The 72,089-nt window shown below is 42.8% G+C and overlaps 3 protein-coding genes, 1 long non-coding RNA gene and 2 pseudogenes across 4 annotated transcripts; 4 read left to right on the top strand and 2 right to left on the bottom strand.

Moving 5' to 3' along the window:
* The first annotated feature begins 10,743 nt into the window (after window positions 1-10,743).
* NAP1L2 (nucleosome assembly protein 1 like 2) lies at window positions 10,744-13,289 on the top strand. The gene has a single exon (XM_036305988.1). The coding sequence runs from the start codon at window positions 11,150-11,152 to the stop codon at window positions 12,542-12,544; it is 1,395 nt and encodes a 464-aa protein (XP_036161881.1). The 5' UTR covers window positions 10,744-11,149; the 3' UTR covers window positions 12,545-13,289.
* Window positions 13,290-19,834: 6,545 nt separating this feature from the next.
* LOC118653489 lies at window positions 19,835-20,297 on the bottom strand (annotated as a pseudogene).
* A 13,485-nt stretch (window positions 20,298-33,782) lies between these two features.
* On the bottom strand, window positions 33,783-34,865 carry LOC118654003 (polyadenylate-binding protein 1-like 2). The gene has a single exon (XM_036305083.1). It carries the CDS (start codon window positions 34,623-34,625, stop codon window positions 34,023-34,025), a length of 603 nt encoding a protein of 200 aa, XP_036160976.1. The 5' UTR covers window positions 34,626-34,865; the 3' UTR covers window positions 33,783-34,022.
* A 19-nt stretch (window positions 34,866-34,884) lies between these two features.
* LOC118653488 (antifreeze protein Maxi-like) lies at window positions 34,885-46,083 on the top strand. The gene is made up of 2 exons (XM_036304169.1): window positions 34,885-35,059; window positions 45,632-46,083. The coding sequence occupies exons 1-2, from the start codon at window positions 34,885-34,887 to the stop codon at window positions 46,081-46,083; spliced, it is 627 nt and encodes a 208-aa protein (XP_036160062.1).
* Window positions 46,084-46,090: 7 nt separating this feature from the next.
* Window positions 46,091-46,984, top strand: LOC118654443 (annotated as a pseudogene).
* Window positions 46,985-47,776: 792 nt separating this feature from the next.
* Window positions 47,777-50,415, top strand: LOC118653258. The gene is made up of 3 exons (XR_004966827.1): window positions 47,777-48,536; window positions 48,775-49,310; window positions 50,002-50,415. It is a non-coding gene; the product is annotated as an uncharacterized LOC118653258 (long non-coding RNA).
* The last annotated feature ends 21,674 nt before the right edge of the window (window positions 50,416-72,089 follow it).

Genomic DNA, 72,089 nt, shown 5'->3' with positions numbered 1-72,089 from the left:
ATAATGTTGATATGAACATTATTTTACATGCCTTTTTATGTATATGCCTAAATGTGAAATTGTTGGGTCCTAGAAGAGGCATGTGTTTAGATTTAGGAAATAGTACCAAATAGTTTTCCAAAGTTTTTATACCAATATGCCATATTTTTCCATGTATAAGATGCTATTTTTTTCTAAAATCATTAAACTGAAAATCGTGGGGTGTCTTATACATGGAAGTCAGCCAAGGAGGGAGCCGCACTGGTGCGTAGTTGCCCATACCTTGTCAAACAGGCTTCCTGCTATCAGGAGCCTTATTGTTACTGACCTCAGCTGATGCTGTAATTGGAGGTGGAGGTGGAGAGTGCTCAGATGCAACTGGGACCAGAGCGTTCTGAGCCCATAGAGATGTCAAAAAATTAAAAAGATAAATACCGGTAAGCGATTGTCTTACTCTGCAAAATTCCAACTGAATGTAATCAGCTATGCAAAAGAGCAGGACACAGAGCTGCAGAGAGACAATTTGGACCTCCTCCCACTTTGTGTATGATCAGACAGTGGAGAAAACAGGAAGAACAACTCCTTAAGATGCCAAAAAAGAAGAAGGCCTTAAGAGAAAAACCAGCAAAATGGGCAAACTTGGAGCAGAGGCTTAAGACATGGATCATAGAGCAGCGCCAGAGTAGCTTATGTGTGTCAACCAAGCTTATTCAATGTCAGGCAAGAATGTTTGCAATGAACACTGTTGATTTTACAGGAAAGGCAAAATGGTGCTTCAATTGCATGAGGAGAGAAGGGTTGGCCATGAGAACACGAACAAAGTTAGCTCAGAAAATGCCACCAGTTTTATGAGGATGATCTCACATATATAGACAGTGACTCAGAAGACAGCAATGATACAATAGAAGTTGAAGAAATTGATATGTCTGAAACTAATAGTGATGAAAAAGAGAGCAGCAATACAACAGAGGCTGAATAAAGTGATATGCTGCATAATATCATAGTAAATATTACCTGTGGTAATTACTAAATAAAAATGTGTTCTGTTTTATGTTTAAAATATTGATTTCTAATTTTGGGTTGGAAAAGTAGGGGCATCTTATACATGGAGGCGTCTTATACACGGAAAAATATGGTACATTTCTGGTAGCAATATCTGAGAGTTCTAACTTCTCTACATCTTTGCCAAAGTTTGGAATTCTTAGTCTTTTTCATTTTAGCCACTGTCAATTCTCTTTATATAGTAATCATTCCTTTGTTTTACATATATATGTGCACGTATTTCATCTATTACTAATGGTTGCAACAACCCAGCACTCTAACCACTGAGAAACTGGCCAAGACACTATGCATATTCTAGATATGTCCTTTATCACATATGTGTTTTGCATTATTTTCCACCAGTATGTTACATATCTTTTTATACCTACTAAGATAGTATAAAGTATAAGAGTTCTTGCAACCAATAGATGAAATACGAGAGTTTTAGTTTTCATTGCATCTATGTATACATATTTCATCTATTTTTGTTTAGTATTCATTTTACTTATATTATTGTTTATATTTTTGTTTGTTGGTTTGTTTTTTTCAACGTTGTTATTGTGGTAAAATATACATAACAAAATTTGTCATTTTAACCAGTTTTATTATTTTATTACTTTTAATTTAATTACTTTTTATCAAAAAAGGCAGATTTATTATTTGTACATTTGTTGTAGAATGTTATTTTTTTATGAGAGGTGATTGAAAGGTGAACATAGTGGATTAGCATGGTGGTGCATGGGCAGGCTAAATAGTCATCTCAGATGGTGGTTTAAGAAAAGCTGAATTTATTTAGGGAAAGGGGATGGGGGATGGGATATCCAAAGGAAAGGGCTGCACAGCACAGTGCCAAGGGGACATTGGGTTGATGATGGCAGCCAAAATATATTGCAACAATGAAACAAGGAAGGGCATAGAAGAAGCAACAGGAGAGCCTAGGCTGGGCTGCTCTGGCTCACTGAGAAGTCAGAGAAAAGAGGGCCTTGGAGACAGGCTCAGGGTGTAAGCCCCAGACAAGCTGCTGCTGCCCATTGCTCCCCTGGTTGCAAGTCTCATGGGGTCCCATAGAGGTTGGGGGATACCTGCCAGTTGGGGAATGGCATGGACATGCTCCTGGGAGGGAGAGAGCAAGCTGGGGCCTTTGTCCTAAGCATATTTACCTCTCTCTTGCAAGTGGAAATCTTAAGGGTGGTCTCAGGGAAGGGTCTTAATATAATATTCATCAGCATTCCAGGTGTGCTCTTTCAGGGTCATGGTCTCCATTGGTTGGTCAGTGCCAAGGCAGGGGGTCATTAGTCAATGTAGCTGGTCCTGAGGCAGTCCCAGTATCACTTGCCTGGTTTTGCTGCTTTTCTGAGCCTAGAGCTGAAATACAACTGAAGCCTAGATCTTATCTTTAGGGAGGAAAAGGTCAGGGGATCTAAATCACATGACCAGTGATATGCTAGGGGAAGATAGGTTACCCTGGGGGCAAGGTTCTTGTTTTCCCAGTTTTGCCCCTTGCTAGGCATCCAGGACTTGCTCTGGGGAGTTAAGTGATGCTATGTTTACTTTAAGAAGTGAGAATGGGGATGGAAGTAGCTGTTAGCAGGAAATAGGTTAGGGAATTTGAAAGACTTTTCATCTTTTTCTATTGGTCTTTATGTTATGGTTTAATTTAACTATTGTAACTTTACATAGTGTAGTTCCAAAACCTCTTCATATTCAAGCGTAAGTATCCAAATTCTAAAGCCAAATACAAATAACTTTTGAATAATTAGCTATATCATTGTTTCACTCCAGATTTGTCATAATCAAGAATGTGTTGTGTTCTATATTGGATTCTCCTCTCTAGTATCAACCATTTCTTTATATCCCAACATTAAATTCTATACATTTTATAGAAAAGATGTTAAATCTCAATGAAGCCAACTTTACATCATTAACATGACTATAAAATGAGGCAAATTGTTTGACAAACTCAACCAGAACTAGTTCATCCAACTGGATGTTGTCCCTTATAAGAGTAGACTCATGGAGGCAGATACCATAGCCATGATGAACTTGTAATCTGCATTGGGCTGCTGCAACTAAATAAGCACATATATGGTATTTCTAATGACCTGCTCTGTCTTTAGACCAGTAATGTTTCTATATATTAGTTTCCATTGCTTCAATGTATATGAGTAAATATTTCTTGAGTATCTATTATGAGCCAGGCAAGGAGATACAGCAGTAAATAAGGAAGATTAATCTCTGCCAAAAAATCATGAAATTTACATTCTACTGGGGGAAGACAATGTATTTTTGTCATATCCTTAACAACTCTGTTAGCATATTTCATGAGAATTATTGAAAAAAGAATCCTTAAAGAGAATATGCTCAGAAGGAATACTTGCTGCCCCTATTTCACTCACAGTTACAATTCTGGGAGCAAGACTGAATATGATTCCACAGATGCATTATAGCTACACAGAAGTAAAGATGGATATTCACAATACTATTGAGTGAACATTTTAACCAGTTTTAGATGTACAGTTCAGTGGCATTAAGTACAATTATATTATTGTATGATCATCATGAACATCCAGGATGTTTTCATTTTTTACAACCAAAACTCTGTACCAATTAAACAAAAACTCCTATTCTCATCTGCTTCTAGATCCTAGCAACAACCATTCTACATTCTGTCTCTTCATAGAGACTACTCTAAGCACATCATATAAGTGGAATCATACAGAATTTACCTTTTTGTGTCTGGATTATTTGATTTAGCATAAGGTCTTCAAGGTTTACTTATGTTGTAATATGTGTCAGAATTTCCAGGAAGGTACTGGAAATATTGAGGGGAACATTTTGCAAGATATACAATTGTCCAATCACTATGTTATACATGAAACTAATACAAAATAATATTGAATATAAACTGTAATTTAAATAAATAAATAAATAAATAAATAAATGCAAAAACTCATTCTTTTCTAAGGCTGAATAATGACATTTTGTTTATTCATTTATTTGTCAATGGACATTTGGACTGTTTACACTTTTTCACTATTGGAAAATGCTGCTATAAACTTGAGTAGAAAAATAGCTCTTTGAGACCCTGCCTTCAATTCTTTTGGTTGTACATCCAGAAGTGGAATTGCTGGATTATACGGTAATTCTATGTTTACTTCCCTCCCACCCCTCCACCCGCCATGATGTTTTCTGTAGTGTCTGCACCATTTTACATTCCTCAGCAATAGATAAAGTTTCAAATTTCTCTACATCCTCACAGACACTTGCTATTTTCTGTTTTTATTTTTTATAGTAGCTACTAGTAGCCCGGTGCACGAAATTTGTGCACATTAAGAGGGAATTAATTGCCCTAACCGGTTTGGCTCAGTGGATAGAGCATTGGCCTGTGACTCAAGGGTCCCAGGTTCTATTCTGGTCAAGAGCATGTAACTTGGTTGCAGGCACATCCCTAGTGGGGAGTGTGCAGGAGGCAGGTGATCGATGTTTCTCTCTCATTGATGTTTCTAACTCTCTATCCCTCTCCCTTCCTCTCTGTAAAAAATCAATAAAATATATTTTTTTAAAAAAGGGAATTAATTAGCAGAGATATTTTAATATTGCTCTTTGCCCTTTCTCTATAATAGAAGTGTGAGAGATGAAAGGAAATTAGTAAAATGTATATGAAAATCATATATAAATTTATTAATAAATAAACAGTAACAAAAGGATATAACAACAACAGAGACATGATATAAAAATGACAAAAAACATGATATGAAAACAACAAAAACATGATATGAAAACAACAAAAACATTATATAAAAACAACAGTGATGCAAACAATGACTGATAAAGTGATTAAACTTATTCTAATATCTCCCTGTACACCACATTAAGAGTGAAAACACTTTCAGAGTGCTTGACTAATTTCCCTTGTGATGAAGTACTTAGAACTTTAACTTTAATATCACATGCTCTTCAAACTTGAGAGAAAGCAACATATAACTGACCATGTGCAAAAATGGGTTCAGGTAGGAATATGCCTACTCTGTCTAGAGCTTGTCCTTGTGATTTATTAATAGTCATCACAAATGCTGACATCATGGGAAATCGTTGTCAAATCAATTTAAATAGGAGGCCAGTGTCAGATGGGGACAAATTAATTCTTGGAATCAGAACAGCCTCTCCCTCTGCAGATCTTGTTAATACTTCAGCTTCGATAATGTTAGGTCATAATCTTTCGATAATAAATCTGGTACCATTACAAAGACCCCATTTACTATTAAGATTTCTCAATAGCATGATTGCACCCACTTTCAATTTTAATTTATGACACAGCATTCCCGAAGGAGTGATACTATTAAGAAATTCGATGGGAAAATTTTCCTTTTCAGCATCATCTGTGGAATCAATGGAAACATCACTCAAATATGTGTGAAAATCTCCATCGAGAATACCCAAATTTTCTTCATTTAATTTTTGAACATGCTCATTTTTTGGACAAAGAATTGCACGTTTAGATATATTTTTAATATTGTCTATAGCAGTGGTTCTTAACCTTGGCTGCACATTAGAATCTCCTGGGAATCTTTTTAAAATCCTGATTCCTGGGCCTCATCCTCCAGAAATTGTTTCTTTGTTATGGGGTGGGGGCCACAACATTAGTAACAAAGAAATAGAATTAAAACTTTATCATGGGGATCTACTACAGTGTTTTGGACAGGTTCAAGCCTCGGACTGATGAGAGGGCACAGTCCTCTCATTGCCACGTGCAAGTCCCAGCTTGGAGGGCAGGGCCCTCCCAGCACAATTATAGCCAACAGCTGTAGTTGTAAGCTTGAACCTATGGTCCAAACACGTGGCCCCATGTGCCTGAGTGATGTGGGCTTGATAGAGTTCAGGTGCATGTAGCTGAGTAGGATTGAAACCCAGGAGAATGTTGTAAACATCTTGGTCACGCCCTTACTTTGCCTCTTAGCATCTGCCATAAAATAAAGGCATGGCTGTTGGCATGGTCGCTGTCTCTCAGAGAAGCAGCATCCCACTGAGACCCAGCTTTCATTCTCTTGTCTGTCTTTTCTAAGCCTTTCAGCTGCTGCCACTCAGGTTCACCCCTGGCCGTGCTGGTGTGCGGCAGATCTGCCTCCACGTTCCGAGGGTGGGTTCGTGCCTCAAACCCCGCTCTTACAGGAAACAGCTCTGGGAAACAGCTTGGGGGAGGGCACAGCTGTTGCCAAGACAACCCCTGCAGGACTGACTTCCTTCCGCTTGGTTGCGGCGGTTCTTCTGGACGTTATGAACACCACCCATGGTTTTTATATAAGTAGATTTTAATGAGTGTGAAGTGGTCTTGAAGTATGGTAGCAATCACCTCAGGTAGAAACTGCAGTTTAACTTTAACCCTGCTGTTTGGCTTCTGTACTTATTTGCTTGCTAAAACAATAGAAAAATTACTTTGATTTTCTGAACTTATGTATGCTATCCCAATCGATTGAATACTCCATTGTTGGTGGTTTGAATATCCCATTGATTGTGATCTTACTGGTTATTGAAGCACATTCTTCTGTACCTGGAAAGCAGGACAGCACAATTACCCTAAATTGCCTCAGTAGCTACAGATAATGAGTTCTGGTTGACTCAGTGGTCCCAAGACCAGGACAGCACAATTATTCTAAATTGCCTCAGTGGCTCCAAATAATGTGTTTCCGTTGATTCAGTGATCTGAAGACCCAAAACTATAATTAATCTTACAGATAACTAACTTGCTCAATTTTGCTTCTGTAAGTGCTTTGTGCAAACTAGGTTCCTCATTCCAAACCCAAAGATGTAATCGATACCTTTGTAATATTTGCCTATATAAGCCTGATGGTGCCACCATTTGGGGACTGCGAGATTTGGAGCCATAACTCCCTCTCAGTCGCTGGCTTATTAATTAAATGACTCATTAATTTGGTCTTGTGTCCTGAGTATTTACTCGCGGGGTACATTACAACAGTCTCTCACTGTGGTTTTGATTTGCATTTTCCTAATTATTGATGGCCCACATTTTTTTTTCACATGCCATTTGCATCTCTTCTTTGTAGAAATGCCTATTTGAGTCCTTTGCCCATTTTTAAATTTGCTTTTCCCCCTTATTTTTGTTGCTAAAAGAGTCATTAATATATTCTGGATATTAATCCTCTCTTGGATATATAATTTGCAAGTATTTTTATCCATTTAATATGTTGCCTTTTTAAAATATATTTTTATTGATTTTTTTACAGAGAGGAAGGGAGAGAGATAGTTAGAAACATGGATCAGCTGCCTCCTGCACACCCTCTACTGGGAATGTGCCCGCAACTAAGGTACATGCCCTTGACCAGAATCAAACCTGGGACCCTTCAGTCCGCAGGCCGATGCTCTATCCACTGAGCCAAACCGGTTAGGGCTTAATAGGTTGCCTTTTAACTCTATTAATACTATCCTTTGATGCAAAAAAATGCTTCTAATTTGAAGAAATTCTATTTATCTGTGTTTTCTTTTGTTAACTATGCTTTTGGTGTCATATACGTTTGTTTTATGTAATGAAACATAATTTCCTTTGGGACTTCTGTGACTGCATGTATGACGATGAAAAACACTTCAGTTTTAAAATTAGACGAATATAATTTCTCTTTGTTCTTTTATAATTTAGTTTAAGTACATAATATATTTAAAACCAATGGATTTTCTTTTAAAATTATATTCTTGGAAACTAAGACATTGAATATGTTTGCTTTTTAAAATTTTTTTAAATCTTTACTGTTGAAAGTATTACATACCCCCCCCCCCTTGAACCCTTCTAGCCTGCCCCCGCCCTCCACCCTAGGCCTTCACCACCCTATTGAAATATGTTAATAAGAGAAAAAAGTTTATAAAGAGTCTATCCAGTTTTATTGTTTAAAACCCCAGGTTAAACACAACACATTTATAAACAAGTTAGACTAAAAAGACCAAAATGTATATGTTGGTTCTCTCAGGGTTGTGAGATTGCTAGTGATTTCTATTATACTTTAAAATTGTTCTCATTTTCCAAATTTAAAAAAACTAGCATATATTGTGTTAATTATCAGAAAATTACAAAGAATGTTGTAACTACAGGATGTGGATACAAAGGGGCCACATGCTAACCTGACTAGCTCAGGGAAGGCTTGCATGGCAGCCTTGCAAACTCAGAGACCTAAAGTAACCACAAAGGATGATCTGAAACTAAAACATTTTTCAACTAAAAAAAGTGGGTAGTCATGTCCTAGCCTGGTATCTTCCTGACAAAGGTCAATCTATACCTTAACTGAGCCTGTCTGTTGTCTTTTTGCATCTACAATAACATATAGTTGGAATGTCAAAGTAATTTTCCTTTTTCCAGACCCCTCAAAGCACAGGCACTGCTCTATAGAGACCACAAATCCCCTCATTGTTATTGAGTTAATTGCTGACTGCTAACTATCCTGCACCCACCTAAGTAAAAGAAGTATGTATCTATCATTTTATTTTTTATCCAATCACAGAGGTATCCATGCTTTGCTTTCTCCCACCTCCCTAATCTATCCCTACTGGATTTTTTATAACCTGCTTACTCTCCTCTTTTGATTGTAATGTATAAAACAAGGTGCAAAATTGCCATTCTCCGGAGCATTATCTCAATCTGTTGAGATTCTGCTTTCCGGCATTTGTCTACAGTTTGGCTCCAATAAACTCACAAAAATTCTACAGATGTTTGAATGTTTCTTACATTAACAAAAACCAAAAAAATAAAACTTGGAATGCAGGGGGCTCATATCTATGGAACTACCAGAATGGCACATGAGCCTAAAATTTGAATTTTGTAAATACCGTAACAGTATATAATGCACAGAGATAAAATAATTTAAAATGGAAAATTTACCTGCATAATAAAAGAATCTGTAAAGATATACAATAATATCAAAACAGTATTTATCTCTGCAATAGTAACACAATACAAATTGTTGTTTAAATCTGGAAAGAAAATGATTAAAATGTTAAAAATTGTTCAATTAATCAATAATCAGCCTTAGAAATATGGAGAAAATAAACATCACCAATGATTCCTACCCAGAGGAAATTTTGTAATCACTGCATAGGATTCTCTAGTACAGCGGTTCTCAACCTGTGGGTTGCAACCCCTTTGGGGGTCGAACGACCCTTGCACAGGGGTCGCCTAAGACCATCGGAAAACACATATATAATTACATATTGTTTTTGTGATTACTCACTATGCTTTAATTATGTTCAATTTGTAACAATGAAAATACATTCTGCATATCAAATATTTACATTACGATTCATAACAGTAGCAAAATTACAGTTATGAAGTAGCAATGAAAATAATTTTATGGGTGGGGGTCACCACAACATGAGGAACTGTATTAAAGGGTTGCGGCATTAGAAAGGTTGAGAACCACTGCTCTAGTAGGAATACTCTATCATGTATTTAATCATGCCTTTAATGCTGAGATTTAGATTATTTTCAATAACTCAAAATGTCAACCAAATGTTATGATACTTACAAGAGCATTACTTTATATTTGAGTCCTTTTTGTTTGTTTGGGTTTTTTTTGTTGTTTTTTTTTTGTTGTTGTTGAGTCCTTTTTTAAAAAATTCCTTAGAGCTTTAAAGCCAGCAACAAGAAAGAGGAAGTAGCAAGTCAGTATTAGGACTGGGCTATTGATAAGCCAGGCAACTGGTTTATAGTCTTCACTTTTTAAATTTTATTATGTATATTTATTTTTATTGTTCACTTCTTCATTGTGTTCACATAACATACAGTTGGATACAGCACTTTAACTCTTCATCACAGGACCTCTTTCACCCTAACCTCTCTTACATACACACTTTGCCTGCCACCTACCCAGAGAAATTTTTCAAGAATTTCCCAATCTAAATTGCTGCTCACTAATCATAAAGTTTGTGAAAAATACGGGAAAACAGACTATAGGATATTTAAATAACTGGCAGTTACACCAGCCTGAGACCAGCATTGTTAAATTTTTAGTGTTTTCTTTCTAGTCTCTCCTTATAAGCTCCTCAACCACCCGCTACAATTTCCAGAGCCCAGGGCTAAAAATCAAAGAAATAGAGTTAGGATGGATTGATGTCTCCCCTGGTCCAACATTTTATTTTATTTTTCTATTTTTTTAATTGAATTCATTGGGATGACATTGGTTCACAAAACCATACAGGTTTCAAGTGTACAACTCAACAAAACATCTTCCTCACACTGCATCTGTCCCCATCGCCTCAAGCAAAATCTCTTTTCTGTCCCCATTTCCCCCACCTTTGCCCACATCCACATAACCCCACCCCTTTTCCCTCTGGGTATCATCACACTGTTGTATGTGCCTTTTTATTTTATTTTTTTTTGTCTTTTTTTTTTTTTTTTTTTTTGCTTAATTCCTTCACCTTCTTTTAGTTACAATTTTCTCTTCAATCTTTTGAAATTATAAAAGTATAATACAGTTGAAAATTGAAAGGCTAAACCAATACAATATGGGTTTACAGAAAACTCGGGGAGAGGGGCTGTTGTAGGAGGAGGAGGAGGTAAATGAATCAGCCATATTCTCGGAAGGTGAGTGGAGTTGGAAACTTGATAGATCTAATAATTTATTGGCTCAGGGCTTGTCAATTACGACAGCCCAGCAAATGAGATTAGAGCAGAGTTGTGGGTGAGGGAGGGCGTGACGCAGCAAGCTACTGGCACCAAGAAAATCTAGCCAAGAGACAGCTGCGTTATCATATTGCGGCACCATTGTTGTTGTTGTTGTTTTTTGTTTGTTTTGGTTTGGTTTTTTAACTAGCTGCTGTTTGCAGAGGTCTACCCACTGCGACACTCTGCATCTCTGGCCGGGTCCTGCAGGACGGTTCACATCGCCCTTCTCGCCATCCTCTGCACCCAAGCCCAGGCCACCGCTGCCGCGGTTCAGTTCTTACAGATCAGCACCGCCTTCATCCGGGCTGCAGTACCGACCATCGCTTTCACAGTCCGGCCGCTACCGCTGGTTCCACCTCTGCAACAGGCATCGCTGCTTCTGATATTCGGTGAGTCTTTCCCTGCGGAGGTCAGATCTCCTGATCTTGGAAGTAGCCACATTAGACGTGTACGGTCCTTTGAAAAATGGCCGAGTCAGCCGACAGCAAGGAATTGTTAGTATCCAGTCAAGAAGAGGCTGGTAATAAGGTGATGGTGGAGGGGCCTGGGAAACAGCCGGAGCACGGGGAAAATGCCGCAGCTGAGCCTGGAAATGATGGAGAGCGCGGTGAAGAAGCCGCCCCTTGCCCTGAGGAAGAAGGGGAAAAATGTGAAGATGCTGCCGGGTCCGGGGAAGGCGGGGAAAAAGGTGAAGTTACTGAGGACTCAGACCCAGACCGACCAAAAGGACTTATCGGTTATCTCTTAGATACAGACTTTGTTGAAAGCCTGCCTATGAAAGTTAAGTACCGTGTATTAGCCCTCAAAAAGCTTCAAACTAGAGTGGCGAATCTAGAATCCAAATTCTTGAGGGAATTTCATGAAATTGAGAGAAAGTTCGCTGAAATGTATCAACCCTTGTTGGAAAAAAGACGTCAGATCATCAATGCAATCTATGAGCCTACAAAAGAGGAATGTGAATATAAATCAGACTATGAGGACTATGATGATGAGGAGATGTATGATGAGGAAGAGATGTATGGTAATGAAGATGGTCTCGTACATGAGTATATGGATGAGGGTTATGAGGAAGATTATTATGATTATGCTATTGTGGAGGAGGAGGATGACAACAATGCTGCTGCTGCTGCTGCTGCTGATGATGATGATGACATTGAGGCTACTGGGGAGAATAATAAAGAAGATGCTCAAGGAATTCCTGATTTTTGGCTGACTGTCTTAAAAAATGTTGATACACTCACTCCTTTGATTAAGAAATATGATGAGCCTATTCTGAAACTCCTGACAGATATTAAAGTGAAGCTTTCAGATCCTGGTGAGCCTCTCAGTTTCACACTGGAATTTCACTTCAAACCCAATGAATATTTCAAAAATGAGCTGTTGACAAAGACCTATGTGCTGAAGTCAAGACTAGCATATTATGATCCCCATCCCTATAGGGGAACTGCGATTGAATATTGCACAGGCTGTGAGATTGATTGGAATGAAGGAAAGAATGTCACTTTGAAAACCATCAAGAAGAAGCAGAAACATCGGATCTGGGGAACAATCCGAACTGTGACTGAAGATTTTCCCAACGATTCATTCTTCAATTTCTTTACTCCTTATGGAATCAGCTCAAATGGAAAGGATGGAAATGATGATTTTTTACTTGGTCACAATTTACGTACTTACATAATCCCAAGATCAGTTTTATTTTTCTCAGGTGATGTACTTGAATCTCAGCAGGAGGGGGTAATTAGGGAAGTTAATGATGCAATTTATGACAAAATTATTTATGATAGTTGGATGGCTGCAATTGAGGAGGTTAAAGCCTGTTGCAAAAATCTTGAGGCAATGGTAGAAGACATTGACCGCTAAGGCAGATCTACATGGCCCTGAAATTAACAGCCTTAGATCTAGATACTCAAAATAAAAACCGTTAGTCTTGTGTTCTGAATTTTTCTTAGAGTGTTAAAGCATATATTAGAAATATAAAAGAAGTTCAAATACTAATTCTTTTTACCTTGCATTTTAGTAGTAGAATGCTTTCAAGTAATGTATGCTGTGGTAAATGATTTAAGACATTAAAATAGTGTAATGTATTTTAATCCTTCTGAAGTCCTTTTGTCATGTAGCTATCAATTTGTTGATGTGAATATTATCCAGGCTGCTAAATGAGAACCAAATTTTTTTGCTGTTGTTGTTTGGGTAATTTTATTTTCTTAGTCCTTTAGCTAGTGAGTTTAATTTTGTCATGCCTGCTTCATTTTGCAATAAAAATGCAGTAGAATTTAAAACTTGAATGCTTAAGAAGAAGCCTGCATATGGTTAAGAATTTCAGGCAAAATCAAATTTATTGTTAATAACAGCTTGTTCATAGGCTCTTATATTATGTAATCATAACAAAAAATGAAACTTAGTAATACTGAGGTTATTGTTTATCAGTGAAATGTTAATCACAGTATTTTTCAAAGATTGACACATTGTACTGTGTAATTGTGTAAGCTGTAATTACAGTGTGTAATTTTTTTCTTATACAACATTTAATCATTCATTGAAAGTGATCACTTTACCATTTTGAAAAGACTTCATGTTCTTTCACTGCAAAATAAAATGAATAAAAATTTCAGTGTATCATGTTTTAAAACTGATCTTTTTTTCTGGTTATGAAAGTAATATGTTCATTGGTGAACATTTGGAAAATACAACAAATATTTAATTAAAACTAAAATACTGGGTGGGTGGGAAGAGATCAACCAAAGAACTTGTATGCATATATGCATAATGTATGGACACAGACAATAGGGTGGTGAAGGCCTGGGGTGGGAGGGAGCAGGGGGAGGCTAGAAGGGGTCAATGGGGAAAAAAGAGGGACATATGTAATATTTTCAACAATAAAAAAACCAAACCCCCCAAACAAAAAAAAAAAAACTAAAATGCATATTCCCATTCCTTCAAGATAGGCACTGTTAATGTTTTGATTTATTTTTTACTATTATTTTTCTATGTGTACATATGCATGCAAATTTACTAACACCATACTTAGATATGCAAAGACAGTGTAACTTTTTATTGTTTATAACTGATCTAGTCTTTCTTAAACTTTTTTTTCATTGTTAATCCTTACCAGAGGATGTTTTCCCATTGATTTTCAGAGAGTGGAAGGGATGGGGGAGGGAAGGAGAGAGAGATGAGAGAGACATCGATTAGGATTGGTTGCCTCAACCAAGGTCAGGGATTGAATCTACAACCCAGAGACCTGCCCTTGACCCTTCGGTGGGCTGGTTGACACTCTAACCACTGAGCACACCAGCCAGACCATAACTGATATAGTCTTAATCCTGAGACCACCTATACTGCCCAGGGTTGCAGGGAAACAAAAATTGCAAATTTAACCAATTCAGTAAACTCATTGCTATTTAGTAGTTTAAATATTCTGTATAAAACAACAAGGTTCTGTGTGTTAGTCAATATTTCAGATTTACCTACCCTTCCACAATGTTATCTGGATGTATAGGGGCTTATATTGCTTTATGTCTTGGGTGGGGAGCATACACTGACTGGGGACAGTGAGATGTGGTTGGTCAGAGAGCTGACTTCGTCTCAGAGCCTACTTTGCCTTCTTCAGGTATGGAAACCCAGAGATTTGGCTTTCCCCTTTGGCAGACTCTATGAAAGTCACATCTATCCCACTGGGACAACAGAGAGAGGAGAGAGAGAGAGAGAGAGAGAGAGATTATTAATAAATTTTTCTCTTTTACTTTTTCAATTACAGTTGACATTCAATATTATATTAGTTACTAGCTTCTGATGTAATGTATAGTGGTTAGATAATCATACTTTACAACATTTCTTCCCCCCCCCCCCCAGTATTTTCAGTACCCATGTGGCACCATACATAGTTATTACAATATTATTGACTATATGCCCTATGCTATACTTTACATCCCAGTTACTATTTTGTAACTACCAATCTGTACTTCTTAATCCAACAGGGAACTTCTTAATCTCTTCCATACCTTGTGAATGCTGAGAGTGAGTAGGAAGTGATAACTCTGTCTTGTTATGGCTGCCTATCCACTCTACATCCCAGGTGGTTGTAATGTGATCCCACAGAATTATAAAATTTAAGTAGAACAAAAGCTATTCTGCTTGTGAGTTATTTTTCCACTATTGAACATACTCATTCCTTCAGATTTTGGCTCAAAGAGGTAAGTTTTATAACACTGCCTGTATTTCTCACTCTATCTCATCTCTCTATATCAACTGAGCAGGAAGGCATGGGAATTTTCCTCTTCTTGTCTGGACATAATATCATATCTTTCTCCCAGGTACAATAGTAGATGCTCACTTGCTTTTCCCTGGGGTTGCAATAGTTGACAGTGTGTAGGGAAATAGAGACAAGTTAATATTATAGGGGAACCTAAATATGGAAATACTTCCCATATTTACTTGACAAATATAGACCTTTTCACAGTTTTCATCAATGTTAATCTCAACCTCTATTAAATTCCTGACTTCCCCCAAACCCTTCACACACAGAAAGATTAAGCCTCCTTTAATTGTGTTTACTTTTATTGTGCATTAAAAAGTCAGGAACATGGGTGTATCTTTTCTGCTGTTTCACAGAGGAGAACCAGGCACCTTGAGTCCCTCCTGTCCCTTTCTCTTGCCTTCATGAGGTAGAGCAGTAAAACTGCTTCTGGGCTTTCTATAAGGGCAGCCATCCCCTTTGCTATATCTCTCATGTCATTGGCCTCCAGCCAAAGACCATGAGGGACATACCCATAGTTGAAAAAGTTGGATGCATTCATTACTGCTGTGAGGCAGAACACACATCATGGGGAGCTATTGTATGTTATCCGTAAGTGGGTGTTAAAAATCACATTGCAGGATTTGGGCTTTGGTTGTGTGATTTCATGGAGGGTCTAACAGTGGAGGTTTACTTTACATTGTAGGAAAAATTTTAGAATTAGCAGCTCAATAAATCTTTATAGGGAGGAAAGACTAGAACAAGAATAAGTCTGTAATTGGTGAAAAAGTTGTAGCCACTCATTTTAGCTAGAATGGCAAGGATTTGGTATTTTTTGGTTGGCACAGTGACCTTGTTTTTGTCTACGCTTAGGCAAAATTAAGTGGCTTTGCTTTGTCACATTTAATTGTAGTCCTAGAGTAACCTGGTCTGAGGCTGTTCTGTGAGATGGTTTATGTCCAATAAGAGAATAACATAGCCTAGCTGTGAATATCAGGCCTGATGTCAGGGACTGCTTTTTATTTTTATTTTATTTTATTTTATTTTATTTTTTTTAAATATATTTTATTGATTTTTTACAGAGAGGAAGGGAGAGAGATAGAGAGTTAGAAACATCGATGAGAGAGAAACATCGATCAGCTGCCTCCTGCACATCTCCTACTGGGGATATACCCGCAACCCAGGTACATGCCCTTGACCACATGCCCTTGACCGGAATCGAACCTGGGACCTTTCAGTCCGCAGGCCGACGCTCTATCCACTGAGCCAAACCGGTTTCGGCATGGGACTGCTTTTTATATTTCTTTCTCTTTCACCCCTTCTCAAAGAGGTAATTTGAGACTGTCAATTTTCCGATAGCTTGTGGTGTGATGACAGTATATTTGATTTGGGTTTAGACTGGTGTAAAGACCCTTTAGGCCTTGAGAGTAGCCATTAGCTTTAGCCCACATTCCAGAGAGGCCTGTACTAGGGTTTAGGACACAAATATAACTAAAAATAGAATTTTACCCTAATTCTTTTTGCAACTGTTCTTAAAAACATAATTCATACAGTCCTGGAGGAGTTTTGAGGTGACTATTGGGCCTTGTTAGAGTTTTGGTATTTTTAAGGAATATAGTAAATATAATAAAATTCTATTTTGGGGCACGTAATTTATAGTGCAAATTACAGTATTTAGTATTATATATCAGATGGCATAGAGATCAGTCTTTGAAGCCAGGCTGCTTGGATTCAAATTCCAATTCTTTAATTTATTAGTTGGGTGACCTTGTGCAAGTCACTTTATGTGTCTCAGTTTTCATATCTTGAAAGATAGGGTAATTATTGTGAACTACATCATAGATTATTTTGAAGAGCAAATTGATTTATATAAAGTGCTTTTAAATACGCGTAGCACATAGATGCTGATAGGTGTATCTATCTTTATTATTTTTATTATTAAGCTTATATCTGTAAAATACTCAAAACTGTGAAGTATAAAAAAGACTACAGTAAATTCTTATTAAATTATTAATAACAAAAACTGAAAGCTTATACTTTCTATTTTAATAACAGACTCCCCAAGAGTTTTGCTAATATTTAGAAAGGCTAAGTGGCAAGTTTAGGTGCAGTACTTAACTTACTGACAAGCCTGGTTAATGAAGAGGAAAATATAGTGACTAACTATAGTGTTACTTCCCCACCTTCCCAATACATTCAGTAGCCTTATAGCTGTGTACACCAAACTCAACACTTATCATAGGCCATTTGATCACTGGCCAATAAATGCATCATTAAATTAAAATATTTGGAAACTGGGAACTGTCAAACCAGAAACTAAAATCACATGAAATTATATATCATCCATAGGTACATAGCAGATTTGATTTTTTACTACACAGATATATGCAACATATAGCCAATCATTTTAAAGCAGAGAATCTTTTAAAATATAGTCCGGCCGGTGTGGGTAAGTGGTTGAGCATCAACCTATGAACCAGGAGGTCACAGTTTAATTCTTGGTCAGGGCGCATGCTAGGATTGTGGCTCGATCCCCAGTAGGGGGCGTGCGGGAGGCAGCTGATCAATTATTCTTTCTCATCATTGATATTTCTATCTCTCTCTCCCTCTCCCTTCCTTGCTGAAATCAATAAAAATAATATATTTAAAAAAATAAAAGAAATATAGTCCCAGCTGGGTGGCCTAGCTGGTTGGAGTGTCTTCCCATACACCAAAAGGTGGCAGTTTGACTCCCAGTCAGGGTACATACCCAGGTTGCAGGTTTGAGGCTCACATGGGAGGCAACCAATTGATGTTTCTATCTCACATCGATGTTTCTCTTTCCCTCCCTCTATCTCTCTAAAAATTAAAGCAAAGATGTATAAAGAATAATTTTCTATGGAACACATTTCAGAAATGTATTTTCTCTGAATTCTTTGCTCAATAATATAGTTTTTAAAAGTAAAACACAAAAGAATGTCTAACATTAGATGACCCCTGCTTTTTAAAACCACATAAATGATCTATGTGTTGGTCTATTCCCAAGGTGATTAAAGACCATAAAAACTCCACTAACCCCCCATTCTGCATGTGCACACACTTCCATACTCCTACTGGTTCTCTCTGTGTGTGTACCTGTTTGCATGTGCTCACTCATGAGATGGAAGAGGTGAAGTGGGATGGGAGTGCATGGGGTGGGGGTGTCACTCATCATAAAGGACCCCAGCCCTTGTAAAACTTCTCTCCTGGGGCTTGTGCGGATGCTAAGTAGGGGGTGGGATGAAAGGGAGGCGAGGTTAATCAGCAGAGGCCCCTAATATAAGCCTCTTCTTTAGCCTGTGTGTGTGTGTGCTCATGTGAGCTCACTTTGTATATTATTTGAGCCTTCTGCCTTAGTCTATTTTAAATGAGATGTGTGTTTTTTTAAGCCTTTCATTACTAGTTTTATTTAAGTATAATTGGTATACAAATTAGTTTCAGGCATGGAATATACTGATTGGACATTTATAAATCTTACAATGTGATCATCACACTTAGTCTAATAATCATCCATCACTGTGAAAACTGATCACAATTTTCCATATTGCCCTTCACCTTTTTCAACCATCCTCCCAACTCTTATCTACTCTGGAAACCATTTTTCAATAAGTCTGTTTTTGTTTTACTTCATATTCCACATATAAGTGAAATCATATGGTACAGGCAGTCCTTGGGTTATGTCGGACTTGACGTATGTTGTTTCATGGTTACGTCACCATTTCCCATTTATTTATAAAAAAAAGTTCCATCATTTTGACGTATGTACATATGTGCTTAATGTTTTTTATTATTTATTTACTACAAGTAAAGGTCAGGAATTGTTATCTTTCTTTGAAAATTTTTTTTACTGTTTCACTTCATTACTGCTGTGTATGTGCTCCATGTGAGTGACGTAGGTGCTTATGTAGGTGGGTACCGACTTACGGCGAAAATTGCGTTATGTCACACTGTAAGAACGGATCTCCAATGTAACCTGAGGACCTACTGTATATACATATTCAAGAATATTGAGTTCCACGAGCACTGGGCAGAGGCAGAGGGAGAGAGAGAGATAGACGAGGCGAGGAGGAAATCTCAGGGAGTAGGAGTTGGGGAGCCCTTCTGTGCCACAGAAAATTTCCAAAGAGAGTGAAGGAAGACTTTCTGGAAGAGGAAGGCTTTACTGATAGGAAAATGATCAAAGTCTGTAGAAATATTATACTATCTTTTGGAGAGATTAAAGGAAGGAAATAATAAAGATTAGAGAAGAAATAAATGACATAGAGACTAAAGAAAAACAATACAAAAAAATCAATGAAACAAGAGCTGGTTCTGCTGCATTCATTTGCAGCAAGGGTTCAGGATCTGAAGAAGGAGCCACACACAAATGAAAACACTAGAAAAGAAATATGAATTTAGAAGGCATGGGGGGGGGGGGGCAAGCAGAAAACTTCCCTCTAGTGGAGAAGCTCTCTGAAAACTGGGTCCAGTCTGCTTTTTATTCACTTGAATACACATTTTCCCTTTAGGAATGCAAACAGGCATATCAAAGGTAAAGTTTGGTAACAGTAAAAGGATTATCAGGTTAGGGGATTGCCTTGAGCAGTTTGGTCAACAGCAGGACAATATTATGCTGATTATCAGCCCTGCTGAATGTAAAAGTCCATTGGCCTTCCAGTGGGATTTTTGGCATTAATATGCTAACTACTGTTGGTCTTTGCCTCCAGCATTTTACCCTTTTTGTTTTCTTAATAAGTCTAGAAAAGTGTATGCCACCTGCAGGGCTTGAGTCATTTTAAGACTTTTCATTCCGCATCTGCAGACTAGAATTAAACATATAAGAACAAGAATGAGACAGACAATTGTGGTTATGCTAAGAGTCAAATGTAGGGAGATCAAATGAAAAGGATTGAGTTCTTTCATGTCCTTTTTAAATTGCTGCCAGGCATCAAAGGAACTAGTTTGCAGTAGGCTCCTTTCTGGGCCATCAAGTGCTTTATGGGTCCCCTTCTCAATCACTGTCCCTTGTGACATGACAGCAATGATATTCGAGTTCTGGATGGTGGACAAACGGTGGGCAATGACCATCTTTGGCTTTGTCCATGGCAAACTGCACCATCATACAACTGGTGACTGCTAGCATGGCAAGGCTTCTTCACCATCCCAGGTCATCTCTGGACTGTTTCTCCTCGGTCTCATTCTCCTCCCATTTCTTATCTTCAGCATGTTGCTTGGGGCTATTGCTATCTGTGGCTGGAGTAGTAGATTGTCTGCAGCTGCAGGTACAGGGTGTCTAGTCAGTTCCTCTCTCGGATCCCTGTTGAATGTTCCTTGCAGAAATCTGCATGGGCTTGTAGGAGTTTTCTGGAAATACACAAGCATATCCTTGACCAAAGGTTAACAAGGGGTCAGGCCCTTCCATAAACCAGACTTTGGATCTTTCCATTTAACCAGACCATTTTCCTTTGGCTTATTTTGACACCAATGTAATTCCATGGGTGTCTTGCCATCAGTGTTACAAGTGAAAAAATTTGAAGTAATTAAGGCTTGGTGTAGTTTACTTACAGGAGATTTCTCCACTATTCCCCCTTTTTGTTTTTCAAGTTGGGATTTTAGCCACTGATGTTGGCATTCTATAATTGCCTTTCCTTGGGAATTATATGGTATTTCCGTAATGTGCTGAATTTTCCATTTTTACAAAATTGCTGGAAATGACATCTGCTTAAATAGCATAAGTAGACTTTGGTCATTGAGCCATTTTAATTGAGTAGTCTTTTTTTTTAATATATTTTTTATTGATTAAGATATTACATATGTGTCCTTGTCCCCACATTACCCTCTACCCCCCACCCCCCCACCCCCGCTCATGCCCTCACCCCCCCGTTGTCCATGTCCATTGATTAGGCCTATATGCTTGCATATAAGTCCTTTGGTTGATCTTTCCCCCGTACCCCCACCCTCCCCTACCTTCCCTCCAAGTCCCGACAGTCCAATCAATGCCTCTCCGTCTCTGGATCAGTCCTTGTTCATCAGCTTATGTTGTTCATTATATTCCACAAATGAGTGAGATCATGTGGTATTTATCCGCTCTCAAGTTCCATCCATGCTGTGGCAAATGGTAAGAGTTCCTTTTTCTTCTTCCTCTTCTTAAAGAATACCTTTCAGCATTTCATATAATGCTGGTTTGGTGGTGATGAACTCCTTTAGCTTTTTCTTATCCGTGAAGCTCTTTATCTGACCTTCTATTCTGAATGATAGCTTTGCTGGATAAAGTAATCTTGGTTGCAGGTTCTTGCTATTCATCACTTTGAATATTTCTTGCCAGTCTCTTCTGGCCTGCATGGTTTCTGTTGAGAAATCAGCTGACAGTCGTATGGGTACTCCCTTGTAGGTAACTGACTGTCTTTCTCTTGCTGCTTTTAAGATTCTCTCTTTATCTTTTGCTCTTGGCATTTTAATTATGATGTGTCTTGGTGTGGTCCTCCTTGGATTCCTTTTGTTTGGGGTTCTCTGCGCTTCCTGGACTTGTAAGTCCATTTCTTTCACCAGGTAGGGGAAGTTTTCTGTCATTATTTCTTCAAAAAGGTTTTCAATATCTTGCCCTCTCTCTTCTTCTGGTACCCCTATAATTCTGATGTTGGTACGCTTGAAGTTGTCCCAGAGGTTCCTTACACTATCTTCATATTTTTGGAATCTCTTTTCTTTTTTCTTTTTCGGTTGGGTATTTTTTGTTTCTTTGTATTTCAAATCTTTGACTTGATTCTTGAGATCCTCTTGTCTGCTGCTGGATCTCTGTAAATTATTCTTTATTTCAGTCAGTGTATGCTTAATTTCTAGTTGGTCCTTTTTCATGTCCTCCATGGTCTCCCTATACTTATTGAGGGATTCATTAAATTTATCGGCGGTTTCCATAAAATTCTTGAAAAACCTTATAAACGTGGCCTTGAACTCTATGTCCAATCGTTTGCTTTCCTCCATTTCTGCCATTTGTGACCTGTTTCTTTGTCTCCGCATTTTGGCAGCTTCCCTGTGTTGATAGAGTGGCCCTGTGCGCCAGGTGTCCTGTAGGGCCCAGTAGCTCAGCCTCCCCAGTTACCTGGGGTGGACACTCTTGGTGCACTCTTGGTGCCTTGGTTGTTGTAGAATCACTGGGAGGAATTGACCTCCAGGCCAATTGGCTGTGAGAATCAGCTGTGTCTAAAGTGGGAGAACTTCTGTGCTGAAGACACCCTTCTGGGGCAAGACTTGCTTCAGTGGGGCTTTGGTGCTCACTGAGTCTGCTCCTTGAGTGTGTCCCTTATGGATCTGAGGAGTTGCAGTCTGGATGGACCCCCTCTGACCACTGGGTACAGTGGCTCCTGGATCTAAGGAGGTGCTAATTCAGCCTCTGCCTGAGGCCATACAGCAGGAGCCACGAAGAGGCTCAGCTGTGAATCAATGCAAGCCGCTGGGGGGCCTTGGGCCTTCTCTTGGAAGTTCAGGGTCTGCCTGGTTCGGCTGCAGTTAGGTACATTCACATGCAAAAGCCTCTGCCGCAGCCTGGGTGGGGCGGGGTCTCAGGGAGTCAAAGGGCGGAGAAGCAGCTATGGCCGATTCTCTGCCCGGAGTCGCGCGTCTCAGTGTCCCGGTAACGGCTGCAAGCACCTCTGAGGGAAAGCCGCCCTCAAGTTCGCCCGCTGCCGGACAGACCAGCCTCTCCCCGTATGAGACCTGGGTCCCCAGAGACTTCCCGGAACCGGAGTTCAGAGCAGTCAGGAGCCTGTGATTCAAAAAGACAGCCGCGTCCTCAGGTGCTACCCCCTTTCCTCGCGCGCGCGCGAGCCGCCGTACCTCTGCACTTCACCTCCGCAGCTCCTCTGACTCTCAGCGTGCTTTTCTTTCCTTCTAGTTGTAGAATTTACACTCAGCCAGCCTTCCTGTTGTTCTGGATGATGTTTGCTCAGTCCTTTGCGGTAATTTTCGATTGTTGTGTGAGGCGACAATTTCCCGGTGTTTACCTATGCTGCCATCTTAGTTGCTTCCCAATTGAGTAGTCTTAATTCTATTTACCAGGCCAGCAGCATAGGCAGAATTAGAAATAATATTAAGAGACTCTTGGAAATCCTGCAATGCAGCCTTGATGGCTTCTAATTTAATTCTTTGCACAGAAGTATGATTGGTCTGGATGACTCGGTCTGAATTCATTGCATGATAAGCAGCTTTACCATTAGATGAACCATCAGTAAAAACAGTTCATGCTTTAAGAATAGATTCCTGCCTAGTATTTTTTGGTATAATAATAGGGGTGTAATATAAAAATTGTAGTAATTTGTTTTTTGTAGGTGACAACTAAGTTCCCCTGAATATTCACTTAAAATAAGATAATTTGCCAATTTAAATTAGTCTGAAATAAGGTTTATTTTCTAACTTCATTTGTCCTTGGGTGTGGACAGTAAATGACACTAATTGGATTTCTGCTATCAGTCTTTTTGAGTATATTGACATAAGCTTTGTTTAGGGAGGCAAAATGCAAATTATTTACTTTTAAGTGTCCTTGGTTTAGGGAAGATAGGATTTACCAGATGGCCCCAAACTGCTTGGCATTCATACATGTATTTTTTAGATGGTTGCAAACTGCTGTTACATGCGAGCCATAAAATTAGAAAATGATTCTGTAGGTCTTTACATATCCTATATAATAAAAGGCTAATATGCAAATTGACTGAATGGCAGAATGACTGGTTGCTGTGACACACACTGACTACCAGGGGGCAAACTCTCAATGCAGGAGCTGCCCCCTGTTGGTCAGTGTGCTCCCACAAGGGGAGCACTGTTTAGCTAGAAGCCAGGCTCATGGCTGGTGAGCACAGTGGCGGTGGTGGGAGCCTCTCATGCCTCTGTGGCAGTGCTAAGGATGTCTGACTTATGGCTTAGAGCAGAGGGGGCCTAAACCATCAGTCAGACATCCCCCAAGGGCTCCCAGACTGCGACAGGGTACAGGCCAGGCTGAGGGACCCCCCCTCCAGTGACAAATTTCATGCTCTGGGCCTCTAGTACTTAATAAAAGCTTTCATAGGATCCCTAAGTATATTGAATAAATTTGTCATTTCTCCTGTAGAGATTTTTAGATAAGGTCTTAACTAATTAATGTCCTCTAATAATTTTTAAAAGTCATTTAAGGTCTTAAGGCAGTCTTTTTATATTTCTATGTTTTAAGGCCTAATACATTGATTTTTAATTACCATTCCTAGATATTTAAAGAGTGTCACCCTCTGTATTTTTTTCTAGAGCAGTGGTTGGCAAACTATGGCTCGCGAGCCACATGCGGCTCTTTGGCCCTTTGAGTGTGGATCTTCCACAAAATACCGACTTCTGCGCATGGGCCACGAAGTTTCAATCGCACTGTACGTGCGCGCCCGCACGTGGCATTTTGTGGAAGAGCCACACTCAAGGGGCCAAAGAGCCGCATGTGGCTCGCGAGCCGCAGTTTGCCGACCACGGGACTAGGGGGTTAGAAATAAGGCTGGAAAGGTCATCAAGTGCTCAATAATAAAAGGCCCTGAATTTCAAGCCATAGATTGTCTACTTCATATTGAAGGTAAAATAGTACCACGGACAAATTTCATGAAAACTTATAATGTTTTAGATGCTTTTTATAGCTGCAATGTAGAAGGAATATTAGGAGTGATTGAGGCTGGGAGCAGAGCTTAATTAGAGGATAATGTAATATTCTATTTATACCCTCTGTCCTTAATTACAGGGATAACACTTCTACCTTGACCTAAAAGTAAGGTCTGTATAATAGTCTTAAGTAGCATACATGAACTTGTTTCTTCTACCAATGCAGAGATTTTGTTTACTTTACTTTGCAGAGTTTGTAAAAATGTCTTCATTCTAAGTGGTTCCATAAAGATGGTCTTTCTTCTTCTTTTAAAATCACCATTTCTGACCCCTATCTTAATATGTAAGTTTTAATTCACAGCCTGTGCTAGAATAAGAAATATTAAATGCTTTTCCCTGGGGGAAAAACAATTCAAATGTAAAATTATTTACCATAGAGTTCAGTTTAATGGGGGAAAAACATAGGAACTACTTTAATATCTAAAATGAGGACACTCTATAAGAAGATTCTCGGAGAAACTAAGATGGCGGCATAGATAAACACCGGGAAATTTCTGCTTCCCACAACAATCGATAAATGCATCAGAAACACAAGGTGGACATCATCCAGAGCTACAGGAGGGCTGGCTGAGTGTAAATTCTACAACTAGAAGGAGAGAAAAGCACACTGCGAGCGGGAGGAGCTGCGGAGGTGGCGTGCAGAGGTACGGGGGCTCGCGCGCGCGCGGAAAGGGTCTGGCACCTGAGGACACGGCTGTCTTTTTGAATCCGGAGGGAGACACAAGCTCCCGACGGCTCTGAAATCCGGTTCCGGGAAGTCTCTGGGGACCCAGGGCTCATACGGGGAAATACTGGACTGTCTGGCAGCGGGCGAGCTTGAGAGCGGCTTTCCCTCAGAGGTGCTTGCAGCCGTTGCAGGGACACTGGGACTCGCGACTCCTTAGGGCAGGGCTGAGGCTCCGCCATAGCTGCTTTCTCAGCCCTTTGATTCCTTGAGACCCCGCCCCACCCAGGCTGCGGCAGAGGCTTTTGCATATGAATGCCCCGGCCATTTGCAACCTGTAATTACCTAACAGCAGCCGGGCCAGATAGACTCAGAGCTTCCAAGAGAAGGCCCAGGCCCCACAGCGGCTTGCATTGCTACACAGCTGAGCATCATCAGGGCAGCTGATTCTCGCTGCCAATTGCCCTGGAGGTCAATTCCTCCCAGTGATCCTACAACAACCAAGGCATAGCTACAACAAGACTGTGCACAAAGCCCACGAGGGGGTGCACCAAGAGTGTCCACCTCAGGTAACTGGGGAGGCTGAGCTACTGGGCCATACAGGACACCTAGCACACAAAGCCACTCTATCAACACAGGGAAGCAACCAAAATGCGGAGACAAAGAAACAGGTCACAAATGGCAGAAATGGAGGAAAGCAAACGATTGGATATAGAGTTTAAGGCCACGGTTATAAGGTTTTTCAAGAATTTTATGGAAACCGCCGATAAATTTAATGAATCCCTCAATAAGTATAGGGAGACCATGGAGGACATGAAAAAGGACCAACTAGAAATTAAGCATACACTGACTGAAATAAAGAATAATTTACAGAGATCCAGCAGCAGAAAAGAGGATCCCAAGAATCAAGTCAAAGATTTGAAATACAAAGAAACAAAAAATACCCAACCGAAAAAGAAAAAAGAAAAGAGATTCCAAAAATATGAAGATAGTGTAAGGAACCTCTGGGACAACTTCAAGCGTACCAACATCAGAATTATAGGGGTACCAGAAGGAGAGAGAGGGCAAGATATTGAAAACCTTTTTGAAGAAATAATGACAGAAAACTTCCCCTACCTGGTGAAAGAAATGGACTTACAAGTCCAGGAAGCGCAGAGAACCCCAAACAAAAGGAATCCAAGGAGGACCACACCAAGACACATCATAATTAAAATGCCAAGAGCAAAAGATAAAGAGAGAATCTTAAAAGCAGCAAGAGAAAGACAGTCAGTTACCTACAAGGGAGTACCCATACGACTGTCAGCTGATTTCTCAACAGAAACCATGCAGGCCAGAAGAGAGTGGCAAGAAATATTCAAAGTGATGAATAGCAAGAACCTGCAACCAAGATTACTTTATCCAGCAAAGCTATCATTCAGAATAGAAGGTCAGATAAAGAGCTTCACGGATAAGAAAAAGCTAAAGGAGTTCATCACCACCAAACCAGCATTATATGAAATGCTGAAAGGTATTCTTTAAGAAGAGGAAGAAGAAAAAGGAACTCTTACCATTTGCCACAGCATGGATGGAACTTGAGAGCGGATAAATACCACAGGATCTCACTCATTTGTGGAATATAATGAACAACATAAGCTGATGAACAAGGACTGATCCAGAGACGGAGAGGCATTGATTGGACTGTCGGGACTTGGAGGGAAGGTAGGGGAGGGTGGGGGTAAGGGGGAAAGATCAACCAAAGGACTTATATGCAAGCATATAGGCCTAATCAATGGACATGGACAACGGAGGGGTAAGGGCATGAGCGGGGGTGGGGGGGTGGGGGGTAGAGGGTAACGTGGGGACAAGGACACATATGTAATATCTTAATCAATAAAAATATATTAAAAAAAAAAAGAAGATTCTCATTCTATGCAATGCTGGTGAGTTGTAGAAGAAAAATGATAGACATAGATGTTTTAGGTATGTTTAACATATGCTGAAAAGCAAATTATGGGATAAAATATATTTAGTATGATTCTATTATTGTCTTAAATGCTTATTGATGAATAGTGAAAGCTTGTAAAAGTATAGAAAATATTATGTCTGAAGTGGTTTTTATCTATATCTTAATGTGTTTGATCTCATTATTAAGAAAATAAATGTACTTGTAAAGTGAAGCAAAAGAAAAATGTGCAAGCCATTTAAATTTCACAAAACTTAAAAAATATGTTGACTAAGAGACTTCTGGTAAATGTGGTCCTTGTATCCTCCCACAATCACATCAAAATTACAACTAAACTACAGAACAACCATCATTCAGAACCACCTTAAATCTGGCTGAAAAGAAGTCCTATAACTAAGGAAACAAAAAAGGAAGCCACATAGAGACTGGTAGGAGGAGTAGAAATTTTGAAAGGGTTTGTCCCAGACCCATGTGTGTCAGATAAAAATCAGGAGGCATACTCAGTTGTGGAGGTCCCCTCTTAGGAGCGAGGAAACACAGCTCCACACTAGGCTTCCAATCCCAGGGTTCCATTGCCAGAAAGAGAAGTTCCCATAACTTCTGGCTGGGAAAACCGGTGGGGATTGTGGTTGAGTGAGACAGAGGGCTGCTGGAGTTCTCTTAAAGGGCTCATACATGGACTTACTTGGACTTAGTCCCTCTGAGTTCCAGTGCTGGGATAGCAGCTCAAAAAGCAACAGGAACATACAGAGAGTAACTGGATTGTCTAGCATCAGGGAGAGAACTGGAGGGGCAGCTTTCATCCAGACAGAAGTGCTGACAGAGGCTATTGTTCCCTTTCTGAGCCCTTGCCTCACAGAGCCAGCAGATGGATGACATAGCTGAGTCTCCATCAGTCTATCACTGTTCATCCCACTCTAGTGATTCCCTGCATCCTCTCCCCACCCAACTTGCAAACTCACCCAAGCTGTTTTCAGGAGCTTTACCATAGCAATGGCCTGTTTTGGCTCATGCTGTGGACTTTCCTAAAATCTCTCAACCAAACAGCAACTGGCCTTTGCAAGTCCCACATCTCTGGCCACTCCCTAATTAGGCCAGTGGTTGGCAAACTGCGGCTCCCGAGCCACATGCGGCTCTTTGGCCCCTTGAGTGTGGCTCTTCCTAAGCCTTAGGAGTACCCTAATTAAGTTAAAACAATGTACCTACCTATATAGTTTAAGTTTAAAAAATTTGGCTCTCAAAAGAAATTTCAATCGTTGTACTGTTGATATTTGGTTCTGTTGACTAATGAGCTTGCCGACCACTGCCCTAGGCCGTTGACCTTGGGTCAAAGCTTGGTGTCTCCTGGGCACCTCCAAGTCCAGCACAAGTAGCAGCCATCTGCAGCTCATGCCAGGGGTACCTAGGGAGAACACAAGTGGTGGCTTATCTTGCCCTGTACCTTCCAAGAGGCTCCAGAACCAGCACACCTGGTGGACAACTTCATAGCATATCAACGCATCACCCAACCACCACCATAAGTGACACACTTAAGGTGTGGACTCATTAGGCACTAGAGACCTGCTGAAATAAGTCCTGCTCTATGGGGTGGGCCCCTGCACAACTGATTCTCCATGGTGGTCACAGAAAGTCCTTGTAGCCTATAAACCTGGGAATAAATCCCTGTCTTTGACGTACCAACAGCAATCAAGGCTCAACTACAACTGGAGAATATAGACAGCCCACACAGAGGGGGCACATCTTGTGTGTACATCTCAAATGAACAGGGAGGCTGTGCCACTGGACCCTACAGGACATCCACTACCTTACTCCATATTACCAAGCCCAGGCAACATTGTAGCTTTACCTAATACACAGAAATAAACATAGGGAGGCTGCCAAAATAAGGACATAAAGAACCATGTCTCAAATAAAAGAATAGAACTAAACTCCAGAAAAAGAAATAAACAAAATGGAGACAAACAACCTACTAGATGCAGAGTTCAAAAACACTGGTTATAGCCCTAGCCAGTTTGGCTCAATGGATAGAGCATTTACCTGCAGACTGAAGGGTCCCGGATTTGATTCTGGTCAAGGGCGTGGACCTTGGTTGCAGGCTCCCGGACCTGATCAGGGGCATGTAGGAGGCAACCAATTGATGTGTCTCTCTCACATAAATGCTTCTCTCTGTCTCTCCCTGTCCCTTCCACTCTCTCTAAAAAGTCAATGGGAAAAACATCCTTGGGTGAGGATTAAAACAAAACAAACAAAAAAACAAAACAAAAAACAAAAAAAACATTGGTTATAAAGATGTTCTGAAATTAGGTGAAGCGTAGATGAACTTAGTAAGAACCTCAATAGCATAAAAAGGACCATTCAGAAATGAAAGATGCATGAACTGAAATAAAGAATAATTTATAGGAAATCAACAATAGAGTAGATGAACCTGAAAATCAAATCAGTATTTAAAATATAAGGAAGCAATAAAACACCCAATGAGAATAGCAAAAAGAAAAAAAGAATTTTAAAACATGAGGACCGTGTAAGGAGCCCCTGGAATAACTTCAAACAGACCAACATTCACATCATGGTCATCCTAGAAGGAAAAGAGACAGAGCAAGGAATTGAAAACCTATTTGAAAAAAATAATGCCAGTAAACATTCCTAACGTGATCTAGGAAATAGACATAGAAGTCCAGAAAGTGCAGAATCCCAAACAAGATGAACCCAAAAAGGCCTACACCAAGATACATCATAATTAAAATGCAAAAGTTTAAAGATAAAAAGATAATCTTAAAAGCAGCAAGAGAAAAGCAGTGAGTTACCTACAAGGGAGCTCTCATTAGACTGCCAGCTGATTTCTCAGCAAAAACTTTGCAGGTCAGAGGGAATGGCAAGAAATACTCAAAGTGATGAAAAACAAGGACCCACAGCCAAGATTATCCAGCAAAGTTATAATTTAGAATTGAAAGCTGGATAAAGAGCTTCCCAGACAAAGGAGTTCATCACCACTAAACCAGTATTACATAAACTGTTAAAGGATCTTCTATAACAAGAAGAATAAAAAGATAACATATATGAACAGTAAAACAGCAACAAATATACATCTATCAAAATTGAATCTAAAAACATAATAAATGAACAGGCAGAGCAGAAACAGACTCGTAGATACAGAGAATATTTTGATGGTTGCCAGATGGGAGGGCGTTTGGGTGGATGGGTGAAAAAGGTGACGGTATTAAGAAATATAAATTGATAGTTACAGAATAGTCATGGGAATATAAAGTACAGCATAGGGAATATTGTCAATAATATTCTAATAACTATGGATACCATCAGATAGGTACAGATTTATTGGAATGATCACTTGGTAAGTTATACAATGTCTAATCACTGAAACTAATATAATATTGTATGTCAACTATAATTGAAAAATTAAAAATGATTTAAAATATTTTGTAGGAAAAAAGTACTAAAAATATGTTGAACAACTTAAAAAAGCTGATCACGTATCTATGTACTCTTTTACATTACTGGTTGATGTAAACTTTGAGAAATATTTGGCAACACACCAAAAAAAATATTTGACATGTCCATATTTCTATCATCCTGCAATTACAATAGTAAGTAACAGAAAGCAATAAAATATCCCAAGACATTTAGGTACAGAGGTTTTCATTATACAATTGATCTTACACACAAATTATTAGAACCATTTAAAACATATTTCAAGGAAGCTTGGTTATATAAATTATTCATCCTAGTGATGGTATATTATTAAACAACATAATTAAGAATATATTTAATGATTTATAAATATGGTCCCAGAGAACAGTAACAGTGAAAATACCCTGCAATGAAACAATGCATAGTTTATTAATCAATATAAAGGTATGTAGATCTATTTATTAAAATTGTATTTTGTCAAGTACTGGTATTAGGAGTTATATTAGGATTTTAACTTTGTTTAATTACACTAACAATTTCAAAATATTTTCTATTGTAATCATGTACAATTTATATATGTTTAAAATATATTAAAAAACCCTCCTGTTTCCCAGATAAAATGATGATCAAATACAGAAATAATTGTAATACCAAGTGAAGAAAATAATACAGGTACCCAGGTACAGTTAAAATTCTGATCCACCTTATAAAGATAAACATCCTTTCATTATAGATGGCCATTTAATATTGCTTTCCCTGCCACACTGCCCGTATTTTGATACTTTCATTTTTCTTTAGCAATGTTAGTTCAGGAAATGACCTTGAAAGGCAGCAAGATTTGTGCCCTACGATGCACTTAGTGAGCTTTATTTGGAAGAAGAAAAAACTACCAATAACTTAGATGCAGGAAGAAATACACGCACACACACACACACACACGTACACACAAACACAGATATATAGACATGTAAATGCATCTATCTGTCTACTGAACTATCAATTAAATGGAATACTAATAGCCAGAGAAAATATTTTAAAGGTATCTTTAATGACATAAAATGAAGTTCAAGAATATGCATGTGTGTCTATATGCAAATAAACACTATATGTGTGAAAACCAAATATAAAAACATTATGTACATTATTATATACATATATGACATTTGCATAAGAAAAATACGAGATGAGCACAGTCAAAATATTTTAGGAAGTTTTTGGAAAATATCAATGGGCACAGATGAAAATGACTCAGGAAGGTATGGGTGGTCATGAAGATTGATTACTGGTGACATTAGTTTGTTTTTGCTACCTGGTCTGCTTTCTGACTTTTTTTCTGCAATGAAGCTGAATTATTTTTTAACAATGAGGAAAATGGCAGGAAGTAGGCACAGGGGAAGGAAGTGATAAACAGTATTTAAATCCAGCAAAACAACCAAGGACAGCAAAATGCCATTTTTAGCTCATCAAGCTGGCCAACACACACACACACACACACACACACACACACACACACACACACACACACAAACACGGGCACGTACGTGCGCGCACGCGCACACACACATATCAATTACAGTGACCAGGAAATGGGCATACTCTGTTTTACTAGCTGCACTGACTGGCATAAATGCAAATCGGTACAATATTTATGAAGGGGCCATTTGGCAACACACCGGAAAAGTCTTTAAAATGTCCATGTGTGGATCCTTCGAGTCCACAATTAAGATGACCGTAGGGTATGCCAGCGGAGATTTGGCTTGACAAGGAAGGAGTCACTCATCAGAGACTCAGTGTTGGGGTTAAACACAAGGAAAGAACTAGGCACCACCTGAATGTCCAACAATGAGGAACGGTTACAGAAATGTTAAGGTGCGTGGATACACCTGCAGGCACTGAAGATGAGTTTCAGAAGCCTGTTGTATAACATGGAAAGACGTTCAGTGTGTTGATTTCTGTTTGGTTTTAGTTTTTGAAAAAAAAGCAGGTTAAGAAACACCACATACATGAACCGTTGTATAACAGTATGTGAAAAGGGAAGGTGAGGTGGGGGTGAGAACGGGAGGGAGAGAGAGAGAAAGAGAGAGAACCTGGAAAGGCAGCACACCAAAAAGGTAAAAGTGGTTGTCTCTGGGTAGCAGGATCATGGGGAGCCATTACTCTCTTGGTTTTCCCTCATCTGATTTCCTTCTCCTTTCTGAGGTTTCTACCATGAAATTGTATCACCTGTACAGTAAACAAAGAGAGAAAGTGCTTTTAAAACCAAACCACAAAGAGAAGAGGCAGCCTCTAATTTATCAAGTGGCACAGATAGCAAGATTAGTCACAGTGCCCTTGGTGGGGGAGGGGGGAGAGGAAAGAATGAAGAAGAGAGAGGGTGAAAGGGGAGGGAGGAGAGAGAGAGGGGGGAGAGAGAGAGGAGAGGGAGAGAGAGAGGAGAGTGGGAGGAAGAGGAGAGAGGGAGGGAGAGAGAGAGGAAAGAGGAAGATAGAGGAGAGAGGGAAGGAGAGAGAGAGGGAGAGGAGAGAAGGAGGGAGAGAGAAGAGAAAGAAAGGGAGAGAGAGAGGAGAGGGAGAGAGAGAGAAGAGAGGGGAGAGAGGGTGAGAGGGAGAAAGAGAAAGGAGAGAAGCAGAGGTGGAGAGAGAGAGGACAGAGGGAGAGAGAGGAGAGAGGGAGAGAGAGAGGGGAGAGGGGAGAGGGAGAGGGAAAGAGAGAAGAGAGGGCGGAGAGAAAGGTGAGAGGGAGAGAGAGAGGGGAGAGGGAGAGGGGAGGAGGAGAGAGGGAGAGGGAGAGGGAGAGGGAGAAGAGAAGAAGAGATGGAGAGAGAGAGGACAGAGGGAGAGAGAGGAGAGAAGGAGAGAGAGAGGGGAGAGGGAGAGAGAGGAGAGGGGGGGAGAGAGAGGGGAGAGGGAGAGAGGAAGAGAGAGACAGGAGAGAGGGAGGGAGAGAGGATAGGGAGGGAGAGAGGGAGGGAGAGGGAGAGAGATGGGGAGAGGGAGAGACAGGAGAGAGGAAGAGGGAGAGACAGGAGAGAGAGGGAGAGAGAGAGGACAGGGAGGGAGAGAGAGGGAGAAAGAGAGGAGAGGGAGGGAGAGAGGACATGGGGGGAGAAGAGCGAGGGAGAGGGAAAGAGAGGGGAGATGGGGGAGAGGAAGAGAGAGACAGGAGAGAGGGAGAGGGAGAGGGAAAGAGAGAGGAGATGGGGGAGAAGAGAGAGGGAGAGGAAGAGAGAGACAGGAGAGAGGGAGAGGGAGAGACAGGACAGAAGGAGAGAGAGACTAGAGAGGGAGAGAGAGAAGCACGGATCTGCACTCTCAATACAATACATGGCTGGTGGGTTAGGGGGGCAGAGAGGGGGCTGTAAACCGGGTGGGAGGCAAAGTTTGGCTCTGCTGGATGACTGGCTCCTGGGATGTCTTCATCGGAAGGTGGCCTCCTCGTCGGTGTCTTCCTCGAAATCCTTGACGTGAGCACTGGTGGACTGCCTGGCCCAAGCTCCTCTTTCAGCTTCTCGTTCCTTATGGGACTTGAATCTCCCAACGAAAATTTTGCGGTAGTTCAGGAACATGCCGTTCATCGTATCAATGGCCAGCTCGGCGGATTCCTGCTTCTGGAAGTGCACGAAACCGTAGCCCTTGGGCCCCTTTTCGTCGCAGGCCACTTTGCAAGAGAGGATGTTGCCAAAGGCCGAAAAGATGTTGTACAGCGCCTTGTTGTCGATGGCCTTGCCCAGGTTCTTGATGAAGACGTTGCCCACCCCGCTCTTGCGCAGCGAAGGGTCCCGCTGGGACCACATGATGCGCACTGGCCTGCCCTTGATGACATCAAAGTTCAGGGTCTCCAGGGCCCGCTTGGCGTCCACCGGTTGCTGGTAGTTGACATATGCGTAGCCCAACGAGCGGCGGGTGATCTTGTCTCTGCAAATGCGGATTGAGAGGATAGGCCCTGCCGGGCTGAACTTCTCGTACAGCATTGCCTCTGTCACCTCAGGGTGCAGGTCTCCCACGTACAGTGAGGCCATAGGAAAGTCCGGGTTCTCCTCGGAACTCCCGCCCCTCTCTGCGTTTGCGGTGGCAGCCGCCGCCGCCGCCGCCGCCGCCGCCGCCGCCGCCGCCGCCTCTGCATGCTCATCCGCATCCTCCTCCTCCTCCAAGGGGGGCGCCACAGGCTCTGCTGCTGCAGCGGCTTGGGCCGCGCTGGCTTCTGCCACCACCACGGCTGCTGCCTCCAGAGCGGCCTCCACCTCCTCCCCGGCCAGGGCGGCTGCCGCCTCCCCCAGGATGGCCTCCGCTACTGCCTCCTCCACTGAGGCGTCGGCCTCCACCTCTGCGTCCGCCTCCGCCACGGAGGCCTCCGCCACCGCCTCTGCCACGGTCGCCGCCGCAGCCTCCGCCGCCGCTGCCGCCGCTGCCGCCGCCGCCGCCGCCACTGCCGCAGCTGTCGCCACGGTCGCCGGTGCTGCCGGGCCGCTCCCGCGACCTCCCTTCCCGCAAGCTGGGGCTCGGCGAGGCGGGAGAGGGCAGGAGGGCAGGAGGGCAGATGGGCGCAGGAACCCGGGCCGGGGGCGCGAGCGAGAGCTGGGGCGAGGGACGCGGGGGCCAGCAGGTCTGGCGATACCAAGGCGCCTGGGATGGCGAGCCCTGCCAGGAGCGCGCCTCTGCGAGTCACCGCAGTTTGCAGCTTCCTGCTGCCGCCACCGCTCAGTTGTGGATTAGCATGCGGGGCGCGCGCGGGCGGGCGGGCGGGTAGCGTGTGGTGAGGGGCAGGAGGTGTTGGCGCCTGTGTTCCGGGCAGCTGGGAAGGCTTCTGTCTCTTTGGTTCCCCCTGTGGCTGCTGCGGGGGTGCGGGGGCTGCGGGGGCTGCCAGGCTGGCGGGGGGTGGGAGGGGGCGGGGCCGGGAAGCTTGGGTGGGGGTGACATGAGTGTGAGTCTTCAGCCTCTCAGGTCGCCTAGATATTTATAAAGAGGAAGCGGGGAAAGGGCTCCGCTGTGAACTGAGAGAATACTGGTTAGATTTAGGGAGTTTTGTTTTATCCCTCCTCTCCCCATAGAGCATTTAAGTGATTGAATCAAGTGCGTTGTAAGAGGGGATGGGTGGCATTGTGAATACAATTGCCTGGCCTAAACAAAGCCAAGCAAAATGTTTTCCTCACATTCAGGTGTTCTTCCCACCTCAACTCGTGCGCGCGCACGCACGCGTGTACACACACACACACACACACACACACACACACACACACACTCCAACATCGCTGCCTTCAGGGAAACAACTCTTTTTTTTTTTTTTTTTTTTTTTTTTTTTGAGCGGGAGCTGGGCGAGTGGGGCAACTCCTCCTGCAGCCTGAGAGATCTTTCTCAAAGATCTCTCCCCTTTTACCACCTCTTTCCCTCCTCTGCAACACTTGCAAAAGAGGGAATAGAGAACACAAGAACACGTATTCACTTATTCATAATGCCATGCCACAAGTATTTATGGAGCAGGTTTCGTGCTGGCCCTTGGGGATATGGGGGTATGGGAGACATGAAGACATGGGCTGGTTTTGAGGTTGTCCTTGGGAGCACATAGGTTGGGCTGGAAACCCTGCCCCGGCTCCAGACTATGGGAGACCTAGGGACCTGGGGTTCTTCAACCCTCCAACTCCTCCCACTCACCCAGCTTCAATAAATGCAACTTGGAAGTGGAGGAGTCAAGAGCACCCTGTCCATAGTGCTGTCTTCAATGACACCCTGAGAAGAGCCAAGCCAAGGGCTGGGGACATGGCCTGGTCCAGAGCCAGGCGCTTGTTTGTTCTTGGCTCTGCCCTCAAGCGGCTGAGGTTCCCAACATGAAGCAAGGCACGCAATTCCATGTTCAAAACAGAACCAAAACCTGAACTCTCTAGAATGAGGTGCCTGATCCCAGTTCACCAGCTAGTATTTATGGAAGCCTTATCAAGTACTTGGCACTGGGGACTAAGGGACAAGCAATGTCATAAGTGAGCAGTGAGTGTTGCTGTGTTGTAGCTGTGGGGTGGGGTAAGAAAAGGTGAGCAGTGTGTGTTGTGGGAGCAAAGAGACCACACAGGGCTAAATGGTGAGGGGATGGACAAGCGAGCAACCATTAGAGTGGAGTGTAACAGAGACTAGAGTCTCACTTCCTCTGGAAAGGAGGACCCAGCTACTAACTGTTCCTGGTAGGAATCAAGTGAGGCTGCATAGAAGATGAAACCCCGAAGGTGAGCTCTGAAAGATGAGTAGCAGTCCACCATGTTGAAGCCAGAGGGTAGGCATTCCAGACAGAGGGATCAGTCTGTGTCCAAGGCCCTGTGGCATGCCAGCACATGCATGGTCACTTCCAGTCATGCTTAAAATCTGGAGTGGACAGAGCCCATGGTCTCCCAGAGTCAATGGCAGGAGATGGGGCTGGAAGGCATGTGGCCCTGAAAAGCAAGGTGCGGTGCTTGGACTCCATACCCAAGCCAGCGGGCACCACTCAGCACGTTCAAGGAGGGAATCGGTATGATCACATCTTTAGAAAGGGTACAAATTGAACATCAATGTAGGAAGTAGCTAAGAGAGTAGATCTTAAAAGTTCTCATCACAGGGGGGAAATGTGTAACTGTGAGGTGACAGATGATAACTAAACTGATTCTGGTAGCCATTTCACTGTATATACTTGTATCAAATTATTATGTTGTACACCTTTAAATTATACAATGTTATATGTCTCGATAAAACGGGGGCGGGGGGACCATCAATACACGTATAAATGCACATGTGCCCCTCCCCACACAACTGACAGAGAGCTGATAGAACAAAGAGAAGACAGTTGGATGTGACCAGTTCCTGTGAAGAGTCAGAACAACCCTTGCCTTTGTTCCTCCTTTCCGTCCATAAATAGGGGTTTCAGGCTTACCTTGAGCCAGGCATTGAACTGTGGGACAGGGGTCAAATATAAAAAAAAAAAATTCAAACCACAGTGCCCTCCCTCAGGACTCCCCACACCACTAAAGCTCAGCCTGTCCATACAAATAACAGAAATGTCAGCAAAAGGGCTGTAGGTGCCATGTGAATGGACCATAGTGGCTAAGGAACTTCATCTGCCCAGCACATATTCTCTCTTCCTCCTCACTCCCACCCATGCACCTTCTTTGGGAGAAAAAAAAAAAAGCTTTTTTTCTGTGATGGCAGCGTTGGCTGGACCTGGGCAGTTGCACATGATAGAACAACCCAAACCTGTGAGACTGACTGAGTGAGTCACTGTGAGGTGTGAGGCAGTGAGAACTTTCCCATCACTGGCTGGAAAGTATCCGAAGATGGCTGAGAAGCCAACACACAGACAGATACCTCACCAGCTTGCAAAGTCCAACCCTCTGCCCCTAGACAGGGCCAGTGCCAGCAAAGGGAAAGGACAGAGAGTTAGGAAAAGCCCGCTGTACAGCTGGTGCCTGACCAAAGTGATCACTGTCACTGCTGTTAGGAGCTATCTCAACGGGAGGGTGGGTCTAGGTTACCTGTAGTCAGGAGGCAGGACCTGGCCCTTGCCAACCTCGCCATTGTCTCCTTTTTAACATGCATATTTTTATAAGATCACACCTGAAATTTGCTTAAGATTATGACAAAGAAGGGTGTTAGTTAAAATTTTAAGCACGAGTTGGGAGTAGAATTGGTTCCCAGAGAAAAACATCTGAAATGCTATGTAAAAGCCATCAGTTGAGACAGCCCTTTTTTCTTGGTTCCTCCGCAGGGTTGGGGCCAAGTACTTGTTATAAAGAAAATTTCTTATATTTGACCTCCTTAACCCTTTATTAGTAACTTGTGATAGAAGAAGATTTGACTTTAGGTGGTGGGCACACAATACAATATACAGATTATGTATTATAGAATTGTATACTTGAAACCTGCATAATCGTAATAACCAAAGTCACCCCAATAAATTTAATTAAAAAAGAGAAGTTCCTAAGCACCTGAATAGGGTTTCTGAAATTCAAACTCAAAGCACATTCTGAGGTTCAGAGTGGTTAAGTGTTTTTGCTCTGGAATCCTGTCTACATATCCATTTAACTCCAAGGCTCATCTTCTTTGAGGAATTTAGGCCTAGCAATGTAGGAATATGCAAGAACTGCTGGGAACATAGGCTTCTTCATTTCTCACGATCATCTTAAGCACAAATGTAACTAATTATGTTCCCTTCCATGGGCCTTGTCTGCTTCTGGGAGTTGAAGAACAAAGGTTCAAAGGAATTCTCAACCTTGGGGTAGGAGTGAGAGGAAAGAGACAGGGAGAGAAAAAGGAATTAGAGAGACAAATCAAGGGCATGTTTGTCTCCTGCCTTTAATCACACCCAAAAGTGACCTAGGTATGTGCCCCATGGAGTGGATGGAAAGATAAGAGAATGGGATTGGGGAGGACTCCAAAGGGGATGGTAGCTGTATTTTGTATTGTTTTATCACCATAAATATCTAAACATCTGAAACAAAAATAAGACAAATGTTATTTTTTTTGTTCATTCTGAGTGATGTGTAATGGGGTGCGTGTTCTGTGACTCACTGCAATTTTCTGTATGTTTAAAAATCTGCTCATGATTTTAAAAAGATGGAGAAAGATGGTTTCAGGTTGATGCAAGACCCCAGGAAGGCTTGAGCTTGGATCTTGGAGTATTAGAATATTCTGTCTGAGAAGGCCCACAGCTCATTATACTTAAGCCATGTCGAAGAGTTTGCACTTTACTCGAACTGAAATGGGGAGCCCTTCTGGGGTTTTATGTGGGGGAAGGAAAAGGCACCATTCATTGTTCAGAAAGAGCAGTCTGGCTGCTGGCTGGAGAAGGGAGTTTGGTCGAAGCAGGCGGCCAGTTAGGAGGCTATGGCAGTAACCCACTGGAGACATAATGGTGGACTCCAGTGGAGTTGGAGAGGTTCCAGTAGTGTTTGGGAGGTAGAGGGTATAGGGATTGCTGAGGATGATATAGTGGCCAGGGGAAGATGTGGCAATGGGAGAGGAAGGAAATAAGGGTGCCTCTCCATTATTATTTCACTTAAATACCTGGATAGATGGTGATGCTATTCATTGAGAAGCGGAAGACTTTTGTGGGAGGAACAAAGTTAGGGAGAGTAGAGGGCTGGAGGTGGAAGAAGCTCAGGCGTTCCAATTTTTCCACTTGAGGATGAATGCTTGAGACGTCCAGGTGGAGGTGTCAAATTGGCAGACAAAAGAGTATGAGATCCCACCTCATAACTTGTTGCACCCTCCCACAAACGTGGGACCCTATACTGTTCCCTGCTCTGCAATTTGCTGTTCTCACTTAAATAATATTTTGGAGGTCCCCCTAAATCACTCCATATAGACATAACTTATACCTGATATTGGTTGCATAATAATCCATGACATGGCTGTACCACAAATGTCTTCAGTCACCCCCCAACTGATGGGTGCTTGCTTTGGTCCTAGTTTGCCCAATATGAATCATGTGAAAGAAAGCTCCTGCGTATGTCCTGAAGTCCTGGGCTCTCGTGTCTGTAGGTCCAATTCCCATTCCTTCTCTGCCTCACATATCTGTCTCCAAAGGACCATTTGCTAAATGTGTGGTATTTATTCCAGGCACTTTAATAGTCATTGTTATTATTTGTTAAATAACAGAGGCACACCCAAACACTTTCCAATTCTTCCTAAATAAAAACCTATGGCTGCTTTTTTGTTGACTTGTATCCCATGATTATTTTCTTTCAGCAGAATTTGGGGGAACAGTGTGAACTGAAAATGTTACTACTCCGAAATGCAGTTATGTTTTTATTCTCTATTCCCCTGAGCATGCTTCCTACAACTATGTCAATGAGAACTTCATGGAAAGAGACTTCTTTGTGCAGATCCACCTTTTCATTGTTTTGGTTCATTTTTGCATATAGAGTTGATCTGTCCCTCCCCCCACAGGTACCCTCCACCCTTTACCTTCTTCCATCTTTTCTACTCTTTTCCCTAGCTCTCTGAACGGCATCACTATTCCTTTCTGTTTCTCCCTCCTGGTAGGAAGAAGGAGGTGGGCCATATGAGTGCCAGTTCCAAACACTCTTCAAATGTGTCCATATCTGAACCTATCTCTTTCCAAAGCTCCACTGAGAAATGAACAGAAACAGAAGCCCAACCGCTAGCACACAGGGTCTTTGTTGTCCTGTTTTAAACCACTTCCATGCACGTGCAGCCAGGAGCACCGGAAGCAGGACTGAGTGAGGACACTGAGGCTAGACCATGCAAGGCCTTGGAGAGAAGTCAGGTTTGGGGTTGGTCCGTTCACTGCCCAGTCCTTCTTAATCTCTTCTGATGGCTCGTCATTTTCAACCCAACTTCTAAATGTTGTCTTTTCTCAGGGAACAGCCCTTCACCTTCTTCTGACTATACTCTCTCTAGGTGATCCTGCCTAGGCTCATGGCTTTAAATACTACCTGTTTACTGTTGTCTCAATAATTCTGTTTCTTCAGCCTACACTGATACACATCGACTTCAGACTCTTAACATGTGCAAATAGGAGCCCCTGACACTCACCCCCCACAACTTTCTTTCTCCCTTCTCCACATCTGCCACACCCAATCCCCATATGGTCTGTGACCAGACATAACACCTCCATGATCAAGACTTGCAAGAAAATACTCATAGTAATCATTCATTTATTAATTTTGTTCACTGACTGCCTTTAATCCATCAGCAAGTCTCTTCTCTTTCCAAAATAACATGTGAACCCATGCACTAAAACCCAAATTTGTGCTGCCAGTCCGAGCCAAGCCACTGCCATTTCTCAACTGGATTACTGAAAGAGGGTCCAAACTGGTCTCCATACTTTCCTTTGTGTCCTGCCCACTTGTAATATGACCCACAGGGAGCAGGCAGAGAAAAATTATGGAATATAATTAGATCATGGCACTCCGTTGATCCCGTCCTCTCTCTGGCTCCCCACAGCACTTTGGGTTTAAAAAAACAACCCCAAAACCTCTTCATCATGGCTCCTTCCCACCACCTATGCCTTCCTCTGTTCCCTCCATCCCCTCTTGCACTGGGCTCCAGCCACAGTGGCATCCTTTCTGCCTCTCTGGTGCCCCTCTTTTCTGCCACAAAGCCAAGGGGATTGCAGTCCTCCCTGCAGGACAGGCTTTTCCCTGGTTCCTAGCAGAACTGGCCACTTGTCATTGTCCTCAAAAAGGCCAACGGCATCCCTGAAGTTTGATACTTCTCTTGGGTTCTAGGTAACATAAGCCAAATAATCTTGTTTATTTCTCTGAGAGCATTTGTAGGAACGTTTAAGTACTTCTATATTTACTGATGTGTTTATTGTCTGTCTTCCCCACCAGACAATAAGCTTCCTGAGTGCAGAGACCCTCTGACTAGAAGAATGCCTGATACACTGTACGCCCTCCATAAATACTTGTGGAATCATTGAGTGAATGAAATGAATAACACTTCCATAAGAAATGGACCTCTCCCTCCCTCCACTGAAGCTCCACAGGGCTTTTCATTTTTGCCTCTGTCACAGTGCCTGCCAGTCAGAACACTTTTGATTGCAGATAGCAGAAATTGACCAGGAATTAACAAAAAACAAACAAAAACAAAAAAGGAGGAGAGAGCGCCATGAAGGCCTCTGTGAGAAAGGACTTGGAGAGCAATCCCTTAGTTGCTCTCCTGGTCACTTTATAGCCCTATTCCTGTTGCTGGAAGTTCAGGGGCCTAGGGATTGTCTTCAGGATTGACAGGTTTGGGGATTTTCTGGCCACAGCATGACTTCCCTGAACTTCTTCCTCCTGCTGTTTCACTGATCTCTGTTGGCTCTGTGGGTTGTAACTCAAAGGCAGGGAAAGCATCCTGGTCCTTGAATTGGTTCCCCTTGTCATTTCTTCCCCCTAACAATGGGCTGAGAAGTTCTTGTCATCATCCCCACATCCCCTTAACCCCCAGCAATCATGGCTTACCTCTCAGCCTATGCCACTTCAGGTCCCTCCTTGGATGTCCACCTGCCACAAAGCCAAGGGAACTGCAGTCCTCCCTGCAGGGCAGGCTCAACGTGATGGGCTGCTACTCATCTTTCAGAGCTCACCTTCGGAGGTTCATCTTCTGTAATGGTGAGGCACAGCTCATCTGCCTCCTGACTACAGGTAACCTAGACCCACCCTCCCGTTGAGATAGCTCCTAACAGCAGTGACAGTGATCACTTTGGTCAGGCACCAGCTGTACAGCGGGCTTTTCCTAACTCTCTGTCCTTTCCCTTTGCTGGCACTGGCCCTGTCTAGGGGCAGAGGGTTGGACTTTGCAAGCTGGTGAGGTATCTGTCTGTGTGTTGGCTTCTCAGCCATCTTCGGATACTTTCCAGCCAGTGATGGGAAAGTTCTCACTGCCTCACACCTCACAGTGACTCACTCAGTCAGTCTCACAGGTTTGGGTTGTTCTATCATGTGCAACTGCCCAGGTCCAGCCAACGCTGCCATCACAGAAAAAAAGCTTTTTTTTTTTTCTCCCAAAGAAGGTGCATGGGTGGGAGTGAGGAGGAAGAGAGAATATGTGCTGGGCAGATGAAGTTCCTTAGCCACTATGGTCCATTCACATGGCACCTACAGCCCTTTTGCTGACATTTCTGTTATTTGTATGGACAGGCTGAGCTTTAGTGGTGTGGGGAGTCCTGAGGGAGGGCACTGTGGTTTGAATTTTTTTTTTTTATATTTGACCCCTGTCCCACAGTTCAATGCCTGGCTCAAGGTAAGCCTGAAACCCCTATTTATGGACGGAAAGGAGGAACAAAGGCAAGGGTTGTTCTGACTCTTCACAGGAACTGGTCACATCCAACTGTCTTCTCTTTGTTCTATCAGCTCTCTGTCAGTTGTGTGGGGAGGGGCACATGTGCATTTATACGTGTATTGATGGTCCCCCCGCCCCCGTTTTATCGAGACATATAACATTGTATAATTTAAAGGTGTACAACATAATAATTTGATACAAGTATATACAGTGAAATGGCTACCAGAATCAGTTTAGTTATCATCTGTCACCTCACAGTTACACATTTCCCCCCTGTGATGAGAACTTTTAAGATCTACTCTCTTAGCTACTTCCTACATTGATGTTCAATTTGTACCCTTTCTAAAGATGTGATCATACCGATTCCCTCCTTGAACGTGCTGAGTGGTGCCCGCTGGCTTGGGTATGGAGTCCAAGCACCGCACCTTGCTTTTCAGGGCCACATGCCTTCCAGCCCCATCTCCTGCCATTGACTCTGGGAGACCATGGGCTCTGTCCACTCCAGATTTTAAGCATGACTGGAAGTGACCATGCATGTGCTGGCATGCCACAGGGCCTTGGACACAGACTGATCCCTCTGTCTGGAATGCCTACCCTCTGGCTTCAACATGGTGGACTGCTACTCATCTTTCAGAGCTCACCTTCGGGGTTTCATCTTCTATGCAGCCTCACTTGATTCCTACCAGGAACAGTTAGTAGCTGGGTCCTCCTTTCCAGAGGAAGTGAGACTCTAGTCTCTGTTACACTCCACTCTAATGGTTGCTCGCTTGTCCATCCCCTCACCATTTAGCCCTGTGTGGTCTCTTTGCTCCCACAACACACACTGCTCACCTTTTCTTACCCCACCCCACAGCTACAACACAGCAACACTCACTGCTCACTTATGACATTGCTTGTCCCTTAGTCCCCAGTGCCAAGTACTTGATAAGGCTTCCATAAATACTAGCTGGTGAACTGGGATCAGGCACCTCATTCTAGAGAGTTCAGGTTTTGGTTCTGTTTTGAACATGGAATTGCGTGCCTTGCTTCATGTTGGGAACCTCAGCCGCTTGAGGGCAGAGCCAAGAACAAACAAGCGCCTGGCTCTGGACCAGGCCATGTCCCCAGCCCTTGGCTTGGCTCTTCTCAGGGTGTCATTGAAGACAGCACTATGGACAGGGTGCTCTTGACTCCTCCACTTCCAAGTTGCATTTATTGAAGCTGGGTGAGTGGGAGGAGTTGGAGGGTTGAAGAACCCCAGGTCCCTAGGTCTCCCATAGTCTGGAGCCGGGGCAGGGTTTCCAGCCCAACCTATGTGCTCCCAAGGACAACCTCAAAACCAGCCCATGTCTTCATGTCTCCCATACCCCCATATCCCCAAGGGCCAGCACGAAACCTGCTCCATAAATACTTGTGGCATGGCATTATGAATAAGTGAATACGTGTTCTTGTGTTCTCTATTCCCTCTTTTGCAAGTGTTGCAGAGGAGGGAAAGAGGTGGTAAAAGGGGAGAGATCTTTGAGAAAGATCTCTCAGGCTGCAGGAGGAGTTGCCACACTCGCCCAGCTCCCGCTCAAAAAAAAAAAAAAAAAAAAAAAAAAAGAGTTGTTTCCCTGAAGGCAGCGATGTTGGAGTGTGTGTGTGTGTGTGTGTGTGTGTGTGTGTGTGTGTACACGCGTGCGTGCGCGCGCACGAGTTGAGGTGGGAAGAACACCTGAATGTGAGGAAAACATTTTGCTTGGCTTTGTTTAGGCCAGGCAATTGTATTCACAATGCCACCCATCCCCTCTTACAACGCACTTGATTCAATCACTTAAATGCTCTATGGGGAGAGGAGGGATAAAACAAAACTCCCTAAATCTAACCAGTATTCTCTCAGTTCACAGCGGAGCCCTTTCCCCGCTTCCTCTTTATAAATATCTAGGCGACCTGAGAGGCTGAAGACTCACACTCATGTCACCCCCACCCAAGCTTCCCGGCCCCGCCCCCTCCCACCCCCCGCCAGCCTGGCAGCCCCCGCAGCCCCCGCACCCCCGCAGCAGCCACAGGGGGAACCAAAGAGACAGAAGCCTTCCCAGCTGCCCGGAACACAGGCGCCAACACCTCCTGCCCCTCACCACACGCTACCCGCCCGCCCGCCCGCGCGCGCCCCGCATGCTAATCCACAACTGAGCGGTGGCGGCAGCAGGAAGCTGCAAACTGCGGTGACTCGCAGAGGCGCGCTCCTGGCAGGGCTCGCCATCCCAGGCGCCTTGGTATCGCCAGACCTGCTGGCCCCCCGCGTCCCTCGCCCCAGCTCTCGCTCGCGCCCCCGGCCCGGGTTCCTGCGCCCATCTGCCCTCCTGCCCTCCTGCCCTCTCCCGCCTCGCCGAGCCCCAGCTTGCGGGAAGGGAGGGTCGCGGGAGCGGCCCGGCAGCACCGGCGACCGTGGCGACAGCTGCGGCAGTGGCGGCGGCGGCGGCGGCAGCGGCGGCAGCGGCGGCGGAGGCTGCGGCGGCGACCGTGGCAGAGGCGGTGGCGGAGGCCTCCGTGGCGGAGGCGGACGCAGAGGTGGAGGCCGACGCCTCAGTGGAGGAGGCAGTAGCGGAGGCCATCCTGGGGGAGGCGGCAGCCGCCCTGGCCGGGGAGGAGGTGGAGGCCGCTCTGGAGGCAGCAGCCGTGGTGGTGGCAGAAGCCAGCGCGGCCCAAGCCGCTGCAGCAGCAGAGGCCTGTGGCGCCCCCCTTGGAGGAGGAGGAGGATGCGGATGAGCATGCAGAGGCGGCGGCGGCGGCGCGGCGGCGGCGGCGGCGGCGGCGGCTGCCACCGCAAACGCAGAGAGGGGCGGGAGTTCCGAGGAGAACCCGGACTTTCCTATGGCCTCACTGTACGTGGGAGACCTGCACCCTGAGGTGACAGAGGCAATGCTGTACGAGAAGTTCAGCCCGGCAGGGCCTATCCTCTCAATCCGCATTTGCAGAGACAAGATCACCCGCCGCTCGTTGGGCTACGCATATGTCAACTACCAGCAACCGGTGGACGCCAAGCGGGCCCTGGAGACCCTGAACTTTGATGTCATCAAGGGCAGGCCAGTGCGCATCATGTGGACCCAGCGGGACCCTTCGCTGCGCAAGAGCGGGGTGGGCAACGTCTTCATCAAGAACCTGGGCAAGGCCATCGACAACAAGGCGCTGTACAACATCTTTTCGGCCTTTGGCAACATCCTCTCTTGCAAAGTGGCCTGCGACGAAAAGGGGCCCAAGGGCTACGGTTTCGTGCACTTCCAGAAGCAGGAATCCGCCGAGCTGGCCATTGATACGATGAACGGCATGTTCCTGAACTACCGCAAAATTTTCGTTGGAGATTCAAGTCCCATAAGGAACGAGAAGCTGAAAGAGGAGCTTGGGCCAGGCAGTCCACCAGTGCTCACGTCAAGGATTTCGAGGAAGACAACCGACGAGGAGGCCACCTTCCGATGAAGACATCCCAGGAGCCAGTCATCCAGCAGAGCCAAACTTTGCCTCCCACCCGGTTTACAGCCCCCTCTCTGCCCCCCTAACCCACCAGCCATGTATTGTATTGAGAGTGCAGATCCGTGCTTCTCTCTCTCTCCCTCTCTAGTCTCTCTCTCCTTCTGTCCTGTCTCTCCCTCTCCCTCTCTCCTGTCTCTCTCTTCCTCTCCTCTCTCTCTCTCTTCTCCCCCATCTCCTCTCTCTTTCCCTCTCCCTCTCCCTCTCTCCTGTCTCTCTCTTCCTCTCCCCCATCTCCCCTCTCTTTCCCTCTCCCTCGCTCTTCTCCCCCCATGTCCTCTCTCCCTCCCTCTCCTCTCTTTCTCCCTCTCTCTCCCTCCCTGTCCTCTCTCTCTCCCTCTCTCTCCTGTCTCTCCCTCTTCCTCTCTCCTGTCTCTCCCTCTCCCCATCTCTCTCCCTCTCCCTCCCTCTCTCCCTCCCTATCCTCTCTCCCTCCCTCTCTCCTCTCTCGCGCTCCCTCTCTCCCCCTCCCCTCTCTCTCCCCCCCTCTCCTCTCTCTCCCTCTCCCCTCTCTCTCCTTCTCTCCTCTCTCTCCCTCTGTCCTCTCTCTCTCCCTCTCTTCTTCTCTTCCCCCTCTCCCGCTCCCGCTCCCTCTCTCCCTCTCCCCTCTCCCTCTCCCCTCTCTCTCTCCCTCTCACCTTTCTCTCCGCCCTCTCTTCTCTCTTTCCCTCTCCCTCTCCCCTCTGCTTCTCTCTCTCCCTCTCTCCTCTCTCTCCCTCTCTCCTCTCTCTCTCCACCTCTGCTTCTCTCCTTTCTCTTTCTCCCTCTCACCTCTCTCCCCTCTCTTCTCTCTCTCTCCCTCTCCTCTCTCTCTCCCTTTCTTTCTCTTCTCTCTCCCTCCTTCTCTCCTCTCCCTCTCTCTCTCCTTCCCTCTCTCCTCTATCTTCCTCTTTCCTCTCTCTCCCTCCCTCTCTCCTCTTCCTCCCACTCTCCTCTCTCTCTCCCTCTCCTCTCTCTCTCCCCCCTCTCTCTCTCCTCCCTCCCCTTTCACCCTCTCTCTTCTTCATTCTTTCCTCTCCCCCCTCCCCCACCAAGGGCACTGTGACTAATCTTGCTATCTGTGCCACTTGATAAATTAGAGGCTGCCTCTTCTCTTTGTGGTTTGGTTTTAAAAGCACTTTCTCTCTTTGTTTACTGTACAGGTGATACAATTTCATGGTAGAAACCTCAGAAAGGAGAAGGAAATCAGATGAGGGAAAACCAAGAGAGTAATGGCTCCCCATGATCCTGCTACCCAGAGACAACCACTTTTACCTTTTTGGTGTGCTGCCTTTCCAGGTTCTCTCTCTTTCTCTCTCTCTCCCTCCCGTTCTCACCCCCACCTCACCTTCCCTTTTCACATACTGTTATACAACGGTTCATGTATGTGGTGTTTCTTAACCTGCTTTTTTTTCAAAAACTAAAACCAAACAGAAATCAACACACTGAACGTCTTTCCATGTTATACAACAGGCTTCTGAAACTCATCTTCAGTGCCTGCAGAGTGTATCCACGCACCTTAACATTTCTGTAACCGTTCCCTCATTGTTGGACATTCAGGTGGTGCCTAGTTCTTTCCTTGTGTTTAACCCCAACACTGAGTCTCTGATGAGTGACTCCTTCCTTGTCAAGCCAAATCTCCGCTGGCATACCCTACGGTCATCTTAATTGTGGACTCGAAGGATCCACACATGGACATTTTAAAGACTTTTCCGGTGTGTTGCCAAATGGCCCCTTCATAAATATTGTACCGATTTGCATTTATGCCAGTCAGTGCAGCTAGTAAAACAGAGTATGCCCATTTCCTGGTCACTGTAATTGATATGTGTGTGTGCGCGTGCGCGCACGTACGTGCCCGTGTGTGTGTGTGTGTGTGTGTGTGTGTGTGTGTGTGTGTGTTGGCCAGCTTGATGAGCTAAAAATGACATTTTGCTGTCCTTGGTTGTTTTGCAGAAAAAAAGTCAGAAAGCGGACCAGGTACCAAAAGCGAACTAATGTCAGCAATATTGAATCCTCATGAACATTCATGTCTTCCTGAGTCATTTTCATCTGTATCTGCACAATATTTTTAATTTTCATGAATTTCAATGCATTTGCTGTTTCTATATCTATTTTTTCATACATAAATACATAATATAGATAGATGTAGATGTAAAGTTAGATATTCTTGAACTTCTTTTCATGTCATTAAATATTCTTCTAAAATAGTTTCCATGGTTGTTTAGTATTCCATTGAATGAGTTAGATAGAGGAATAGATGTATGTATGTATGTATTTCTATACTTATAGATATGAGGGTTTTTTTTCACTGCTTCCTCATTGTGGAACATTTAGGTGGTTTTATTTGTGTGTTTTTTTCCCTTACCCTAACCCAAACTGCTAATAATATCATAGTGCACATGCCTTGCTTACATTCAAGATTATTTCCTGAGCAAACATTGCGAAAAGAGGAATTGAAGACTCAAAGGATATGTCAGGATTAAATTCTGGTGAGTTTTTTTGTGTATTATTAAGTGACTGTTCACAAACATAGTATTAATTTACCTTTATTAGGTTCTCAAATATTGTGACAGGTCCTAAATACCCAGACAATTTTCTGGACTCACCATTGCAATTTTGTTTTGCACTATCCCAATATTTTATAAGGTGAACTGTACCTATTAATTTTTATTTATTCTCAAATTTATTTTTATATGAATAATAAAGTAACAAAATAAATTTTTTTAATTGATAAGGAAAAAAGTCAAAATCACTCCAAATTCTACCACTTGACAAAAAAATTTAAAACATGAATTATTTAAATAAATAAATAATACCTTCAAAATATAATATGTATGGTTTTATTGTTGGATATTTTCACTATAATTTATATTGGGGGAAAGCTCCACAAGTCTAAATTCAGAATCAATTCTGAAGAACTGACATGTAGCCTTATTCAAATGCATAAAAGCTTTAATTGGAGAAACTTATATATATGGGCAAAGCAGCTACTGCCAGTAGTGGCCAGCTGGGAAGAATCCACACCCCTCCTAAGATAAGGTCTCTTTTGTATAGGGGTGCATAGTCACTTAGACCACCAGAAAGAGCAACATGTTCCTAACTTAACAGACAACATCAATTATCACACTCTATACAGTTATTAACATCCTTTCTGGGTGCATGATGTTTATCTTTGTGCAGCATTCCACTGTTCTGGGCAGTCAACCAAGCCTGAGGCTACAGAGAGTTAAGGGTCCAACATTTCCCAGACGTCTCTGCTGCTGGAGCCATATTGCATCTCAGTGAGTACCATAATTGGTCTTATCTTTCCAAATTATTAAATATTCTCTTCTAATTTGTTTTTATTTTATGTTCCATATTATGGATGACTGATAATTTCTAAATCTCAATTCATTGATGTATGTTTAAATTATTCTTTTTTTTTCTTAGTAAGATTAACTCTTCTGGGAACATATTTGTAGCTGAATGTTTGCTAACATGTAGTACATGTAGTTACCAACTATACCTTGCCAGTTTGTTGCTGAATGCCTTTTCAGCAAAGGTTATCCCCATGAACAGTGTAAGAGAGTATATTTCCCTGGTTATCTTCTTAAGTTAATACTTTTTAAGTTATGAGAAATCAGTTAAACTTGTGGATTTTACCTTTATTATTTCATTTTATAAGTGCATTATTTGAAAAAGAGGATATACGTATTAAATATACACAATAACCACTTTGAAGAGATTAGGCTTTGCCTATTTCTCCCCCAAATTTAAAATAAATATAGTATCACATTTAATGTATTCTGTCAATTTTTATTTTCAATATATTGTAAACACTCCTAAAACACCATTGGTTTATCAATATTCTCTCTCTACTCACTATCATTGTATAGGTGCATCCATATTTGCTTAAATGTATTTCCATACCTTGGACTTTAAAGTAGTTTATAAATTTTCTCCATTAAAACCCATCTGTGGTGAATTTTTGTATTTACATAAATACATAAATGTGTAATTGAAAAGTAGAGGTCTTTTAAAAAAATTTAACTGTAACATCAAGTGGCCTGGATATACCAATTTATACTTCCACCAATACTTTGAAAGAATGTCCTTAGTCCTGCACACATTCCTCCCTTGTTATCATAACTTTATTTCTCTATATAATACTATAAAAACATACTTCATTTTTTCTCTTTTTCAATTAAAAAAATTTAGATTTGCTTATTAAAAAATATAAATTCATCTTAAAATGACACAGTAATTATAGGCAAAATAAAGAAAATAAAAGTAACATTGGTAATACAAACATTTAAGTTTTTATGTATACATATATAATAATTGCATTGTATAATGCATACATTATTAAATAAAATTCATATATTTTTATATATAAGATATCAAATCATATTTTACAGCTTCACATTGTTTCAAAATCTTTTAGTAATAAATAAACCTTTGTTATGCTTTTATTTTTATTTTCCCATAATTTATTTTTATTTTGTGATTCCTATATAGTTTTATTCCCTTTTCCCCATTTTTCTTCTATTGTATTTATGCTACATATATGAATATTAAAAACAAAGCTGTTATATTTTTTCTTTATGAAACTTTATAAATTTTAAGGAAGCTGAGACAAAATTAGAGGAAGAATATATTTATAGTGTTAGTTATATAATCTTATTTACAATCTTTTGTTCTTTTACTTGCTTCCTGTGGATCTAGTGTCATTTTCTTACTCAAATTTATTCCTGTGCCCTAACCAGTTTGGCTCAGTGGGTGGAGCGTCGGCCTGTGGACTGAAGGGTCCCAGGTTTGATTCTGGTCAAGGGCATGTACCTTGGTTGTGGGCACATCCCCAGTAGGGGGTGTGCAGGAGGCAGCTGGTCGATGCTTCCCTCTCATCGATGTTTCTAACTCTCTATCCCTCTCCCTTCCTCTCTGTAAAAAATCAATAAAAATATATTTTTTTAAAAAATTATTCTTGTTCTAACCATTTTCTTTATGCTGCTTTTGTGAAATATACTGTATGTCTATGAATCCAAATGATAGTTTTGTTTTATACCTCTTGTTTTATAAAATTGCCTTTTAAAACAATTAAGAGTCAGATATGCATTTATATAGTCTTTTGTAATTCTAGAATTATTTTGAGTAAATTTTGTTGTTTTGTTTATTTTTTCTTTTGTGTAGATTCAAATTTCTGTGTAAAATGACATTTCCTTAACATTTCTTGTAAAGTGGGTCTTCAAGCAATGGATTCTCTTATTTTTTATTTATTTGGGAATCTATCTCATCTTCATTTTTGGAAGATAGTCTGCCTGATACAAGATTCCTAGTTGGCAGATTTTTCTTACACATTTTGTCTATTTCATCTGATGCCTTGTGGCCTCCATAATCTCTGATGATCAGTTACCTGCTCATCTGACTCCAGTTTCCTCTTTCATAATCAGCTGTTTTTTTTCTTTGTCTTTTAACATTTTTACTATAATGGGTCTGGTTGTGGATTTCTTAGTGCTCATTGTGCTTAAATTTTATTCAGCTTAGATGTGTATGTAGATTAATAAATTTCATTGAATAGTTTTCAAAATTTTCAGCCATCTTTCTTCAAATATTTTTACTGCCCATTTCCTCTCCACTCTCCTAGTATTCCCATTAGCTTAAGTTTGCTGAGACTTTCTTCAGACCAATCAAATTTTCCTTTGAACTCTTCCAGTAATTTTTTTCATTATACTCATTGTACATTTCAACTGCAGAATTTACAATTAGTTCTTTAATTTATTTTACCCAGAACTTTTCGTTTATAATCATATTAGAGGCCCGGTGCACAGGTAGGGTCCCTAGGCCTGGTCGGTGATCAGGGCTGATTGGGGCCTTCCAGCTGCTGGCTGGGGCCTTCCTTCCTTCCACACAGTCCCCTGGTGGTCAGCACACATCATAGTGAGCAATTGAACTCCCGGTCTCCTGGTCGAACTCCTGAGTGGACACTTTGCATATTAGCCTTTTATATATATAGATGTTTAAGTTTTTTAAAAATTAACTTATTGGGTGACATTGGTTAATAAGATTATATTATTATAATATAATAATATATATTATAATATTATAATAATAATATAACATATTATTATTATATTATAAGGATTCAAGTATAAATGTCTATGATACATGACCTGCATATTGTATTGTGTGTCAAATACCAAAAGTCAAATAATCTTCTTTCACCATATATTTAGTGCCCTTTACCCTTTACTACCCCCACACCCCTTCCCTCTGCTAATCACCACACTGTTGTTTGTGTCTACGAGATTTTGTTTGGTTTTCTTGTTTGCTCATTTGTTCCTTACAGTTTTATATCCCACATGAGTGAAATTACATGTTTCTTGACATTTTCTGATGGACATATTTTGCTTAGCATGACATCCCCAAGATCCATTTATGTTGTCACAAATGGCAGCAGTTCATCTTTTCTTATGGTTGAGTAGTATCCCGCTATGTACATATACCACATCTTCTTTACCGGACTATCAAAGGACACATCAGTTGTTTCTATGCCCTGGTCACCATGAATAATGCTGCAGTGAACATAAGGGTGCATATATCTTTATGGTATATCCATTTGAGTGTTTTAATCATAAATGGATATTGTATATTATCAAATGCTTTTTCTGCATCTATTGATATGGTCATATGGCTTTTATCCTTTATTTTGTTAATGTGGGTATTACATTGATCAATTTGCATATGAAAAACCACAAAACCAGTCTCAACAAACTTAAGATTGAAATCATAGCAAGCATATTCTCTGAGCACAATGTTTTGAAATTAAAACTCAACTACAAAAAGGAAATAAAAACCCCACAATTATGTGGAGATTAAACAACGTGTTACTAAAAAATGACTGGGTCAGAGAAGTAATAAAAGGTGATATCAAAAATATGTAGAGACAAATGAGAATTAGAATACAACATATCAAAACTTTTGGGATTCCGTAAAAGCAATAACGAGTGGGAAGTTTGTATTATCACAGGCCTATCTCAGGAAAGAAGAAAAATCCCAAGTAAACAACCTAACATTACATCTTAAAGTACTAGAAAAAAAGAAATAAAAGCAGCCCAAAGTCTGAGGAAGAAAAGAAATAATAAAAATAAAGAAGAAATAAATGAAATACAGAACAAAAAGACTACAAGACATTAATAAAACAAAGAGCTGGTTCTTTGAAGAAATGACAAACCCTTGGCTAGACTCATTAAGGCAAAAAGAGAATGAAGTGCAAGAGAAGTTACCACAGACACCACAGAAATACAAAGGATTATACAAAAATGCTATGAAAGATTATATGTCACTAAATTCAATAGCCTAGAAATGGACAAGCTCCTATAAATATATAACCTTCCTAAACTGAATCATAAAGAATTGAAAAATCAGCAGTGAGGAAATTGAAACAACCATTAAAACCTCCCAAAAAGTGAAAGTACAGGATTAATACCGATTCTTCTCAAGCTCTTCCAAAAACTTGAAGAAGAGGAAATACTTCCTAACACATTTTATAAGGCCAACATAACCCTGACACCAAAACATAGCAAGAAAAACACACAAAAAAGAAAACTTACAGACCAATATCTCTGATAAATAAAGATGCAGAAATGATAAACATAACACTAGCAAATCGAATACAATACATTAAGAAAAAACAAGACATCACAATCAACTGGGATTCATTCTAGGAATACATGTATGATTCAACATATGGAAAATTTTTAACATAAATAGAGTCAGTATTTTGTAACCTGAAAGGATGTTAAATCATGATTTCTGGTATTAATATTCTGATAATCTTATCTTACTGCTTGAAGGTTTTTTTTAAAGGATTAGCTGCTGATAGTTTTTCAGAGAGGCAGTACAAGTAGTGTTCAGATGCATAGATGTTGAAGCTGGAGTACATGTTCTTGAATCCCAGACTCTTCCACTTATCAGCTGTGTTGCTTAGCAAGATACATATTTCTTCATTATTCTGTTTCTTCATCTCCAAAATAAGGTAACAATACTACCCACACTGTAGGATTCTGTGGCAGTAAAATTAATAATATTCATAGAGTGTTTATTAAAGGTTTATAAAAACTGTTAGGCCCTTTTATTACTGAATGTGCTTACTAGTACATTATCTACTGACACATGTGTGTGGTTTTTATCTTTTATTTGTTCATCAAGTGAATTACTTTGCATGATTTCCAAATGCTCTTTCATGCATTATTTTGAAAGATATTTATTGTTCACTAATATGACCTAGCTAGTTATCCTGGTGTTACAATAGCATATTAAATAAAGCTGACACTCTTGAGCACTGGCCTTTTGGAGCATTGAGGGGAAGGAGCCAGTTTTGAGTCTTGTATTGAGGCTGGCCTCAGAACTCAAGATATCAATCCAGCTCTGTTGAGGGATGTTTAATGAACCGAAGACACAGAGGTAAGACGAGCACACAGGCGATTGATGCCAGGCAGAGGGCTACAGCTCACTCAGGCATGTAGCAAACTCTGTACCCTCAACCATCGCTTTTATTGGGGTTTGGCACAAGGTTAGTGCGTCAGTAGTTAATCAACTAAATCTTGTTTTGTTCTATATTATTACAATAGCGCATTGAAGACACTTGCAGCTGTGCATTCCTTTTTCTGCTCTACCCACAACTTTTTAATCTTATCTTTTCTCAGGGAGGTAAATGTTCTGGGAACTCAAGATTGTGTGCAATCTTGACCCAGCGTGACTCGCTTGCAAGTCACACGGTGAACATTCACTTCTTCTTGGCAGGACTTCAGATCCTTGTTTACAAATGTCCAGCTACACAGCTCAATACAGCAGATTCTTTTTTAGGTCTTCTATGTTTTAGGCATTCTTATAACTACTTGAAGTTGACCATAGACAAAACAGATACAAATCAATTTCACCATAGATCTTACATTCTAAAGGAGGAGAGAAGCCATAAACATCTAATAAAAAGATGATCAGTGTTATGGAGTCAAGGAAAGATTTAGGTTTCTAGATGTAGAAAATAATATTGTCATAAACCCTTTTGGAATCCTTGTCAGTGTGGTCACAGAATGCATGCTTAATCTTGACAGTTTAATATAGCAGAGTGATGAGACAATGAAGACAACCATAAATATAAAAAGTGTGCATGGCTATTACACATCTGATAAGACCTACACTTTGCATTTCTGGTGTTAGAATAAAGAAAGTGTCCTTGAAAAGGCATCTCAACTATATGTTGACCAATCCTAAATGATCACTGGCTCATTTTCAAGTCAGTATAAATCTATTGAATTAGTTTGTCTTTTATTCTGAACTATCTCTAGTCCAAAAGCAAATGGACTTTAAGAGGGCTCTCAAAATGAAATGTTCCTGGGCGAATAATGTTAACAAGAGGATATACAGTACTAACAAAATCCAGACCTTCTCTCCCAAAATGAAATACTAAATAAATAACAACATATGGATCAAAGTATCTTTGTGGGAATTCTAGAACATAGTTACAGAATTGCAACAAGCAAGTTACTCAAAATGATGAGAAAGTCCATGAAATTTTTTTCTTACCCTTGCTCAACCACTTCCCCAGCACAGTGAAAAATGATCAGGAGGGAGCCTTTCAAATTCTCATAAAAAGTTTGCAAGGTATATGAAGAAACAAGGATACACAGCCCATTCAAAAGGACAAAATAAATCTCCAGAAACATACCTTAAGGAACAGAAGACTAAGTCTAACTTGACAAAAACTTTAAAACGGCTGTCTGAAAAGCACTTAATGAGCCAAGGAGAACACAGTCAGATAAAAGAAATCAAGGAAATAATGTATAAACAAAATGAGACTATAATCAGTGGTATAGAAATTATCTTATAAAAAAGAACCAAACATATTCTGGAGCTGAAAAATACAATAACACTAGAGACATTTGACAACAGACTCAGATAGGAAGATAAAAGTTAAAGTGACCTTTAAGACAGGTCATTTGAAATTATTAATACCAAGGAGTAAAAATGAAAAAAGAATGAAGAAAAGTAAGCAGAGTCTAAAAGATTTATAGGACTCTATTAAGTGAAGAAAAAGGAAAAGGAGGAGGAGGAGGAGGAAAGTTGAGATATCATTTGAAGAAATAATGGCAAAAAGTTCCAAAAGTTGAGTAAATATATCAATGTACAAATACAGAAGGCTCAATAAATCACAAGCAGGATAAATCCAATGACACACACACTGAAACACTTTATAATGAAACTGGCCCGGCCAGTGTGGCTCAGTGATTGAGCATTGACCTATGAACCAAGAGGTCACAGGTTTGATTTCTGTCTAAAGTCAAAGACAGGCCCTAACCGGTTTGGCTCAGTGGATAGAGCATCAGCCTGTGGACTGAAGGGTCCCAGGTTTGACTCTGGTCAAGGGCATGTACGTTGGTTGCGGGCACATCCCCAATAGGGAGTGTGCAGGAGGCAGCTGATCAATGTTTCTCTCTCATCGATGTTTCTAACTCTCTATCCCTCTCCCTTCCTCTCTGTAAAAAATCAATCTAATCTAATAAAAGAGAAACATGGTAATTGGCGTACAACCACTACCCTTCCCATTGGCTAATCAGGGAGATATGCAAATTAACTGTCAGGCAAGATGGTGGCCGGCAGCCAGGCAGCTTGAAACTAACATGAGGCTTGCTTGCTTCAGTGACGGAGGATTCCAACGTTCCCCACCTGCCTTGCTGGCCTCTGAGCCTGCAGTTTGAAACATTTTAACAAATATAGAAGCTAAAAAAAACCCCAGAAACCAGCTTTCAGAGAGCTGGGATCTCAGAGCTGGAGTCAGAGCTGGAGTTATACATTGTTTCAATTACCTACTTTCAGCAGCGGAGGCCTAAGAGCTGGGGCCTCAGAGCTAAAGCTGGCCCAGGATTAAAAAAAAAACAAAAAACGGAGTGGTTGGGACCTTCTGTCACCCACCAGCCTGAAAACAGCCCTCAGCCCCTCACCCAGACTGGCCAGGCACCCCAGTGGGGACCCCCACCCTGAAGGGTGTGTGACCAGCTGCAAACAGCCCTCAGCCCCTCACCCAGGCTGGCCAGGCACCCCAGTGGGGACCCCAACCCTGATCCAGGACACCCTTCAGGGCAAACCAGCCAGCCCCACCCATTCACCAGGCCTCTATCCTATATAGTAAAAGGGTAATATGCCTCCCAGCACCGGGATCAGCGGAGCCACGAGGCCTCCCAGCACCAGGATCAGCGTGACGGGGCAGCGCCCAAATCCCCTGATCGCCCTGAGGCTCTGTGTGTGACGGGGTGGGGCCACAACCTCCCTATCCGCCCTGCTCTGTTCATGACAGGGGAAGGCACCCCAACCTCCTCATCAGCCCTGCTCCGTGCCTGATTCGGGGGAGCTCCCCAACCTCTGATCGCCCTGCGGCTCTGTGTGTGACAGGGTGCGGCACCCCAACCACCCCCCCCCCCCGCCCCCGCATGGGCCCTGCTCTGTGTGTGACAGGGTAGAGCCATAACCTCCCCATAGGCCCTGCCCTGAGTGTGAGAGTGGCGGTGCCCCAACCCCCTAAGCCAGCAGGGCGTTATCTCCCGAGGGGTCTCAGACTGCGAGAGGGCACAGGCCAGGCTGAGGGGCCCCCCCTTCCCCCCAAGTGCACAAATTTTTGCACCGGGCCTCTAGTAAAATATATTTTAAAAAATAATAATAAAAAATAAAGTCAAAGACAGAAGAGAATCTTGAAAGCAGCAAGAGAAAAATGACTCGTGACATATAGGGGAACCTTAATAAAATTATTTGAAAATTTCTAAACAAATACCTTGCAGGCCGGAAGGTAGTGGGGTGTTGTTTTTTTAAGTGTTTAACTGTCCACCAATAATTTTATGTCAAGAAAATCTTTCAGAAATAAGGAAGAAATTAAGATATGCCCAGATAAACAAAAGCTTACAGACTTTTCTAACACTAAAGGGAATACTTCAAGATGAAAAAAAAAGGACACCAGATAGTAACTCGAGCCATATGAAAACATAGTTCTCCAATAAGTGTAAATATATGGGCAAATAAAAAACAATATTGTGTAACTTTTGTCCTTAACTCAGCTTTTAATGTTCTAAATATTAAAAGACAAAAGCATAACAAATACTATAAATATCTGTTGATTATTACACAATTATACAGATATAATTTGAGACATTTATAACACCAAAAGGAGGTGGAGCTTTAAAGGTATAGGGATTTTTTATAAAATTAAAACTACATTGTTACCAGTTTAAAATAGAATATTATATCTTTGGGATATTATATAAAACCCCTCATTGTAACCATATATATTATATCCTATCTAATAAAAGAGAAACATGGTAATTGGCGTACAACTGCTACCCTTCCCATTGGCTAATCAGGGCGATATGCAAATTAACTGCCAGCCAAGATGGCAGCTGGCAGCCAGGCAGCTTGAAACTAACATGAGGCTTGCTTGCTTCAGTGATGGAGGACTCCAACGTTCCCTGCCTGCCTTGCCAGCCTCTGAGCCTGCAGTTTAAGAAACATTGTAACAAATATAGAAGCTAAAAAAAAACCCAGAAACCAGCTTTCAGCCGGCCGGGATCTCAGAGCTGGAGTTGATACAGAGTTTCGATTATAGAACCTAAACAAACCAGATACCTTCTTTCAGCTGCAGAGGCCTCAGAGCTGGAGCCAGAGCTAAAGCTGGCCCAGAATTAAAAAGAAAAAGAAAAAAAGGAGCAGTTGGGAGCTTCAATCGGCCTGAAAACAGCCCTCAGCCCCTCACCCAGACTGGCCAGGCACCCCAGTGGGGACCCCCACCCTGAAGGGGGTGTGACCAGCTGCAAACAGCCATCATCCCCTCATCCAGACCGGCCAGGCACCCCAGTGGGGACACCCACCCTGATCCAGGACACCCTTCAGGGCAAACCAGCCGGCCCCCACCCATGTACCAGGCCTCTATCCTATATAGTAAAAGGGTAATATGCCTCCCAGCACTGGGATCAGCGTGACAGGGGGGAGCGCCCAAACCCCCTGATCGCCCTGTGGCTCTGTGTGTGACATGGAGCGGTGCCACAACCTCCCTATCTGCCCTGCTCTGTTCCTGACAGGGGAAGGCACCCCAACCCCCCAATCACCCTGCGGCTCTGTGTGTGACAGGGTGTGGCGCCTCAACCCCCCCCCCCCACTGGCCCTGCTCTGTGTGTGATGGGGTAGAGCCATAACCTCCCCATCGGCCCTGCCCTGAGTGTGAGAGAGGCAGCGCCCCAACCCCCTGATCGGCCCTGCTCTGTGTGTGACAGGGGGCAGTGCCCCAACCCCCTGATGGGCCCTGCTCTGTGCGTGACAGGGGGTGGCGCCACAACCTCCCCATCAACCCTGCCTTGAGTGTGACAGGGGGCTGTGCCCCAACCCCCCAATCGGCCCTACCCTGAGCGTGACTGAGGGTGGCATCGCAACCTCCCAATCTGCCCTGCTCTGTGCATGACAGGGGGTGGTGCCCCAACTCCCCAATCGGTCCTGCTCTGAGCCCGACCAGGGGCTGCGCCTAGGGATTGGGCCTGCCCTCTGCCATCCGGGAGCAGGCCTAACCCAGCAGGTCGTTATCTCCCAAGGGGTCCCAGACTGCAAGAGGGCACAGGCCGGGCTGAGGGACCCCCCTCCCCCCCGAGTGCACAAATTTTGTGCACTGGGCCTCTAGTCTATATAATATACACAAAAGAAAATGAGAAGGGAATTGAAATGTTTCACTCCAAAAATCAACTAAACACAAAGGAAGACAATAAAGGAGGAAATGAGGGACATAAGACACAGAAAAACAATAAAATAGCACTTTTCAGTGCTCTCCAAGCAGTGATTGTTTAAAATATAGATGAATTCACTCCCCCTGAAAGACATATATAGAAATTATACATGGCCTGGCCAGTGTGGCTCAGTGGTTGAGCATCAACCTATGAACCAAGAGGTCACATCTTTGATTCCTGGTCAGGGCACATGCCCACATTTCAGGGCTGATCCTCAGTAGGAGGCATGCAGGAGGCAGCCTATCAATGTATCTTTCTCATCGATATTTCTATCTCTCTATACCTCTCCCTTCTGCTCTCTCTAAAATCAATAAAAACATATTAAAAAAAGAAATAATACATGAAAAATAAGATCCATCTATATGCTGTAAAGAAAAGATTCACTTTAGAGCTAAAGAAACACATTGCTGAATGTGAAAAAATGAAAAAAAATATTCTATATGAATAGTAACTAAGAGAGACTAGGGGTGGCTATATTAGTAATAGTTAAATTTTTATGTCACACTAGACAAAGAAGGGTATTATCCTATCTAATAATAGACAAACATGGTAATTAACCATACATCCGACATGCTTCCCATTGACTAATCAGGGCGATATGCAAATTAACTGCCAACCAAGATGGCGGCCAGCAGCCAGGCAGCTGAAGTGAACAGGAGGCTTGCTTGCTCCAGTGATGGAGGAAGCCAAGGTTCCCCGCTGGCCGCTGCCGGACTCTGAGCTGCACTCTAAGAAACAATGTTGCAATTATAGAAGCTAAACAAACCCCAGAAACCTGCTTTCAGCCAGCCGGGCCTCAGAGCTGGAGCTGCAACAGTGTTTCAATTATAGAAGCCAAACAAACCCAGATACCTGCTTTCAGCAGCTGAGGTCTCACAGCTGGAGCCGAGCTTCAGAGCTAAAGCCGCTTTCAGTTCCAGTGACAGCCATAGAAGGTAAATCCCAGAATAAAAAAAGAAAAAGAAAAAAAGGAGAGGTTGGGAGCTTCAGTCACTTGCCAGCCTGAAAACGGCCCTCAGCCCCTCACCCAGACTGGCCAGGCACCCCAGTGGGGACCCCCACTCTGAAGGGGTGCAGGCAGCCTGAAAACAGCCATCATCCCCTCATCCAGGCTGTCCAGGCACCCAAGAGGGATCCCCACCCTGATCCGGGACACCCTTCAGGGCAAACCAGCCGGCCCCCACCCATGCACTATATAGGCCTCTATCCTATATAGTAAAAGGGTAATATGCAAACTGACCCTAACAGCAGAAAGAATGGGAATGACTGGTCACTATGACACATACTGACCACCAGGGGGCAGACGCTCAATGCAGGAGCTGCCCTCTGGTGGTCAGGGCGCTCTCACATGGGAGGAGCTCTGCTCAGCCACAAGCCAGGCTGATGGCTGCCAGTACAGCGATGGTGGTGGGAGCCTCTCCTGCCTCCTCAGCAGCGCTAAGGATGTCCAACTGCAGTTTAGGCCTGCTCCCCGCTGGCAAGTGGACACCCTCCAAGGGCTGCCGGGCTGCCAGAGGGATATCTGATTACCATCTTAGGCCCACTCCCCAGGGGATTGGGCCTAAGCCAGCAGGTAGTCATCCCCTGAGGGGTCCCAGACTGTGAGAGGTCACAGGCCGGGCTGAGGGACCCCTCCTCCCCCCTGAGTGCACAAATTTTTGTGCACCAGGCCTCTAGTCTATAATAACAAAAGCATAATATGCTAATTAGACCAGATATCCTTCCGGATGAAGCCAGGCCTGAGAGGGAAGCCCAGGTCCCGGGTGCCTGCAGGCAGCCAGAGGGAAGCAAGCCTGAGTCCGGGTGCCAGAGGGAAGCCGGTGCTGGCAGCCAGGGAAAGGGAGGCCTACTCTTGCATAAATTTCATGCATCAGGACTCTAGTCTATATATATATAAAACCTTAATATGCAAATAGACCAAACAGCCAAATAACCGAATAACTGGTCGCTATTACATGTGCTGACTACCAGGGACATGGTGGGTATTGGCAGCAGGCGGCAGAGCATGGAAGATGGGGGGCATTGGCCACAGCAAGGTGTTGGAGCAGGTGAGCAGGGGCGCCAGATCAAGGCAGGAAGCTGGTCGCTGTCATTGGGGTGAGCCTCTGGTGGTTACTGAAAATTCTTAACTCCTGCACGTCACGGTCCCGCCCGGTGCTTGCACCTGCTGCTGGCGCTGGAGCCGCTGCTCTCACCCGCTGCCCAGCGCTAGCCCTAATTGCCCCTCAGGACTTCTCCACCTTCCCCTGCTTCTGAGGGGTGATCAGGGCCGGCAGCTGCCGCTCGCACCTGCTGCTGGCGACAGCCCCACTTGCACCCACTGCCAGTGCTGGCCCCACTTACACCTGCAGCCAGCACCAGAGCCACCGCTTGCACCCGCTGCCAGTGCCTGGCGCTGGTCTGATCTCTCGGCACCATCAGCAGGTGCGAGCGGTGGCTGCTGGCCCTGAACACCCTTCAGAGCTTCTCCACCTCTCCTTGCTCCTGAGGGGTGATTAGGGCCAAGTGGGGGCACAGAGCATGGGCCAAGACCCACCCCTGTGCCCACCACAGCCTTGCGGTCCACAGTTTCTTTCAAGGTGCACGAATTTGTGCACTGGGCCCCTAGTAAAATGATAAAAGAGTAAATTTCCCAGCAAGTTCTAAAAATTATAAAAATATATACATGTAATATCAAAGATTCCAAGTATATACTAGTAAAGCAACTATTGACAGAATTGAAAGGAAAAATTGGAGGAAATGCAATAACAAAAAATGTCAATACTCCACCTTCTTTTATTTTCAAGTAGAGTTTACATTTAATATTTTTGGTATTAGTTTCAAGTATACAGTATAGTGGTTAGGCAATCATATACTTTACAAAGTGTTCCCCTGATATTTCCAGTACCCACCTGGCACCATACATAGTTATTAAAATACCCGAAGCCCAGTGCATGAATTCATACATGGGGGGGTTGAAGGTAGAGAGACCATGGGAGGTTGGCCAGCAGGCCCCAATCTAGTTGTGTAGATGTGCTGAGGTAGCGGCAAGCAAAGACCACAGACAGAGTTACAGAAAAAGGCCTGAACACCAGCTACACTATGAGGTGGAAATACACCTCTACTTTGCTGCCTGCACTTGGGCCGTCTCACTCTCCTTGGGGCAGGTTGCTGACAGACAGGTCATCTCTCTTACCTCAGCTGCACATTTTATCAGGATCCACCCCAAAGCATGATAGGTAGCTGATTTAGGCCAATAATAGCACACCACTGTAGGAGTGCTAGCCAATCAGTGGTTGGGAGCCTGGAAAGGCACAGGGCCAAGCTAGAAGTGGCTGACGGGGGCAGAAGGGTGATCGGCGTGGTGAGGTGGCAGAGGTAAGATGGCGGTGGTGCTTACTTTATGTCTTTGCAGTTAGGCTGCTGCCTTTCCCCTTCTGCCCCCTCTGAGCTGCTACTCTGTCCTGATCAGCATCAGGGTCAATCTCCTCCTACATGCTTCCTGGACCCAGATTCTCTGGTGCCCAGAGCCTTAGCTGGGGGGAGGGACCGGCCAGGGGGAGGGATCACAGGAGGTTGGCCAGCCGCTGGATGTGGGAAGCTCGCTGTGGGAGCGCACTGACCACCAGAGGGCAGCTCCTGCATTGAGCGTCTGCCTCCTGGTGGTCAGTGCGTGTCACAGTGACCAGTCATTTGGTCATAATGGTCACTTAGGCATATATATAATATTCTATATAATAAAGATGTAATATGCAAATGGTCATTATGCTGTAAAGCATAACAACCAATCTCGTAACAACCAGATCATGGATCACCAGGAGGGTGGGGCAGTGAGCTACAGGAGGGGGCAGGGCAGCAAGTTATGAGGGGGGCGGGGGGTGGAGGGAGCTACAGGAGGGCAGCAGCGAGCTTCTGGCTACAAGCAGGCAGTGGAGAGCTACAGTAGGAGGCAAGGCAGCAAGCTATGACGGGGCAGGGGGGAGAGGCAGAGGGGGAGCTACAGGAGGGCAGGGAAGCAGGCAGAGAGCTACTGGAGGGCGCCAATGAGCTACTGTGAGCTACTGGTGCACAGATTCATACACAGGGCTACAAATACACACACACACACACACACACACACACACACACACATATGTACTAGAGGCCCGGTGCACAAAATTCGTGCATGGGGTGTGTGTGTGTGTCCCTCAGCCAGCCTGCACCCTCTCCAATCTGGGACATACCTCTCACAATCCAGGACTGCTGGCTCCCAACCACTTGCCTGCCTGCCTGTCTGATTGCCCCTAACCGCTTCTGCCTGCCAGCCTGATCACCCCATAACCACTCCCCTGTCAGCCTGATTGATGCCTAACTGCTCCCCTGCCAGCCCGATTGCCCCTAACTGCCCTCCCCTACCTGCCTGGTCACCCCCAACTGCCCTCCCCTGCAGGCCTGGTCCCCCCCAACTTCCCTCCCCTGCAGGCATGGTCACCTCTAACTGCTCTCCCCTGCAGGCCTGGTCACCGCTAACTGCCTTCCCTTTCAGGCCTGGTCCCTCCCAACTGCCCTCCCCTGCTGGCCTGATCACCCACAACTGCCCTTCCCTGCTGGCCATCTTTTGGCGGCCATCTGTGTCCACATGGGGGCAGCCATCTTGTGTGTTGGAGTGATGGTCAATTTGCATATCAACTCTTTATTAGCTAGGATATATACTAGAGGCCTGGTGCACAAAAATTTGTGCACTTGAGGGGTCTCTCAGCCTGGCCTGTGCCCTCTCACAGTCCGGGACCCCTCAGGGAATGTCCACCTGCCAGCTTAGGCCTGCTCCCTGGAGGATTGGGCCTAAGCTGACAGTCAGACATCCCTCTGGCAGCTCAGGACATCCTTAATGCTGCCGTGCAGGCAGGAGAGGCTCCCACCACTGCTGCTGCACTGGCCAGCCATGAGACAGCTTCCATCTGAGCAGTGCTCCCCCTGTGGAAGTGCAATGACTACCAGGGGGCATCTCCTGCATTAAGTGTCTGCCCCCTGGTGGTCAATGTACATCATAGTGACTGGTCATTCTGCTGTTAGGGCCAATTTGCATATTATCCTTTTATTATATAGGATTATTGACTATACTTCTTATGTTGTCCTTTTACATCTCTGTATTTTGTAACTACCAATCTGTACTTCTCAATCTCTTCATCTTTTTCATACAGTCCTCCAAAGCCCTCCCCTCTGGCAACCATCAGTCTGTTCTCTCTCTATATGAGTCTGTTTCTAATTTGTTTGTTTATATTGTTCTTTATGTCCAGAGAAACTCAAAACACTAATTTGAAAAAATATTTGCGAGGGAGGGAAAATGGCGGCAGTATAAACGGACGTGTCCTGTGCCTTGTCCTGGAGCAGATAAGGGTGAGCAGCTGAAACGGGTAACATGCAGCCCGAATAGGCAGAGGATTTTCAGCTGAGAGACTGTCTGCAGCTAGGAAAGACCGAGAACCCCCAGGAAAAAAAGGACGGTGGGAGACTGCGGCTGAAGCCTCTCATGGTGCGCCAGCTAAGCAGCGGAGACTGCGCCATCTTGGGTGGTTGCTGCCGGCATCCAGAGACCAGCTACTAACCTGGAAACAAGGGATCTCAAGCAGCGTGACTGCCTGAACTCAGACGAGCACTGCTTCTTCTCACGGAAAGGTTGGACACCCCCTAAAGGTGCGGTTTGCAGTTCGGGTTGGAGGGAGGACCGAGCTCGCGCGCGCGGGGCGGAATCTGCGCCCCACAGAGTCCGCAGCCGTTGGGACCAGCGTGACCCGCGAGTGGGGAAGGGGCCCCACAGGGCTGCTGGCAGAAGGGAACGTGAAAAATGAGCCCATAGCTGGACTGGATGTAAAGGAGTAGCCTTGGACTTTGCCAATCTGCTGGCTGCTTGGTGCCAGGGGCGAGTGGGCGCGCGGAGACTGCGCGCGGAGACTGTGCGCAGACCTGGAAGGTGGAGGCTTGCGAATTCGCACAACTATCAGGCTCTTGTTACAGTTCCCCTTAGATCCGTGCATTTGATTATTAAACCCAGTGCATGGGATTCCCCAGTTGGGGTCATTCGCAGAGCCTGTAGGGGAAAGTTCTTTTTGGGGAGCCTGGGAAACAGCGGGCAGTGGCAAGGAACCAGCTCTGGGCAGTGGTCTTTCCCTAATCAGTTCCAAATACCATAGAGGAAAAAAACAAACAAAACAAAACCCTACTGATAGAGAGGACTTATAGCCTCGGAGGTCAATTCAGACACACTGCCACCCAGAGGCAGAGCCACGAACTGTCTCTTCTGCGATCACAAATAAAGGCAGTCTGGTAAACAAATACAAGCTGCCTTAAAATCAGGTCTGTGGCTTACTGCATGGAGGGACAGTGTATCGCAGGGAAGTTCAACACTCCCCTGAATGCCTGGCAGGACTGAGGCGTGCCAAAAAGAAGAGTGGAAGATCTGAAGCACCTTCATTTCCGAATATTTTATATATATATATTTTTTTTAAAATTCTTTTTTCACCATTTCATTAAGAACCTATTTTATTTTTTTATTTTATTTTTTATTTTGTTCATCACTTGATTTTACCTTTTTAATTACTACATTTTTTAACCAGTATTATTGCTATCCTTTTACCATTTTTTCAAGTGTCATTTTATTTTTTATTATTTTTTTCTTTATTTTATTTTGGGATTAGTGTTATACACACTATTTTCATCGTTCCTTTAGCATCATTTCTCTCTAGCTCACATTTACCCTTAAGCCAAAACTCTCTTCCTCACTTTTCCCCTTTTGTTGTCCTGTTTCTCTTACCCTATTCCTGCTTTGGATTTTACCTATTCCTTCTTTCTACCCACTGTCTAAATTTCACCCTACTTATATATCTAATTTCCAATCCCTCACTCTCCCCATACAAATAGCCTCTTCCCCACCTCTATTTCATTCTCTTACTTTTTTTTTTTTTTTTTATTTTTGTTTTTTTCTTCTCTCCCTTTTCCCAATCTCATTTCGGCACTCCTTTTTGTTTTTTATTTTTCTCTTTAATCTTTTTCTCTTTTTTCTTCTTTATCCCCTAATTCTCTTCGCTCGGGGGGTCACCTTTATTTGGGGTTATTAATATCGTGAATGCATTTAGTTTGTTGCCTTGTACGTTGTGCCTTGTTGTGTTGTATTTTGTGCCTTTGAATCAGCGCAGCAGAGAGAGAACTACATAACCAAACACCTTGAGAAGAGAAATCATGGTGAAACAAAGAACCAACCCAAATATGAAAGAAAAACAGGCATCATCAGAAAAGGAAGTAAACGAAATGGAGGCAATGGAGGCAAGCAACCTGTCAGAGAAAGAATTCTGAGTAATGGCCATAAGGTGGATGAAAAGAATGGAAGACCAATTCAACAATATGTGTAGGAACCAAGAGGAAATGAAGAAGAACCAAGAGGAAATGAAGAGAAACCAAGAAGAAATGAAAAACGACATCACTGCCATAAAGAACTCAATAGAAAGCATCAACAGTAGACTAGAAGAAGCAGAGGAACGCATCAGCGAGCTAGAAGACAAGGTAGAAAAAAATACCCAAACAGAACAGCTTCTAGAAAAAAAAATTAAAAAGCAGGAGGAGAGCCTAAGAGAACTATGGGACAATGCTAAACGAAACAACATCCGAATAATAGGGGTGCCAGAAGGAGAGGAAACTGAGCAAGGAATAGAAAACCTGTTTGAAAAAATAGTAACAGAAAATTTCCCTGATATAGGGAGGAAAAAACTCACACAAATCCAAGAAGCTCACAGAGTCCCAAACAAAATGAACCCGAAAAGACCGACACCAAGGCACATAATAATAAATTGGCAAACACCAACGACAAAGCAAGAATCTTAAAAGCAGCCAGAGAGAAACAGAAAGTTACCTACAAAGGATCCCCCATCAGACTAGCGACCGATTTCTCAACAGAAACACATCAGGCAAGAAGGGAATGGAATGAAATATACAAAGTCATGCAAAGGAAGGGTCTGAATCCAAGAATACTATACCCAGCGAGGCTATCAATCAAAATTGAGGGTCAAATCAGGAGCTTCACAGACAAAAACGGTCTACGGGAGTTTATTACAACCAAACCAGCAATGCAAGAAATGCTAAAGGGTCTGCTGTAAATAGAAAAAACAGGAAACAAAGAAGGAACGCAGCGGTAAAGAACAAAAATGGCGACTAACCAGTTTCTATCAATAATAACTTTAAATGTAAATGGATTAAATTCCCCAGTCAAAAGGCATAGGGTAAATGAGTGGATAAGAAAACATGACCCATATATCTGCTGTCTACAGGAAACCCACCTCAGAAAAAAAGACGCACACAGATTTATGGTGAAGGGATGGAAAAAGGTTTTTCAGGCCAATGGAAGTGAAAAAAAAGCCAGGGTAGCAATACTTATATCTGACAAATTAGATCTCAAAGTGAAGGACATAAAAAGAGATCAAGAAGGCCACTTCATAATACTAAAGGGAGCAGTCCAACAAGAAGAAATAACTCTAGTAAATATATATGCACCCAATATAGGAGCACCCAAATACGTAAGAAATCTTCTGGAGAAGATCAAGGGAGAGATTGACAGCAATACAATCATAGTAGGGGATCTTAACACCCCATTATCTCCACTGGACAAATCCTCTAAACAGAAACTCAGCAAAGAAACATCAATCCTAAATGACTCACTAGATCAGATGGAATTAATTGACATCTTCAGAACATTTCACCCCAAAGTCACAGAATATACATTCTCCTCGGGTGCACATTTGTCATCTTCAAAGATAGACCATATATTGGGTCACAGGCAAAGTCTCTTCAAATTCAAGAAAATTGAAATCATATCAAGTATCTTCTCAGACCACAAAGGCATAAAACTGGAAATCAACTACAACAAAAACAATCCAAAAAAATCAAACACATGGAGACTAAATAGCATGCTATTAAACAACGACTGGGTCACCAGTGAGATCAAAGAAGAAATAAAAAACATCATGGCAACAAATGACAATGAAAACACAACAATCCAAAACCTATGGGACACAGCAAAAGCAGTCTTGAGAGGGAAGTTCATAGCTCTACAAGCCTACTGCAAGAAACAAGAAACAATGAGAATAAATGACCTAACTCTACAACTCGAAGAATTAGAAAGAGAGCAACAAAAAAAGCCCACTGTAAGCAGAAGGAAGGAAATAACAAAGATCAGAGCGGAGATAAACGACATAGAGACCAAAAAAACAATACAAAAGATCAACAAAACCAAGAGCTGGTTCTTTGAAAGGATAAACAAGATTGATACACCTCTAGCCAGGCTCACCAAGAAACAAAGAGAGAGGACCCAAATAAACAAAATCAGAAATAAAAGAGGAGAAATAACAACAGACCCCATAGAAATACAAAGGATTGTTAGAAAATACTATGAACAACTCTACTCCAACTCACTAGACAACCTGGAGGAAATGGACATATTCCTAGATAAATACAACCTTCCAAAACTTAACCAGGAAGAATCTAAAAATCTCAATAGGCCAATAACTATGGAGGAAATCGAAGCAGTAATCAAAAAGCTTCCAGCAAACAAAAGCCCGGGGCCAGATGGCTTCACAGGGGAGTTTTACCAAACATTCAAGGAAGACTTAAACCTATCCTCCTCAGACTATGTCAAAAGATCCAAGAGGAAGGAGCACTTCCCAGCTCATTCTATGAAGCCAACATCACCCTAATCCCAAAACCAGATAAAGACAATACAATGAAAGAGAATTATAGACCAATATCCCTCATGAACATAGATGCCAAAATCCTCAACAAAATCCTAGCAAATCGGATCCAGCAGTACATCAAAAAGATCATACACCATGACCAAGTAGGATTTATCCCAGGGATGCAAGGATGGTACAATATCCGCAAATCAATAAATGTGATACATCACATAAACAAATTGAGAGAGAAAAACCACATAGTCATATCAATTGATGCGGAAAAAGCATTTGACAAAATCCAACACCCTTTCTTGATAAAAACTCTCAGCAAGATAGGAATTGAGGGGTCATACCTCAACATAATAAAAGCCATATATGACAAACCCACAGCCAACATCATAATCAATGGGCAAAAACTAAAACCATTCCCCCTAAAAACAGGAACAAGACAGGGATGCCCCCTCTCACCACTCCTGTTCAACATAGTACTGGAAGTACTAGCCATTGCGATCAGACACGAAGAAGAAATAAAAGGCATCCAGATTGGAAAAGAAGAAGTAAAACTGTCCTTATTTGCAGATGACATGATACTGTACATACAGAACCCTAAAGACTCCATCAAAAAATTATTAGACTTAATAAATGAATTCGGCAATGTAGCAGGATACAAAATTAATGCTAAGAAATCCATGGCATTTCTTTACACCAATAGTGAACTTACAGAAAGTGAAACTACAGAAGCAATCCCATTTACCATTGCACCAAAAAAATTAAAATACCTAGGAATAAACTTAACTAAGGAGGTAAAAGACTTATATGCTGAAAACTACAGGACACTGAAAAAAGAGATAGAGGAAGACATAAACAGATGGAAGAATATACCGTGTTCATGGATTGGTAGAATCAACATCATCAAAATGTCCATACTACCCAAAGCAATTTATAGATTCAATGCAATCCCCATTAAATTACCAACAGCATATTTCACGGATCTAGAACGAACGTTCCAAAAATTCATCTGGAATAAAAAAAGACCCCGAATAGCTGCAGCAATCCTGAGAAAGAACAAAGTAGGTGGGATCTCAATACCAGATATCAAGTTGTATTACAAAGCCACTGTTCTTAAAACAGCTTGGTACTGGCACAAGAACAGACATATAGATCAATGGAATAGAATAGAGACCCCAGAAATCAACCCAAACCACTATGCCCAATTAATATTCGACAAAGTAGGCAAGAGCATACAATGGAGTCAAGACAGTCTTTTCAATAAATGGTGTTGGGAAAATTGGACAGATACATGCAAAAGGATGAAACTAGATCACCAACTCACACCATACACAAAAATAAACTCAAAATGGATAAAAGACTTAAACGTAAGACGGGAAACCATAAAAATACTAGAGGAATCCACAGGCAGCGAAATCGCAAACATATGCCGAAGAAATTTCTTCTCTGATAATGCTTCAAGGGCAATGGAAACTAAAGAGAAAATAAACAAATGGGACTACATCAAAATAAAAAGCTTTTGCACAGCAAAGGAAACCATCAACAAAACAACAAGAAGACCCACTACATGGGAGAACATATTTGCCAATGATACCACCGATAAGGGTTTAATTTCCAACATTTACAGGGATCTCATGAAACTTAACAAAAGGAAGATAAACAATCCAATAAAAAAATGGGCAACGGACCTAGATAGACACTTTTCGAAAGAGGACATACAGAAGGCCGAAAGACATATGAAAACCTGCTCAAAGTCACTACTTATACGAGAGATGCAAATCAAAACGACAAT

This window comes from Myotis myotis, unplaced genomic scaffold (assembly GCF_014108235.1).
Source record: "Myotis myotis isolate mMyoMyo1 unplaced genomic scaffold, mMyoMyo1.p scaffold_m19_p_4, whole genome shotgun sequence".
Lineage (NCBI taxonomy): Eukaryota > Metazoa > Chordata > Mammalia > Chiroptera > Vespertilionidae > Myotis > Myotis myotis.
The sequence above is the reverse complement of the archived record's forward strand: the minus strand, read 5'-3'. Positions and strand labels throughout refer to the sequence as shown.

Excerpts from the sequence above, each read along its gene's own strand:
- LOC118654003 (XM_036305083.1), bottom strand. The coding sequence starts at position 34,625 with ATGGCCTCACTGTACGTGGGAGACCTGCACCCTGAGGTGACAGAGGCA.
- LOC118653488 (XM_036304169.1), top strand. The coding sequence starts at position 34,885 with ATGGCCTCCGCTACTGCCTCCTCCACTGAGGCGTCGGCCTCCACCTCT. Across the intron at positions 35,060-45,631 it reads AGCTGTCGCCACGGTCGCCG|CTCTCGCTCGCGCCCCCGGC; the intron begins GTGCTGCCGGGC and ends CCCTCGCCCCAG.
- NAP1L2 (XM_036305988.1), top strand. The coding sequence starts at position 11,150 with ATGGCCGAGTCAGCCGACAGCAAGGAATTGTTAGTATCCAGTCAAGAA.